General features: G+C 39.3%; 1 protein-coding gene and 1 non-coding gene across 6 annotated transcripts; both read left to right on the top strand.

The window, feature by feature from the left end:
- The first annotated feature begins 23,006 nt into the window (after positions 1–23,006).
- Cep78 (centrosomal protein 78) lies at positions 23,007–64,852 on the top strand. Of its 5 annotated transcripts, XM_090329613.1 has the most exons (18): positions 23,007–23,473; positions 25,773–25,945; positions 26,030–26,102; positions 27,963–28,066; positions 30,014–30,188; positions 32,762–32,875; positions 36,853–36,917; positions 37,183–37,294; positions 40,226–40,243; positions 42,550–42,685; positions 44,519–44,564; positions 46,779–46,910; positions 56,102–56,179; positions 58,038–58,201; positions 60,017–60,188; positions 60,704–60,751; positions 61,693–61,942; positions 64,289–64,852. In XM_090329613.1, the coding sequence occupies exons 1-18, from the start codon at positions 23,221–23,223 to the stop codon at positions 64,300–64,302; spliced, it is 2,127 nt and encodes a 708-aa protein (XP_090185739.1). In that variant the 5' UTR covers positions 23,007–23,220; the 3' UTR covers positions 64,303–64,852. The 5 variants fall into 5 exon arrangements, with proteins under 5 accessions (XP_090185739.1, XP_090185735.1, XP_090185736.1 ...); XM_090329609.1 differs by lacking the exon at positions 64,289–64,852 and having other exon boundaries at positions 61,693–62,407; XM_090329610.1 differs by lacking the exons at positions 40,226–40,243; positions 64,289–64,852 and having other exon boundaries at positions 61,693–62,407.
- LOC150065014 (small nucleolar RNA SNORA42/SNORA80 family) lies at positions 53,918–54,049 on the top strand. Its single transcript, XR_016535042.1, has one exon. It is a non-coding gene; the product is annotated as a small nucleolar RNA SNORA42/SNORA80 family (small nucleolar RNA).
- Positions 64,853–66,303: the final 1,451 nt, after the last annotated feature.

Raw genomic sequence — 66,303 nt, 5'->3', positions numbered from 1 at the left:
AGCGAAAGAAGCGAGCTGAGCTGAAGTGAACAGAGCCCAACCGAGTGGTGGCCAGAGCGAGCGGGGCCGGAGCGAGCAGGACCGGAGCGTGCGGGAGCGAGCCGAGCCAGAACCAGCGAGGCCGGAGCGAGCGGGGCCAGAGCGAGAAGGGGCCGGAGCGAGCGGAGCCAGGAGCAAGCGAGAGCTGGCCGGGCGGGAGCGAGCGGGGCCAGAGCAAGCCGGGCCAGAGCAAGCCAGGGCCGGAGCGAGCGGGGCCAGAGCAAGCCAGGGCTGGAGCGAGCGGGGCCAGAGCAAGCCAGGAGCAGGGCCGGGCCGGAGCGAGCGGGGCCAAGAGCAAGCTGGAGCGAGCCGGGCGGAAGCAAGCGGGGCCGGAGCGAGCGGGGCCTGAGCTAGAAAGGGGGCCTAGCCGGCCGGAGCGAGCAGGGCCGGAGCGAGCGGGGCCAGAAAGAGAAAGGGGCAAAAAAAAAAAAGATTTCCTAAACAATGGCTAATAGGAACCTCTTTTGGTTGAGAACAAATTCTGAAGATCCAGGTTAAAAATTGGCCAGGCAGAATGTTCTTGCTTTCTGATTTAACTGGAAGGTTTCAGAAACATGGATTCAGCCATCTTATCAGAATGCCCCCTCAGCATGGTAGTTCTATCAGAACCAAAAGTTATAATGTGTATTAGGTTTTATAAATAATGGAAAATGGCAAATGAAACAGCAGTGCCCAAATAGAGAAGGCTTTGCTCATAGTCTCCGGAAAAAAATAATCCCTGTATTATGATGTTGAAATCATCTTTAAAATGGATGTACTCAATGTGAACCAATCTTTCTTTTCTTCTTTCTTTCTTTCTTTCTTTCTTTCTTTCCTTCCTTCCTTCCTTCCTTCCTTCCTTTTTCCTTTGTTCTTCTCTTCCTTCTTTTCTTTCTTCCCTCTTTCTTTTCTTTCTTCATTTCTGTCTTCCTTTATTTTCAGCACTTTTATAAGGATTTGTTTACTTGCTTGTTGTGGCTGCTATAGTTTTTTTCATTTAAGTATCAAAAGCAAGCCAATCATCGGTGGCTCTAATCTTACCTACTCAGGAGACTGAGATCTGAGGACTATGATTCAAAACCAGACAGGGCAGAAAAATCTGTGAGACTCTTATCTCCAGCTAACCAGCATAGTAGTTGTCAAAAACAAAATAAAGCAATAGAAATTAGAAACTATTGAATGCATCGAAGAAAATTCATGATAGAAAATAGTGTGTGGGGGGGATAATGGGACAAAAACATGAGAAGGGGTATCAATGTGTGAAAAGTAATGCACCTACTATCTGGCAAATATAACTGTAACCTCTCTATACATTATACTAAAAAAGAAAATAGATGCAGTTATTATAAAAATTAAATAGTAGTCTGCATATTTGGAAATATGCTTCTGGTATTTTGTTTGTTTTGAAACAGAGTCTGGCTATGTAGCCCAGGATGTTTTTAAATTTACAGTCATCCTGCCTCAGCCTTCACATTGCTGGAATTGCAGCTGTGTTCTGACCGCCTGGGTACTATCTGTTTTAAAGACACTTTTGTGAGTGAGTTAGTGAATGTGTATGTGCACATATGTGCATGCCTGTGTGCATACTACGACTTGAAACAGGGTATGGGTGTATATCTGTGCTTTTTCACTTAAGTCTGGCATTTTACCACTTGAGCCACAGCTCTGCTTCTGGCTTTTTGGTGGTTAGTTAGAGGTAAGGAATCTCATAGACCTTTTTGCCTGAGCTGGCTTTGAACTGCAATCCTCAGATTTCAGCCTTCTAAGTATCTACAAATACAGGCTTGAAACACTAGTATTTTAATTCTGGGAAATTCGCAATCCTTTTCAAAAAGTAGTATCAGGTAAGTAGTGACAGATAAGCTGTCACTGCAGTCAGAAAATCAGAAGTGAGAACTCTTGGATTTCAAAAATACTAGTACAGCAGGCACTGGTGGCTCACACCTGTAATCCTAGCTGCCCAGAAGGCCAAGATCTGAGGATCACAGTTCAGAACCTGCCCAGGCACCGAAATCTATGAGACTCTTATCTCCAATTAACCTCCAGAAAACAAGAAATGGTGCTGTGTCACAAGGGGTAGAGCACTAGCCTTGAGCTGAAGAACTCAGGGACAGTGCCCAGATCCAGCATTCAAGCCCCATGACCAACAAACAAACAAACAGTGGAAGAGCCTGACACCAGAGAAAGAGAACAAGGGCAAGGAAAGAAGAGATTGGGAAAAAATATTTTTTTCAAAAATGGAACAAGTGGATTTAGTATGTCCTTGTTTCTGGATGATTAGGTAAATGCCAAGTAGTGGAATTGCTGGGTCATAGGGGAGCTCTATGTTCAATCTTTTGAGGAACCACCATACTGCTTTCCATAGTGGTTGAATGAATTTGCATTCCCACCAACAGTGTAGTAGTGATCCCTCCTGATGTTCACTGCAGCACTACTTACCATAGCAAAGATATGGAACCAACCCAGGTGCCCCTCAGTTGATGATTGGATTGACAAGTTGTGATATTTATACACAATGGAATTCTATGCTGCCATCAGAAAGAACGGCATCGCCCCATTTGTAAGGAAATGGAAAGACTTAGAAAAAAATATAAGTGAAGTAAGCCAGACTCAAAGGAGCATATAGGCTCAATGGTTTCCCTCATTTGTCATAATCAGTAGAAACCTTGGGTTCTTCTAGCAGAGATTTACAATAGAGCAAAACCTAATTACATAAGGCCATACAGTACGACGCTAAATGAAAGGACCTCCAGGATATAGAAACTAAAGCCATATAATGAGTGATTGTTGTCCTTAATGTACTGTTATTTCTCATCTCTTTTGCTGTCCCTAGATTATCTCATATGGTTACACTATCTTATCTTGTTATCTGATATATTGTATATGTTTATTTGGTTATTTGAAATAGGATAGGGAAGGGGGAAAACAAGATGAGGGGTGGGAGGGGTGAAACGAGGACCAAGACATGAGAAAGGGTATCAATGTTTGTGAAGTAATGCACCTTGTATCTGGTGAATATAATGTAACCCTTCTATTAATTACAATAAAAAAGAAAACAATTTTAAAAAATGGAATGAGCTGAATGCCAGCGGCTTACACCTATAATTCTTCCAACACAGAAGGCTGAAAGCCGAGGATCATGGTTAGAAGCAATCCTGGTCAGGAAAGTCTAAGAGACTCTTACTTCCAATAAGCTAATCAGGAAGAAGTTGGAAGTGGGGCTGTGGCTCAGGTAGTAGATTACTACCCTACAGCAAAAGTTCAGGGACAGCACCTAGGTCCTGAGCCCTAGGACAAGCACAAAGAAATAAAAATAAATGAAAAATAAAAAATAAACTGCAGTGATACTCATCCATTTTAGGGCACCGTGAATCTTCCAAAAGCCATCTGGCTGCTCCCAGAGCCCCTATAGAAAACACTGAAGTGAAGCAGTTGGTTAAACCCCTCCTTTCTCAGAATAACTCTATCTGCTGTCCCTGGTTCTCAGTTTCAGATCCACAAAAGACTCCTGGGAGTAACTCACAAAGACCATGGGCTTGGTGTCTTTGTGCTGCTTTGTTTATACACTGATTACAGATTCAAATACCGCTGCATGGGTGAGTGTGTTTTCATTTTCATGTTCATGGGTGCCCAGGGCCCATTTGTTTTAGGAAGTCTGTTCAGATTCATTTCCACTAGAAAACAGCAGAAAAGATCCAGGTCATTTTTTTTCCCTGACAGAAGGGAAGTAATAAATATTAATATATGTATTTTTTAGGGAAGAAAATCAATGATAAGCTGAAACATTGCATATTTCAGAATACATTCAAAAAGACTCTGTAGTCCTGTTTTAGGAACGGTAGAAATGCTTAAGGACTGAGAGATTACAAAAGCTGCTTTTGTTGACAGGAAATGGCAATCTGACAGTAATCGTTTTCTAAATCTCAGCAGTGTTGCTGGGAGCTTAAGAATCTGAGGTCTAAAAGTACAAAGGAAGAGGGAAATGAAAAATCAAGAACTTGAGGAACCCGCTGTAGGAAAGAGCATATTCTTGTTTTGAGTTATTTGGGTTGAGGGGAGGCAGCTGTGGCTAGCTATGGATGGAATGAGAAGATTTAATTCGATTTCAGCATCTTTGCATAGTCTTCTAGTTATAGACATGTAGTTGACATTTCATTATTATTATCTTTAATTAATAAGATTCTTTTTCCCAAAGGGGAAATATTTTTATTTTTAATAGTTTTGAAACTAATTTTTCCCATATTTTTGGTTTATGTATTACCAAGGAATCGAACACAGGGTCTCATGCATGCCAGGCAAGCACTCTCCCACTAAGCCACATTCCTAGCTCTGAATATACATCTTTTTTTTTTTTTTTTTTTTTTTTGCCAGTCCTGGGCTTGAACTCAGGGCCTGAGCACTGTCCTTGGACTTTCTCAAGGCTAGAGCTCTACCACTTGAGCCTCAGCACCTCTTCTGGCTTTTTTCTATGTATGTGGTACTGAGGAATCGAACCCGGGTCTTCATGCATGCTAGGCAAGCACTTTAACCACTAGGCCAAACTCCCGGCCTGAATATACTTCTTTATGAATGCACTCATTAATATTTTTCAGAATTCACCCATTCATCTCTAAAATCTTTGGGGAAAGGAGAGTGGTCATGGGGTTTGAACTCAGGGCCTGAGTGCTCAAATCTAGTCCTCTACCACTCTCTGCCACAGCTTCACCACTGATAATTTGATTAGTTTATTGCAGATGAGAGTCTCACAGACTTTTTGTCCTGGGCTAGGTTCAAACCTCAATCCTCACATCTCAGTCTCCTGAGAAGGTAGGATTATAGGTATTAGCCACCAGCGCCCAGCTATAAAGCATTTGTTGAATATCTACTCTGAGATGAGCCCTGAGACAGATGGGAATAGATGACAGATATCTAGAATGCTTTACCCCAGTGTAAGAGATGAACACATAGAGTTTGTAGAAACATTAAGAACTGTGTTAACATGGTCAGGGCCCAAGTATAGGAATGAGAAACCCTGATGTATTTTCCCCAGATTGGCACCAGACAGCCTTAGTCTGACAATCCTGATAATCCAGTCTTCATTACCATTGCTCATTTTCCTCCACAAAAAAAGGCTGGGTACATGCCTGTAATCCCTGTAGTCCTACCTATTCAGAAGGCTGAGATCTGAGGATCATGGTTCAAAGCCAGCTTGGGCAGGAAAATCAGTGAGACTCTTATCTTCAAATAATCACCAATAAACTGAAAGTGGTGCTGTGGCTCAAAGTGGTAGAGCACTTGTCTTGAGCAAAAAAGCTCACTGACGACAGCACCAAGGTCCTGAGTTCAAGCTCCATGACCTACAACAGCAACAACAAGAAAATCCTTTGGTTACATGACACAATGAGGCCTGGAAGCTAAGGGTATGTGCCATCTTCTTACATGGATCTTCTTTGTGTCATTTACTTTACTCTGTAATTTTGAGAGTCATTAATGTAACTTATCATTGATTCCACAATAGATCAAGCAGGAATGATCCTGAGCCCCTCTCTTTGTCACTTGATAGTTCATCAAAGGTAATGAGTATGATACCAGAGGAGGGAATTATGATACCAGTAGGAAGGAATTATGTGAGAGTTGAAAAAGCATATGGTAGAAATAGAGATTTCTTCACTATATAGACAAGTGGTAAGAAGCATACATACAGTTCCTTATATGTTTTCAATGAGAACTCGTACTGATGTATTTTCTCTTCCTGCTATGTCTGGGAGAAGAAGGCTGTGTGATGCCTTTCCAGCTATACATGTCTGAGAAAGGAATCCAGGAGCAGTGTGGCAGCATATCCCCAATAAAAATAGCCTGAGAATGTTTATGATTAGGCCTCCTGAAATAGATCATTTCCATTTTTACTCTTGACATTTATTCCTAAGATATCAATCTGGGGGTGGTGTCACATCCACCATCTCTGGATAGCTTCTACTATTAAGATTAGAATTTTAAACTTGAGAAGAGTTTAAAAAAAAAAAAACAACTCACATATCCACCTATGAGCTAGAAGTATGGAGGAGCTAAGAAGCATGGTGTCTGAATTACAACTCTCAGTACTGTGAAAAGGAGAGGACGCATCAATCGGAGAGAGTGTAGAAAGGAAACAGTCTTGTGGGAGTAATTCTGAGAGTCATTAATGTACCTTATCATTGATTCCACAATGGAACCAGCAGGAACCATGCTGGCCCCCTATCTGAAACCAAGTAATTATTCACTAAGAAAGGTAATTCAAGTGTGGCTCTTCTAGAAAACGCATTAGCATATGGAAGCCATAATTTTAGATTAAAAAACGTACCCTGAGAACAAAGGAAATAAAGTGTAGAATAAAAAAAAAAGAATGCAAGCTATAACGATGTAAATTTTCCCCATTTTCCTTTGCTAGTTTTCTTCTTCCAATTCCAAATTGCCTTTAATACAACCAGGGAAGTGACAAACATCACAAATCAAAATAATATGAAAGGAAACCATGTTCATGTTGGTAGATAAATAAAAATAAAACACCCAGGAGGATCAAGTAGGCCAATAGTACTGAAATTTAGTTGTCAAAATACTAAAACAATGTTTGTTATATATGCTGCTTTGTTCATAAATAAAAAAGACCTGGCAGCTGGTCTACTTCCATAATTTCATCGTAAGTTATATTACCAGCTACCTGCAGCCCCCATGTTATGTGAGCTAGTGAATCTACTCATACCCCATCACGGTTTCCTGCCCATCCATTGGAAGGCTAGCCTGTCTCCTGCCGGTACCTAGCAGCCTGACAAGGGAAGCAAGCAATAAGAAGCCCCTGGTGATTGTTCCAGTCCTTCCCTCTAGGTCCTCTGAATCTTTAATGGGGTTGAGATTATAGAGTTCTTCATGGGTCTAATCAATCATAATAATTACCTTGAAGTGTCTAATAAAATAAATCCCAAGATTCAGTCTCTGGCCCAAAGTTTAGTGTCATTTAAAAGATGACACTAAATTTAAAAAAAAGAAAAACTTTGCAAACAAAACAACAACAAAACCCTTTGCAACTATAATCTGTGGTTACTAGAAGGTGCACATTCAGACTGCCACATTGATTTCCTGCTGCACAGAAAACAAAGTATGATAGCTGAGCATCCCAGTTCTAAGCCAGACCTCACAGAAAAAAATCCTCTGGACTCTGATCTCCATTAGAAGCAAAAATCCAAAAAGAGTTGTGTTTCAAGTGGTAGAATACCAGCCGTGAGTGAAAAGGCTAAAAGCACCAAGTCCTGAGTTCCAGTTCTAATGTTTGGGGAAGTAGTACTTAACTGCCCTCCATCATCACCCTCCTCTATCATGAACAGCCAGTAGTATTAGTCCCTCTAGTACAAACTAGTAATTAGATAGTTCTTACATTAATACATAGTTATGATTTAGATTTCATTCTACTAGAGTTAAAAAGGCCATTGCTAACAAAATAGGTAAAATTAGGCTTAAGAAATTAATAATGAACATTTGTTAGGGAGATGATTTGCACCTCTGGTTATAAAGTCTTAAATCACAATTGATTTCCAGTGTGTTCTATAACCCATTCTCCACAGTCCAAACAAGACCCAAAACAACATGGAGGAAAAGCCAATGACAGGTGTTGGGTCTTCAACTCTGCAACATTGTTATAATAACGTAAGGGGCTTCTGGAAAATACCAAGTTCAGAACACACCTAATGCCAAACAAATGAGGCTGTTTGGGGTGTGACTTAGGAATCATTGCATTCTTATCACAGCTATGAAAATACTGAAGGCATTATATAAACCAAATATTCCAGTGCCTCTTTCCCCTAACTTTGCAATTTAAGCTTTTTATCATAACTGTGTGTGATTTATTAGGAATACGTACCTAATGAATGCACCTTGCTCTGGTAAAGGTTAGCTTTAATGTTTGGAGAATGGAAGCAAGATAATGAGTAGTTTTCCCAGTACTCTTAAGTCGAAGAAGTAGAAGAAGCTGAACACTGGTGGCTCACACCTGTAATCCTAGCTACTCTGGAGGCTAAGATCTAAGAATCACAGTTTGAAGCCAGCCCTAACAGAAAAGTCTAAAAGACTCTTTGCACTAAGAAACTACTCAGAAAAGGTGGGAAGGGGCACCATGGCTCAAGCACTACCCTTAAGCACAAAAAGTTTCAGGTACAGCACTCAGGCCCTGAGTACAAGCTTCAGGGTTGGCAAAAAAAAAGAAGTAGAAGAACAGTGAGCATGCCTCCATAGACCCTCTCTCTCTAGAGCATATGACCACTCTGAATGTTTGGTGAGTGACATTTGCAATGGTGGCACATGAAAATCCTTCAGGTGGAATTGTAATTGTATGACAGAACAAATACTTTTTCTGTAATAAGCAGTTCCTTGAAATTTTTTGACCAGTGCATGAAGGTAGAGTACACATTGTACTTCCAAGTGAGCTGCCAAGGAGAAGATAAAATTTCAAAATAAACATCTGAAAAGCAATGACACAAGTCATCTCTCACACATATCATAAAAGGGAGACCAGGATTTTGGCTTGGTGGTAGAATGCTTGGCTAGCTTGCATGAAGACCTGGGTTCAATTCCTCAGTACCACATATATAGAAAAAGCCAGAAATGATGCTTTGGCTCAAGTTGTAGAGCTCTAGCCTTGAAAAGGCCCGAGGACAGTGCTCAGGCCCTGGCTTAAGCCCCAGGACTGGCAAAAAAGCAAGCAAGCAAGCAAGCAAGAAAGAAAGACAGAAAGAGGTCAACACACATGGAGTTTGTTGAGGGGGGAGTGGATGGATGGTTTTAAGGACTTCATGTTGATCATAGAAGATATCTAGCTTTCAGTCTAAGGGCCTACACTGGTGTCTGACTCCCTCTGTAAAACTCAAAGAGAAACAGATGTGTATGGAAGCTGCTTGATGTGGTAGCCATGCATAAATTAAGTGTATTTTCTTGGGACCAGTTGCGGGCCATCCATGACAGACAGCCAGGAAGCATCAGGAATCTTTCCAAGGGCCTTCTAGAAGGGGAATGGAACCACCGGAGGAAGAAGCTGGCAGTGAATCACTGTAGCAGTGAATTCCTGGATGCTTTGGGATTGGAAGAACACTTGTAACTGAGAAGAGACATTCATTTGTTCATGAGGAAGAACAAAAGAGCACACAGGAGAAAAGGATAACTTGATAAAGCTATCCACTGACAATACCAACCAAATAAAAGCTTTCTTGCCCACTTTTCCATTTTTCTCATCTCCCAGATTATGAACCCTAGGAACGAAGACAACATTTAAGGAGAAATAAAGTAAGCTCCCTCAGATAGAAAATAGAAGTTGACAGAGACTTGAAACTGTTCAAGTCAGGAAAGAGAAGAAACCTAACTTATCTCTGAATTAGTTACAGGCTTGATCATTACTGAAGACTGAGAGATTCTTCAATCAGGAGAGTGGGGGGAAATGTACAATCTAAAGGAAGACTAATTTTAAATTGTATCACAAGAGTTGAGCTAGTTGCTAGTGGCTCACATCTATAATCCTAGCTACTCAGAAAGCTGATATCTGAGGATTGAGGTTTAAAGCTAGCCTAGAAAGAAAAGTTGGTGAAACAATTATCTCCAATTAACCAGCAAAGAATAGGATGAAAATAGAACTGGCTCAAGTGGTGGAGTGACAACCTTGAGTGAAAAAGCTAAGGGACAACATCAAGAGATAGTACTAGCACATATACACAAAAGAACCTACTAATTACACAAAAGACGGTTTTTAATATACATGTCTTTTTTACTATAAACAAATTTTTAATTCTTCAAATGTTTTTTTTCTTTCTTCAAATGTTTTATAAAACAACTTTACGCTTGGGTCAGGAGGTTAGCCTAGTGGTAGAGTGCTTGCCTAGCATGCACAAAGACCCGGGTTCGATTCCTCCATACCACATACATAGAAAAAAGCCGGAAGTGGTGCTGAGGCTCAAGTGGCAGAGCTCTAGCCTTGAGAAAGTCCAAGGACAGTGCTCAGACTCTGAGCTCAAGCCCAGGACTGGCAAAAAAAAAAAAAAACCCAAAAAACCAAACTTTACACTTAAGCCAGCCTTGAAGATAAGCATAAAATTTACCAGTTTACAAACTTTAAAAAAAAACCCAAAAACAAAACCCCACAACAAACTCAAGTACCCACTCTGTGCATAGTACTTTTCTAGGTGCAATAAAAAGGAATCATAACCTTAGAAACACATGCATATCTTTTTACTCTATCATTTCACCCTAGAGAAGACCTGCTGTCGCTTTGAGAAATATTTTGATGGTTTTCCTAAGTTTTCAGGATAGGAGATATTTATCTTTGCTCTGGGGGGGGGGCTTTCTTGGTTAGGTAAAACTAAGGAAGGAAAAGGACTCCATTACCCTGCAATTAAAATACACTAAGACATTAATTCTGGGGGGGTTAATAATAGGCCCAGCTTTATGAATTAGCGATCTCTGGAGATGTATTGAGGGCCAGGAGCAAATAGCACGTTTGTCAATCAAGTCATTAAAATAAAGTCATTGTGCAAATCCTGCGAAGTGCAAGAGTGCTACTCATCAAATGCCAAAGCCTGGAGCTCAGGTCCAGCTGAATGATGCAGGAGAGTGGAGTCTTTCCCTTGTAGAAGTACTAAGGTTAGAGTTTCTGCTCCAGCTCAGCAGGAAATTCCAGTACTGATGTCTTACCTGTGTAGCAGTTTTTAGCTTTATGTTCAGCCTGCCTGGTGAAGAGCACTGATTCAAGGCCTTGTAATTTCTATTTTAGGGATCCAACCAATTCCAGTACCATCTCACCATCCATGTGGGCTCTGAGTGGCAATGGTGCCACAGCCTTAGTGTGTCCCCTTCCATCACTGGGGGAGAGGGTGTCTTCATGAGTTTTAGGAGTAGCTGCATGAGTACACAGGATAGGCCTTTTGACCACTATGGGCAAGGTACCAGAAAGTGCCCAACTGCTAAGACATGCCCCTGGCTCTTCCTTGAGTGTGGCAGCCCTTCATTTTAGCTTCCTCTCCTACCCAAAGCTTGAGCCCAGGGAGCGGCTACCTTGCTAAAGGGTCAGCATGCTTAGGTGCCAAGGCTGCAGAGCTGGTCCTAGGACTCATCCTCTCAGGTCACTGTAAAATGTGCTATTGCTGGATGCGCAAAGATGGGGAGGGCTTAGATAATTGGAAGGAAATAAGCTAGCACTCCTGACTGCTTCTGTGACTGGTCTTTAAGGATTTGGAGGATGATTGACTATGCACTTTCTCTCTAGAAGGGGTGCTGAGGTGATCAAGAGATAATGCTCTCCTCACATACTCTTACTTTCTAAGGCAGTGCTTCTCAATATTGGCCCCATTGAATTTTAGACTCCTGAGACATTTAGATTCATTGTTGCTGTAGGATGCTGTAGACACTATATGTACTAGCTTCCATTACTGCTTGTGCAAACATATACTACACATACCACAGCTCCTACACACACACACACACACACACACACACGTGCGCGCGCGCGTGCGCCATAATTATAAAACTAAGATGATCTGCGTGGGCCAAGGTTTTAATTCAGTACTTGAGCTCTTGACTGGCATGAACCGGACCTTGGACCACTGCAAAAAAAGGAATTCCAAACCAAATCAAAACTACTAAACATAAAATACTTTCCAGATGTTGTCTAATGCTCCTGGGATCTGGGTTAAAATTACTCTACGGTTGAGAACCATTGAGCTAAGGTGAGAACCTCTGACATTGTAGCTATCTATAAGTGTGTGATTCTGCTATTCTGTTATCCGTAAGATTTCTTCCTGTCTCACATGTGTCTGTTTCAGTCACTCTCTACTTCTTTGTGATTTGATGGGTATCTAATGTGATCTCTCTTTGGTTTGGAATTTATTTTCTTAGCTCAAATTTGGTTTCTTCTTTTCTTTTCTTTTTTTTATTTTTTTATTTTTGGCCAGTCCTGGGGCTTGAACTCAGGGCCTGAGTGCTGTCCTTGGACTTTCTCCAGGCTAGAGCTCTACCACTTGAGCCACAGCACCACTTCTGGCTTTTCTATGTATGTGGTACTGAGGAATCGAACCAGGGTCTTTGTGCATGCTAGGCAAACACTCTACCACTAGGCCAAACTCCCAGCCCCATTTCTTTTCTTTTTTTTTTTAATGCTAGTCCTGGGCCTTGAACTCACGGTCTGAGCACCATCCTTGGTCTTTCTCAAGATTAGAGCTCTACCACTTGAGCCATAGCACCACTTCTGGCTTTTTTCTATGTATGTGGTACTGAGGAGTCAAACCTGGGACTTAGTGCATGTTAGGCAAGCACTCTACCACTCAGCCAAACTCCTGGCCCCAAAATTGGTTTCTTGCATGGCTGATGGAGATGAACTTGGTTTAGAGTATGTAGGCTCCTGAGTGAATAAGCCTTTTACAGAGCTAATTGGGAGACAAAAGTTTTAAAAATGCATTTAACTAGGAAATATGTGTAGACATCATATCTTACAGAAACAGTAAATTACTCTGTAGTTCAAAGTTCAAGGAAAGATACAAGATGAAGGGGTGGGAGGGCTAAAAAGGAACTTGTTTCTTTCTCATCCCAGCAGAAGACCTGAGTCTTTCAGCAAACTACAAGAGATTATACAACCCAATCTGACCAGTGGTTCATGGAATATATGGGCTTTAGTCAAACCTGAGTGTTACACAGAAATTGCTTTTCTGAGAAAAGACTTGAGTCTCAAGGAAATTCATTACCTCTCTACCTATGCTGTTTGAAAGTATAATCTCAGAATCATTAGAAAACATCTTCAGAAATCCCTGAGAGTGTGGGGTGAGGGTGGGAATATATATGTAATTCCAGATAGTTAGAAGGCAGAGGCAAGAGAATCAAGCATTTGAAGCCAACCCAAGCAAAGTTAGTGAGACCCCCCCCCATTTCATAAACAAAAAATCTGGGTGTGTGGTTCAAGTGGTAGGCTGCTAGCTTAGCATATGGAAAGCCCTCTGTCTGTTTAATTTTTGGTACTGTAACAACAACAACAAATCAGCCACGTGCTCTTCAAAAATCAGGTACCAGCCAGGAACCAGTGTCTCACACTTGTAATTCTAGCTACTCAGGACGCTAAGATTTGAGGACTGATGTTTGACTTTAGCCCCAGAAGAAAAGTCTGTGAAACTCTTATTTGCGGTTGACTAGCAAATAGAAGAGGAGCTGAAGATCAAATGGTAGAACATTAGTTTTGAGTCAAGAGGACCATTTTTTCTTTTTAACATCTTTCACTTTTATTATGAAATACAAACACAGAAAAGGATGAGCCATTCATATACCAGCCATCCTATACTTAACTAATATTAACACTTCGCCACCTTTGCTATCAAGGCATTTTTTTAAGTTCTTTCCAACTCATAAGTAATCACCATCCTACAGCTGATCATGTCATTTCATTTTTCCTATCTCCTTATTTTTGTTTTCCTTTGTATGCATGTATTTTCCCACTGCAATATACAATATTATTTTCATTTTTTATTTTTTATGGGTGTTATTTTTCATACAATGTTGCTTTTGAGCAGCTAAACATCGTGTTAAGGACATTTCATCCCTTGGTGTTCCATCAGTTTAGAATTTTTCTGGATGAACAACAAAGACATTTTTAGTATAGCCATTGCTCTGTATCCATGGGAACTGGTCCCAGGACCACTGACCTCACCTATCCCATCCTCCATAGAACCCCAAATTCCTCAATTCTCAAGCCCCTGATATAAGATGGCACAGTATTCACAAAAAAAGACACACATCCTCCTGCATACTTTATTCAGTGCTAGATTTAAAATACCTAATACAACACAAATGCAATGTGAGTAGGCAGTTATGCTGTATTGCTGAAGGAATAATGAGAAGAAAAACAGGTTGAGGGGCTGGGAGCATCGTTTAGTGGTAGAGTGCTCCCCTAGTATGCACAAAGCCCTGGGTTTGATTCTTTGGTACCACAGAAAAAGTCCGAAGTGGTGAAAGCCAGAAGTGGTGCTGTGGCTCAAGTGGCAGAGCACTAGCCTTGAGCAAAAAGTGTCAAAGGACAATGCCCAGGCCCTGAGTTTAAGCCCCAGGACTGGCAAAAAGAAAAAGAAAAGAAAAAAGAAAAACAGATCGACTACAGATGTACAGATGCAATTCTTTTACTTTTTTTTTTGTTTTCCTTTGCTGGTCGAGGATTTAAATTCAGGTTCTGGAACTTGCTCAGCTTGCTTGCTAGATTGAAGTTTTACTATGTGGGACACACCTCCACTGTGGCTTTTTGCTGGTTATTTTGAAGAGTCTCACAGACTCTTCTGCCCAGGTTGACTTCAAACTGTGTTCTTCCAGATCTTAGCCTTCTAAGAAGCTGATCTATAGGCATAAAATAACAGTGCCTGGCTTTCAGCTGATTGTGTCTGCAGACAGAAAGCTCATGGATTCTGAAAGCTCACTATGTAAGTAAAAAGTTCCAAATGTTACATGGATATAATTATTCTAAAAGGGCAATTATTCTAATTTAACTGAGTATATTTTTTTAATTTATAGTATCTGGAAACTCTTATATAGAGGCAGTAAAAAAAAACTTTTTGATATGACCCTTTAGTCATTTTTTTTAGGCACATAATATAAAAATGCTTAGTAACCAGATTGCTGTTTTGTCATCAGGAAAATTATGATGCCTTTAATTACAGGACAAGTAAGATAATCTCATTTCTTACTAGGGTCTGACATTGAAGAATCATTCATCTAAAGAGGATTTTGAGTTCCTGGAAGCAGTCACATGCTTTACCCTGCAGAATGACCAGTTTTGCTATGTGGGCAGCAGGAAGAACTTTTTGTTCTGAGCCTCTCCAGCCTTTTAGTCTCTGGCTTTGCTTGTGTCTTTCTGTGTGCTGACACCAGGAAGTCTGGTTAAAAAGTTGCTAATGACTAGGCAGAAAGGCAATGTTTTCCTTATGTTTTTCTACAACAGGGACTTGCAGAGGCTAACAAACCATCCATTTGGTAAAGAAACATTGCCACCTAGCAGCAGAGCCAAGTATTTTCTCCAGGCTATAGACAAAGGATGGAGTTCAGCTGTACCTTTTCAAGTGCACAGATTCACAAGTTTGTGTTTGGTAGCTTTCCACTTACCACTCAGCATGTAAGCTTTAGCAGAATGCTAGGAGGAAAAAAAAAAGGTTTTTTTTTTTTTGTTTTTACCCAAGGAAGCCTAGGTCTGTAAAAAGAAAAGCAAATCTTTTAGAAAGGACAGCAAAATAAGTGAGAATGGATTCCCCTGCATATACATTGCTCAGGATAAAATTAAACTAAGCAAAACAAAGTAGAATTTGTTCTAAGAAACTTGCTTTTCCTGCCAAAAACGATATGGATGGAATGCACATTTATTTTAAAGTTTATGAAATGTCCCCATTTCTCGTGCATGCATAACAAAAATGACCAAATTGCTAGATGCCCGTGGCTCATGCCTATAATCCTAGGTACCCAGAAGGCCGAGATCTGAGAATTATGGTTCAAAGCCAGTCTAGGGAGCCAAATTGCGAGACTATTGTCTCTAATTAACCAGGAAAAAGTTGCAAGTGAGGCTGTGGCTTCAGTGGAAAAGCACCAGTCATGAGTGAAAAAGCCAACTGAAAACATGAGGCCCTGAGTTCAAGCTCCAGTACTTCTACACACATAAAAAAAAAAAAGTTAATATAAAGACTCTCATATGTAAGGGAAGTATTGAGCTTGGCTTCCATCTGAGATTCCAGGCTGAGCTAGGTGCTTCCTAAGTTCTGCTAATTGTGTCATCTTCAAATCCTTTCCTTCCAGATTCTTAGGCTCGTGGTCTCTCTCATATGTGTGTTTCTAATAGCAGGGAAAATCTTGCCATCTATATAGAGAACCTAGGTAGCTAGAAAGTTTCAAAGCATTATGATTTCCCACCTTATCTTCCTGTTCTTTTTCCTTTTCTCTTTTCTTCTTTCTTTTTTTGCCCTGTACAAAAACTAATGTTCGTTTGAAAGTTTTTTTTATGGTCACTTCTGACTGTATCACATATTTTATTGGTAGGCCCCTGTAAGCTGTGCTAACAGTTTTATGTTGCTGTTATAAACATATACTGTCTCTTTCTTGATGCTGAAGAACAGGAGTTTCATAGTAGCTTTGTCTTACACTTGGTGGCTGAGTTTGCAAACTTGTACCACTTGTCCAATGAGACTATTTTACACAGAAAATAAAAGGATATTTTTAACATTTTAAATTTCAATCTAAACAGTTTTCTTCTTCTCCTTCTGTTCACCTTTCCCTTTTCTTTTTCCTCCTTTACTTCCTTCGCCGCCTCCTCCTCTTCTTTCTCCTCCTTTTGTGATCCTGAAGACTCTCATATGCTAGGCAATCACTCAACCTCTGAGGCAAAGAATTTGTTTATGTGACCCTAGCATCCTCTGAGAAAGAGATCCAGACAGCAGTTAGATTGTATTTTTTAAGACAACTTTAGAAATCACAGAACCTTCCTGTGCTGAGTTGTATTGTATCTGCAAAATAATATGTCTGAATCTAAACCATCCCCCTCCACCTCTGAAGAGGACCTTATTTGGAAATCAGAACTTTTTAATTGAGTTGGGATGAGATCACATTGGATTAAAATGGGCCCTAATCCAGTGATTAGTGACCTTATAAGAAAAGTAAAATGTGAACTTGGGATTCCCAGAGGGAAAAAAGGACACGTGACAATAGAGGTGGAAATTGGACCAAAAATCTACAGGTTGGCCAAAGATTACTATCTACCACTAGAACTGGAACTCAAGGCCTGAGGGTTGACCTTCAGCTTTTGTGCTCAAGAGTAGTGTTTAACCCTTAGCCACAGTTCCACTTCTGGCTTCTTTTGTAGTTTATTGGAGATTGATAATTTATTAGAGAGAAGAATCTTATGGGCAGTCTGAACTGCAGTCCTCAAATCTCAGTCTCCTGAGAAACTAGGATTATAAGAGTTTAGCCACCAGCATCCAGCTTCTCTTTTTTCCCTTCATGATAGTGAAAAATAAACTCATGGCCTCCTACATGCTGGATAAGTACTTTCTCACTGCACTAGAACCCCAGCCTTAAGTTTCAATACAGTTTTCATGGGATGTTGGAAAGCTACTGAGTTAGAATCCTCTTCTTACTAAGTACTGGAGTTAGTGGAGGTTTATCTTGGGAATCCATATTTTCAAAGCAATAAGGTGTGAAAACAATTGTGGGTATATGCTTTTTAAAAAAACTTATTTCTACAAAGAATTCCTCAGGTTGGGCTTATGTCTGTAACCCTATCTTTGCAGAGTCTCAGTTCTGAGGATTGTAATTAAAAAACAGCCTGGGCAGAAAAACCCATTACTCATATCTCCAACTAACCACCAAAAAGCCAGAAGTGGAGGTGTGACTAAGATGACAGAGTGCCAGTCTTGAGCCAAAATAAGAAGCCAAGTGAGAATCTTAAGTTCAAGCCCCAGTACTTGTACTCTCCTTTGCAAAAAAGAAAGAAAGCAAGCTCTGAATGGATGTCAATGATCCTAGAATTTGTATTTTGAGGGGAATTTTTGAATTTGTAAATATAAAATGTATCATAATTTTAAAATAGCTTTTTCAAGTTATAATTCACACACTGTTAGTTTTGTCTCCTTAGTGTCTATTATTCAATGGTTGTTAGAATGGAGGTGTGCAATCATTACCACAAATAACTTTTAGAAGTTTTTCTGGGTTTTGCTGCCAGTCCTCGGGCTTGAACTCTAGGCCTCAGCCTTGTCTCTTAGCACTTGAGCCACAGCTCCACTTTCAACTTTTTGTGATTAATTGGAAAGGCAAGTCTAAGGACTATCTTGCCTAGGTTGGCTTTGATCCTAAGCCTCTAGCGCAGCTGTGACTATAGGTAGAAACTACTGGTGCCCAAGAAGTTTTAGGTCTTTATCCTCCCTCTTGAAAGTTATTCTCCATTCATCCAACCCTTTCTGCCCTAAGCAAAGATTATTAATTTACTTTCTGTCTCTTCAGATTTTCCTATTCTTAGCATCTCCTATATATGACATCTTATAATGTATATTATTTCATGAGTGACTTCTTTTACCTTGTGTATTATTTTCATTGTTCATGCATACTGTAACATGCATCAGCATTTAATTTCCTTTTTTCTGCTGAATAACATTCCATTGGAAAATGTAATTCATTCATCAGCCAATTGATGTTCTGATTATTTCTAGTTTCTATGAACATTCATATACAAATTTTTGTGTGGACTTTAGTTTTAATTTCTCTTGCAATTCTGTAAGCTTGGGTACTGTTTAAATAGTCAAGCTGTTTAAACATAGACAGAAGTTTAGAACTTTAAACATGAAAAAAGAACCAGAGCACACATTTTCATGGAGATTCATTCATTTACTCATTCATTCACTAATTCACAGATCAGGTTGACTATGTGTGCAACATCAGATTGAGAACTGCACAGCAGAGATTCCAGGTCTTAGAGGGAGTTTTGCTTTGTGTAAGCTAAGACACATATGCTTTGTGGCAATCTCAGACATGTCCTACTAACATGTTCAAGATCTGAGCACATTTGGTGGAGACCATTGTGAGGTTTTTCTGTATATGGAGAATGATGGGAAATCACAGAAAGATTTGAAGAGCTGGTGGTGGAGGCCCCACAGTGGAGTGTGAGTTGGGAGGCAGACAGACTTAGAGGAGAGCAGCCAAGGGGTTTGTATTCTGTTCTAGAAAGAGGTGTTACTACAGATGAGAGAGCCAGGATAAAGTCATGGCAACATAATGAGAGTGGAAGAGCCACTGGTGAACAGCCATTTGTAAGACAGAAGAAAGAGAAGTGTGGCTGGGTGCTGGTGGCTCAGGCCTGTAATCCTAGCTACAGAGGTTGCCATCTGAGGATCTTGGTTGAAAGCTAGTCCGTGCAGGAAAGTCTGTGACAGTCTTATCTCCAATAACCACCAAAAAAGCTGGAAGTGAAGCTGTGGCACAAGTAGTAGAGTACCAGCCCTGAGTGAAATAGTTCAGGGACAGTACCCAGGCCCTAGGTTCAAGACCTAAAAAACACTAGAAAGAAAAACAAAGGAAGGAAGGAAAAATAGGACAGGAAATCTTAAAATAAGAGAGCCTATACAATTAGCCAGACTGACAGCTTATGCGACAGAATCCAACATTCACTGTTCTAGAAGCAGGTGCCATAAAGATTAATGTCAGAGATGGGCAAATGGCACTGTGGCTCAATAGAAGTATCAGTTTGTTAGGTAGTCGGGTACAATGACACTGGTGGGAATAGAGAATATAGTATGCCTTGATGTCATTTAACTACATTCTAATTATCACCTACAACTTCAAAAGTCAAGCTTTATCTGGACTCCTACCTCATTCCTTAAGGTGTCATTCTGCTTCCCTAAAAAAAAATCATTCATTAGTACATTCCTAGACTTTGTTGCACCTAGAGCATGGGCTTTGCTCTTCTTAGGCATTGTCTCCATAAACTAAGGAACATTTGGGCTACTCCAATATTGCTAATAGTGGGAACATTCAGAACTCACTACTCGGAAAAGAAATTCTATAAATGTAGTGTCCAAGGCTAGACCACAAGAATCACTGTTCTGGAAGCCTAGATCCAAAGAAAAACTATTGTTTTTTGTTTGGGTTTGGTTTTGTGCCAGTTCTGGGGCTTGAATTCAGGGTCTAGGTACTGTCACTGAGCTTTTATTTTTCTCTCAAGGCTAGTGTTCTACCATTTCAGCCACAGGTCTACTGTGGCTTTTTTGGTGTTAACTGGAGATAAGAGTCTCATGGACTTTCTTGCCCAGACTGGCTTTGAACTCTGAGTAGCTAGGATTATGGGCCTGAGAGACTGGTGCCCAACTAAAATTATTGTTTTTAAACAGATTTTGAATGGCAAAACAATTTCTCTGCATAGGGCAGTAGCTACAAGATACCAATGTAGAATAATTAAAGTAGAATAATTTAAATTATTTATGTGCATTCTAAGCTTTAAGATATCATTAAACACTTATGTTGCAGCTCAAACATAAATGTCCATAAGGTAAATACTCAAGTATATATTAAGTAATATTTCTGTCAAAAAGAATCTCCATTGCCATCAAGTCACATTATGGAGATGAGTGCAAGTGGGTAACTCAGTAGAGGACTAGGGAATGGAAGAGATGAAAATCACACTAGAGGACTAAGGCAGTGGAAGAGATGGAAATTGATAGTAAGTATATTAAGAAAACAAAACTTGAAGACACAATGTAAGGTGTCTTGTAGGTGAGTAAATGCATACAAAATCAAAATTTGATCAGAGAAACTAACAAATGCTTTCAAACATGCTTTCTAGTAATGTCATGTGATCAAGACATTTCATGTACTGCATGAGATTTGAATTTGTTTCAAAAATATTTCTTAGTTTCCTACAATGTCACATAAAGAACTAAGCAGAAAATATATGTGAAATATGAAATGTAGATATACTTCAATAGATTAATAACACTATATTGATTGGGTAGAAGAAAGAGAGAAAAGGTTCAGGAAGATGAAAAAAAGATGTTGTTTTTAAAGAAGGACTGTGAATATGTCCAAAATACTTTATGTACATGTATATATATAAAAAAATGGAACAATAAAGATTGTTGGGAATGGTTTGGGAAACAAGGAGAGGGAAGGAGTTGTGTTAAATTTTCACATTCATTATATTTTTATATGTAAGAAGTATAACCAATGCCTTAACACACAACACAATTGTGCTATGACAAAGTATGATCCTTAATGTGTTAATATACTTTCTGTATCTCTGCCTATATATTTTAAATATTTATGTAGATTGTAAATATATATATATATATGTGTCCACATTTGAAGAAAACAAAAACAAAAAAGATAATGCCTAGGACACAGAAAGTACCAGTTAAATGTGTTAGCTATCATCTCCAGCACCAAACAAAGTGCCTCATAGTAAACAAAAATAAAGTCCTGAATCCAAGGAACATGTCACCATTGGCCAACAACAGTGTGACTTACAGAAATTAGGAGGCATTTTTATGAAAACTAATACAGATTAAAAAAAAAAAACATATCATGCCTTAGGTCCTGCTCTGAATGCTGTAATCACAGTCTTCAAGAAGTGATTTTTTTTTTTTTTTTTTTTGCCAGTCCTGGGCTTGAGCTCAGGGCCTGAGCACTGTCCTTGGACTTTCTCAAGGCTAGAGCTCTACCAAGTGAGCCTCAGCACCACTTCCGGCTTTTTTCTATGTATGTGGTACTGTGGAAACGAACCGGGGTCTTCATACATGCTAGGCAAGCACTTTAACCACTAGGCCAAACTCCCGGCCCCAAGAAATGATAGTCTTTTAAGACTGAAACAAGTTGTGTTATCTCACCAGAGATGGAGTAATTTCTGTCTAAGGTCTAAAGCACTGTCATACAAAATAATAATAATAAAAAAATCCAAAAGCATGTAATGGAATTTTCTTACTGCTAGGTGAATTCTAAATTTATCTTTATTAGCTATTGCACTCAACATAATTTAAAGAAAGATTCTGTTAAAATACTACATTAAGCCAGGCATTGGTGGGTTATACGCATGATCCTAGCCACTTAAGTTGAGATCTAGAGTATCGCAGTTCCAAGCTAGGCTGGGCAAAAGTAAGACTCCATCATCAAAATAAACTAAAAAAAAAAAAAAAAAAAGCAAAGCTGGAGGCATGGCTCAAGCAATGTGGGAAGCAGGCAAGAAGATGGAGGTACTGACAAAATAAATAAAAAATAATCACTGCTATCACTTAGGAGTCACCCGCAAGTACGCATTTGCATTTTAATTTAAATTAAAAATTAGAAGCAACTGAAAATAATAATTAAAATAAACTCTTGCTTTACCTGTTCCAAAGAGGAAAACAACAACTAAAGCTCAGCAGGGTGAGACTGGAACATAGGAAGCTGGAGACCAGCTTGGGCTGCCTAATGAGACCTCCTCAAAAGCTAAAATTAGTCAAGTGGTGGGCGCCTCACATTTATAATCCTAGCTACTGAGACAGAGGCTGAGATCTAAGGTTCCCAAGCCAGCCCAGACAAGAAAGTCTTTGAGACTCTTTAGGTCCAACTTACGACCAGAAAGACAGAAGGGATCTGTGGCTCAAGTGGTGAGCTAGTCTTAAGCAAAACAATCTCAGGGACAGCAATTAGGCCTTGAGATCAAGCCCCAGGACCAGCACACACACATACACCCCAAACAAAACCGCAGAAACATCTGGATTTGCATGGGGATTGGGGCAATTCTTCGTCTAAAGGTTGTCACTGAAAGATTATACAGCAGTTGACTGCTTCCTAAAACTCTACTCCATGGCTAGATCCTGTTTTAAAACCACATTGTTGCCTGGTGCTGGTGGCTCACCAGCTACAAAGGAGGCTGAGATCTGAGAACTGCAGTTCGAAGCCAGCCTGGATAAGAAAGACTCTTATCTCCAAATTACGATCCAAAAGCTCAAGGGTAGAGGCCTAGCACAAAAAAGCTCAGGGACAGCATTCGACCCCCCAAGTTCAAGTTCCAATTCCTCTGTTGCCCCCCTAACCCCCAAAGAGAATGCACTGATTTTTATTTATTTATTTATTTATTTATTTATTTATTTATTTATTTATTTATTTATTTATTTCCAGTCCTTGGGCTTGATCTCAGGGCCTGGGCCCTGTCCTTGGGCTTTCTCAAGGCTAGAGCTCTACCACTTGAGTCACAGCACCACTTCCGGCCTTTTCTGTGTCTGTGGTACCGAGGACTCGAACCCAGGGAGCTCTACCACTAGGCCACACTCCCGGCCCTCCATACTTCATTTTTATGCCTCCCCATCAGTAAACTCTTTATTGCCATATTCCATTCAATTACCTGCCACCTGCAGGCCCCGCTAGCCGCCACGCCCCCGGCCACGCCCTCGCCTGGGCGTGGTCTGCGTGCTGCCGCATCATTGGCGCGATGACGTTCACACGCGCCGCTGCCCGCCGGAGCCCGCCTTTCCACTAGAAACGCGTCCCGGCGCTGCCTGGGGCGATGAGGCGGGCGCCAACGGCTGGGCCCGCGGAGTGGGAGGCGGCGCGGGGCTGCGGCGTCGAGGGTCAGGCCTAGCCCGGGAACCGCGGCTTGCAGCTTCTCGCCGAGCGAGTGCGGCAGCGCGGGCGCTCTGCGCGGGCGGCTGTGCGGCCGGGGTCTCCGGCGGCCGGGGTCCGGCCATGATCGACTCGGTGAAGCTGCGCCGCGCCAGCGCGGCCGACTTCTTATCGCACTACGAGTACCTGTGCGCGCTGCAGGACGCGGTGCCGCTGCCCACCGTGCGCGCCTCCCTGCGGGAGGGCGTGCTGGACTTCCACGCCGACCGCCTGCGCCCGGCCGACTGGGTGCCGCTCCTCAGCACCCTCCGCGTCAACAAGGACCTGCCGCTGGTCTCCATCAAGAGCGCCTGCCCGGCGTGGCTGGGGGACACGGGTAGGGGGCGCCGTGCCGAACGCCGGGGCGGGGGAGGGACGGGTGCCCGGTGACGGATGCTGGGGGAGGGGGGGGCGGGGTGGAGTCTGGACTCGAGGAGGGTGCTCGTGCTGCAGGACCCGTGCGGGGTGCGGGATGCTGGAGGGCTGGGGGACGAGTGCGGGGAGCTGGGTACTGGATGCTGGGGGCACAGGCTGGGCCACGGGTGCGGGGTGCTGGATGCCTTAGGCAGGTGTGCGGACTCCGCCTTCCTCCGTCTGGGCTGTTCCCGTGACCCACGTTTCGGGGTGCACGCCGGATTCCGAGAGTGTGGTGATGTGGGATGCTTAGCACAGTTTGTTACTTCGGGTTGATACCGACCTGGTCGCCAGAATTACTCTTTTTTTTGGGGGGGGGGAATGAATACATTTCAATTCTGCTTCCTTTTTGCATTTTTTAAACAGGCCCCTCTGTCACTTGAGACACTTGGCCCAACCGATTTTTTTTTTAATTTAAAAAATAAATGAGATTTGTTTGTAAGAGAAAGTGTCTTCTTTTGTTGTTGGTGCTGATCCTTGGGCTTGAACATGGCCTGGATGTGGTCCCTGAGCTTTTATAAGTTCAAGGCTAGTGTTTTACCACTTAAGAACCACATTTCCACTTCTGACTTTTTGGGGGGAGGTAAATTTGAGATAAAGTTCACATAGACTTCCCTGCCCAGTCTGGCTTCAAACCTCAGTCCTCAGTCCTCAGCCTCCTAAACAGCTGGATTACAGGTATAAGCCACCCGTGCCTGGCTTGTAAAAGTTTTCTAAAGGACTTTGCAAGTATAAACAATTTACAATGTAAGGTAGTGTAAGTGGGGATTGCAACCATTTGATTATTTGGTAAACAGATAAATCTGGCACTTGGCACATTTTGATATCATTTGCTGAATCGAGCCCACATCTTTTTTATTAGTAATCACCATATGAGAAAAGAAGATTTTGGTCAAAAGAGATGAATGGGAAAAGCACAGTAAATCTAAATGCAGCCTAGGCTGTGCCAAGGGAATGTTGGGTTAAAATTTTTGGAGTCTTGTTCAGGGGCTCTTGCAGTCCTTGGCCAATCTTTTACTAGAAGCGTGGTAGAGCTCTTGAGTATCCATACTTTGAAACTGACTCAAACCACAGTAAGGCTAACCAGTTCTGCTTCTTCATAGTTGGTCTACAATTTCTCTTTCTTCTTTGACTCCTCTGTAATCTCCTCCCACCCTTAATTACCAGCTTAATGCAGAAAAGTACCCAACAGTTGAAAATAAAAAGGAAGAAAAAATATTTAAGGCATTGATATTTCAGCTTCTGCTGTTCAGGGATCAGTGTGCATACGCATTTCTGTCTGTCTGTCTGTCCTCCTGCGCCTGAGTCCTGACCCTGAACTTTTGTGCTCCATTATTTTGAGCCACAGCATCATTCCCAGCTTTCTGGTAGTTAATTGGAAATAAGAATCCCACTGACTTTGAACAATGATCCTCAGATCATTGCCTAATATTTTACATTGAATATAAGAAGAAATATATTTATTGCACACCATTTCTCTTAGCAGAATCTTCATCTCTTGCAATGGGGTTGTGGGGGAGGGACAGGGTCTAGACTGCTAGAATTTAACCTTTTTCATCCTTAATTATGTTTTGCCTGTACTCTTACAGAAGCTCCTAGACTTCAGTGCCTAAAGTAACTCACCCACACAAAACTCACACATATTGGTTGCACAACTTTTGCCCTTTTTTTCACAAAGGTACTGAAACCCAAGCTGTGCTCTGCCAAGCCTCCTGGGGCTAGTTAGTCCAAAGGAAGGGTGTGTTTGCTTCTCTGGGTGAAGCAAATGCCTCCTTCTAGTCATTTCCTTTATCTAATTGGATCTTCAACATGTCCAATTACATAAATTAGTAACTGGACTCCTTGTGCCAGTGCTAATAACCCTTATAACTAATAAGATAAAAGCCAATACTCTCTGGTTTGCTTCAGCCTCTCTCAATTTCCAACTTTTCTCTACTTGGATGTAGTCATCTCATCTGCAGTTATTCACAGTGTCCAGCAGGTGTCAGGCTTAGGTGCCTTTACCCACTCTGCTTCTATTGCTAATGAATCACCCCAGCCCATTCCTGGTCTCACCATTACATGATTGGGGTTTTGTATCTCCTGGCTTTAAGGTTCCATGTGTCTCCTTTTTAAAAATCTTAAGGACATAGTTCATTTCTTTGCCTTGAAAAGCACAAAGCAGATGCTTTTTAATGAGAAGCTATGATTGGAGTCACTAATTTTACAGTAGCTTTCTTTAGATTCTGACATAAACAGAGTTGGCAGAAGTCGTATTCCTGCAATAAGATCCAAAGATGTGACCTTCCAGTTATGTAAAGCTCTTAAAGGCTGTTTGAGTGCATCAAGTGTGCTGAGGAACCTAGAGCTAAATGGACTAATTCTGCGAGAGAGAGATTTAATTATTTTAACAAAGGTAGGCCTTCAGTTTTCCCTTCAAACATTTGGTTTAGGGGCAGAGGATACTCAATACTTTTGTAACTTTTTCCTTCTATTACAGGGATTGAATAAATCGGCTTCTTTGGTGCACCTGTCTCTTGCAAATTGTCCGATTGGAGATGGAGGTTTAGAACGTGAGTTAAATTTTATTTAACAGTTTTCCTCTCAGTCTGGCCTCAAGTTTGCCTTTATGCTAATGAGTCTCTGTATAGACCTTTTCCTGACTGCTGCCTCTATTGGGTTTGCCTTCTGTGCATGCTTAACCCTGGGTCTGTTTTCACTTCTTGTCATGAAAACTTGCCACACTGAATACCTTCTGAAAAATACCTTCTGAAGGCATTTTTCTAAAAGTTGTGTTAAACCATGTACTATCCACATAAACATGAACTGTTCTGGTATTGTTAATCTTTTAGAATTTTCCTTTGGAAATATTTTTGTGAAGGACAATAAAGATTTTGGGGGAAAAAAATCAATCATTGCCTTTACATAAGTAGAACATCTGTAATACAACTTTACTGTGATGTCTGTAAGCAGTTATGAGAACGTAAAGACTAGCAATCTCTTGTGTGTCTATATGTGTGTTCATGTGTTACAAAAGTGGTCACAGAGGATGGCTATGATTGGGGTCCTGAAGGATTGATTCATGTGTGCCTGTGTGTTCATTATGTTCGGTGAACACAACATAGGAAGAGTTGGAGAGAGAGTTTCAGGTCCTCCGTATTCTATTTCTGTTCTGGTGTGTTAGATGCTCTTGTATGGACATTAATGTAACCTGGGGGTTTACAGTTGACAAATTGTTAGTTGATAATCAGAACCAAGATTTTTACTTCATTGGAAATGAAAACAAATAACTTTTTAGGTTTTTTTTTTTTCTTCTCACATGTCTTTTAAAAAAATATATGGTACTTTACTATTTGCAATAGTTACAGTAGCCAGTTTTAACAACTATCTTGGGTACTCACGTTACCAGGGTGACCAAACTGTATGCGAGGACAACTTAAGAAGGGGTAAATGACTCGTGACTTTCACGGTTAAGTTCATGGCTACTTGGCCCATTATGGCTAGTGGTAGTGTGGGGGAGAAGCTTCTGTACCTTAGTGCCTATAGATAGCAAAGACAGGAAGGGGCCAAGCAGACACACCTTGTCTTTTTTTTTTTTTTTTTTTTGGTGGGTCTTGGGAATTGAATTGAACTTGGCCTGGGTGCTGTCCCTGAGCTGTTTAGCTTAAGGCTACTGCCCTACCCTTGAACCAAGCCCCACTTTCCGTTTTTCTAGAGGTTAATTGGAGATAAGAGTCTTGGGTCCTTTTGTGCCCAAGCAGGACATGACCCTATCTTGATGACCTCCTTCCTCCAGTTTAGTCCCACTTTCTAAAGTCTCCCAAAATAGTGCTTCCAGTTGGGAAGCATTCGCAATATGAGGCAGTGATGGGTATTTAACATTTTAAACCTTAACCACAATGAATTTAATTTATAATTAAATTATTGCTATAAACTGGACAGATATTTATTATTATTATTATTTTGCCAGTCCTGGGGCTTGAACTCAGGGCCTGAGCACTGTCCTTGGGGCTTTCTCAAGGCTCACACTCTACCACTTGAGCTACAGCACCACTCCCGGCCTTTTCTATGTATGTGGTGCCAAGGAATCCAACCCAGGTCTTTGTGTATGCAGGGTAAGCATGTTCCCACTAGGCCAAACTCCCAGCTGCTAGAAAGATATTTTAGAACACATTAATCTATTAGAACACACCAATCCATTAGTTTTCCAGAGGGAAGATTACAGAGAGTAAGTCCAAGAATAAAACCCACAGTACCACATACATAGAAAAAGCCAGAAGTAGTGCTGTGGCTCAAGTGTAGAGCTCTTGAGAAAGTACAAGGACAGTGCCCAGACCCTGAGTTTAAGCCCCATGATTGGCCAAAAAAAAAAAGTGACCAGGTTCAGAGGAGTCTTCATCTGATTGTATGTCTTTTTTTCCTTTTTCTTTTAGTTATTTGTCAAGGTATAAAGAACTCTATCACTCTTAAGACAGTCAACTTCACGGGATGTAATCTGACATGGCAGGGAGCCAGTCACATAACCAAGATCTTAAAGGTGATTTTATGTTCAAAAGTTTATGGAAATGTATTAGGTGATTGAAGCACATTAATATGATAGGAAATGATACTTTTGTTTTAATTCAAATAGTGATTAAAGTTTTAGTTTTATTACAAGAATATGACCAGTGTTTAGCTTGGGTAAAAGTATTTACTTAATCTTAGAAATGAGGTATTTGAAGTATAAGAATGCTCCATAGTGCAATAGATAGCACATTGGACTTCTGAAAATGCCTTATGAATATATTTTTTAATTATTTAAAATGTAACATGAAAGACGCTTTATGCTGTAATCTTCAAATTACTTAATTGATTCAAATATTAACTGCTATAATTTATAAATTACATACCTAAAATTCAATAAATGTAGTTAATTTTAATCACAAGTTTATAGTGGTTGTAACTCCTGTAGTCCAAAAATTATTTGACAGTTTGACATGAAACGTTTCTTGTAGTTTGATGGTGCTGGTCAGGAACAGAGAAACTATGGCTGGTTGACTGAATCTACCCAATCTCCAATTTTTGTACAGTTTTGTAAGAAAACCAAGCCATGCTCAGTTGTTCACATAGTACTTATGGCTACTGCTAAGAGTTAAGCACTTGTAGAGGAAACTAACCCATAAAGCTGAAAATGTTTACTCTGAGGCTTTTACAGAGTAAGTCCTCTGACTCTGGAAACTCTCAGTGGTCAGGAGCATGAATTCTGAAGCCAGGCAGCCCAGCTTGAAATCCTGGCTTTCCCATCTACTATCTAGTTTACCTCTGTCTGTAATATATGTGTAGTAAGAAACACCTACTTCATAATTCTGAGGTTAAATGAACTGACTTGTCTAAAATAACATGTGGTACATAATAAGCACCATGTATGTGTTTGCTGTTATTTCCTCTTGTTTCCCTAAATAGTTATTCCTAATAAAAAAGTGACATTAACAATTTTCCTTTTTAAAGTGTCATGGCACAGCAGCTTTGAGTCTTTTGTTATGCAAGCAGTATAATTTTTTTCTTTTAAAATCAATGTTCCCTGTTAGAAAAAATTTACTTTATGAATGTAGAGAACTGATTATAGTCTTTAACACAAATCAAACCATCGATTTTCTAAAACATATTACACTGGCCTTGCTTATGCCAGGCTTATAGGGCCAGGGTGAATGTTCTAAGAAGTGAGATCCATTGATTAAAACCAAAACCTACATTTATTTTTTATGTAATTTAACAAGTTCTGTTGTTTCTTTCCATTTTTTATTTTCCTTTTGCCAGTCCTGAGGCTTGAACTCAGGGCCTGTGCACTGTCCTTGGACACTTTTTCCTCAAGGCTAGTGCTCTATTCCTTGAGCCACAGCACCACTTCTGGCTTTTTCTGTGTGTGTGGTACCTGGGAATAGAACTGAGGGCTTTGTGCATGCTAGGTGAGCACTCGACCACTAAGTTACGCTCCTGGCCTGTTTTCTGTATAGTTTCTAATGTGCATAAACTATGTGTTATATATATAGTTTTATGTGCATAATTTATTGATAAATAAGAATGTATTAAATTAGGTTTATTTGTGGGATGCTTGATCAGATGTTGTTAATCACAAGAGGATAGAATGAGAATTGAGAACCAACTTAATGTAACTGATGAGGAAAATAAAATTCTTAAAAGTTACAGGCAGTCTTAACAAAAAGTTACCTGAGTTATCAGCTTACGTAATTAATCAGCGACAAATCACATAGAACCTCATAATAATCAGTAGCAGACTAGGATTTATGTCACTTATCCCCTAAACCAAAATCTGCTATTTTATGTACTGAAAGCAGCTGGGTCTCAGTATTGTACTTGAAGAGAAAAAGAGAGGGAGGGAATGTATATATAAAAAACACTGACATAGTCAGCCATACTTAGTTTCCTTGTGGGTTTCCTGTTCCTTATTCAAGCCTCTTAATTTCATGCTATTCAATCTCTGAAGTATCAAACTATGAGACGGCACGAGGAGATCTGGGCTGAGAGTCTTCGCTATAGGACACCTGACCTTGACTGCATGGCTGGCTTAAGGCGTATCACACTGAATTGCAATTCACTGATTGGTGATTTGGGTGCACGTGCTTTTGCAGAATCTATTAATGAGGATTTGTGGCTCAGAGGTAAGCTATATGAACTTCTAAATTTGAAAATAAAGTATTTTGGATATTAAATATGCTTAACTCAGCACATAATGTTTAAGATTTTTATAAGCCTTTTTTCTTTACTAACATGTAATAACTTTATTTTTATGCCTTTACAAGGTACATATATTTCATATAGAAAATACTGAGCAAAGAATACCTTATCTATAATCAAAATACGTAGTTTTGTATATTTTTAATTGTAAAGGTTGTACAGAGGTATTATAGTTACATTAACCTTATTTTTAATAGATATATTGGTATACTTAGAGATAGAAAAAATAATTATAGTGTACTTAATAATTTGTAACTTAATGATAATTTGTACTTAATGATAATTTGTACTTAATGATAAATCACGTAGCACGGTATACTGATGTACAGTAGTTAAATTTTCTTTCAAATTTTGATATCTCCATATTATAAATGACTGCAGTAAGCAGGTTACTTGTCTAGAATAAGTTACTGAAAATGGAAAGACATTAGTGTTATTTTTCCCCCTGTGTTGGTACTGAGCTCAGAGTTTACATAGGATTTCCTGCTTTCTGGACAACCAACCATTCTACCCTGAGTCACAACTCCCCCTTACTTCCCTCCAAGTACTTTAGGTTTGTTTTTTGGATAGCTAACTAACTCTGGCTAGGATAGCCTCAACTCTCCTACCTCTACCTCCTGGATAGCTGGGATTATTTGTTGTATTGTACCAACATACCACATTCTTTTAGGAAAATAAGGTTTTTCCAGTTCTAAACAGCCTCACTCATCTTTGGTAATTTCCTTCAGGTAAATTCTTAGGAAAGTTGCTGGCTTAAAAGATTATGTACATTTTAAGATTAGGATTATAGCTCATTGTAGAATGCTTCCCCCCCCCCCAAAAAAAAACAACACCAAAAGAATCCGTATTTTACACATTTTAAAAGCTTTCGTCTTGGTGTGGTGTAGTAGGTAGACAGTCACATCTGTTTGCCTGACTGTTTTTTCATTTACAAATGAGATTACTAAGATTTACTGATTTTGTTAATTTGGGTAGTTGAATGATTACGTCTTGTTTCTGTTGTTTAGGCTGGGTGGCTAAAGCAACAGACATTTAGTTTTCACAGTTCTATTAGAGGCTGAGAAGTCTGAGATGAGGGCATTAGCAGATTCAGTATGGTGCTGACACTCTTCCTGGTTGGTAGAAGCCTGTCTTCTTGTTTTAGGCTCAGACAACAGAGAGTGCATCTATGAGCTCTGGTCTCTTTAAATCTTCCCATCATGAGAGCTCCATTTTCTGGGCTTTAATTATACCTCTTTACCTTCCCAGGACTTCATTTCCTAATACTGTGACACCTGGGGGCTAGAGTTTCAATATGATTTTTTTTTTGGATGCAGATAATGTGGACCCATGGATTTGTGAATGACTTGGGACATGATAATATAGTGAGTGGTATACATGATGCTTTAACGGACGTTTGCTTTAGTGTAAGCTTTTTTTTTTTTTTGTGGGCCATGGGGCTTGAACTCTGTGAGCTCTTCAGCTCAAGGCTACCACACTACCCTATATAAGCTTTTTTATACTTGTGCTTTGTAACGATCCCTTTGGGTTTAAATGAATAGTATTTCTAGTATTCATGAACATCTGTTCTCCAACTTTCAGTGAAAGAGATGTCTTGGTTTCCTTCTCCCCCCCCCCCATAGGTTCTTATTATACGATCTTTGATCATACTTTTTTGGTTAATTCTATCCTCTTAGACTTGGTCATTTTTATTCTGAAATCGCTCCAGGCTGGTGGAGCCACTTGAGCCATACTTCACTTCTGGTTTTTGTTTTTGTTTTTGCCAGTCCTGGGCTTGGGCTCAGGGCCTGAGCACTTTCCTTGGACTTTCTCAAGGCTAGAGCTCTACCGCTTGAGCCTCAGCACCACTTCCAGCTTTTTTCTATGTATGTGGTACCGAGGAATCGAACCTGGGTTGTCGTGCATGCTAGGCAAGCACTCTACCACTAGGCCAAACTCCTGGCCCCTCACTTCTGTTTTTTCAGTAGTTAAATGGAAGAAGTGTCTTATATACTTTCCTTCCCAGGCGGGCTCCAAACTTTGATCCTCAGCCCTCAGCCTCCTTAGTAGCTAGAATTACAGGTGTGAGTGACCCACACCTGGTTTAAATCTACTTTTTGAAGGTTCATTCAGAACTTGCCATCATGATGCTTTACACTGCCAGGAGCATCCTTGCAGCTTAAGAACTGGTAAGATTCATTCTGTTGCTGCTTCTCTCAGATTGTCTGCAGCTTTTCTTCTCAACTCTGATTTTAAACTAATGCAAGGTGATTTATTGTAGGAAAGGGAGGCTGGTCATGATACATTTAAAAAGAGGGTTTTTTTAGAGGAAGGAGATAGAGGGTTTGGCAATTTTTAAATTTATGCATTTGTATATGCCTCTTCTGCTTTTATTTTTTTCAATATCCAAGATTTTAAAACGTGCCATGTTTAGTGGTGTGTATCCCAAGCATAATGAGAGTTGTCTGTATGTTGACCCATATGAAGCTGGCAAGTGACCTATTGTCTTTCATCAAAGCGCTTGACCTACAGCAGTGTGGCCTCACCAATGAAGGAGCCAAGGTCTTACTAGAAGCCCTGGAAACCAACAGAACTCTCGCTGTTCTGGATATAAGAAAAAACCCACTTATTGGTATGTCAGCACAGTTTTTGTTGTTGTTTTCAACTGATTAGCAAATAATAGAACAAAAAGAACACATTCATGGACTGACAGTTTTTTAAATTTAATGCGTTTACTTTTCTAGTCTTGGACTTTCTTACATTTTGAGCAGATTTTTTCCCTGAGCCTTTTTTTTTTATTGTGGTGTATAGAGGGGTTACAGTTATATTCACCAGATAGTAGGTATATTACTTCTCACACGTTGATACCCCTTCTCATGTTTTTGTCTCCATTTCCTTTCCCCCACCCCCTCCCAATCATCATGTTTTCTCCCCTTCTCTTTCCTATTTCAAACAATCAAATAAACCTATATACAATATACCAGGTAACAAAGTCAGATACAGTAACAATATGAGATTAACCAAAGGGCAACAAAAGAGAAGAGAAATAACATAGTAGTACATAAAGAACAATGATCACACAAGATAAAGCTCTTGTTTCCATATCTGGAGATCCTTTCATTGAGCCTCATCCTATATGACCTTATGTATCTAGGTTTTTAAGCTATTGTAATCCTCTGCTAGGAGAGTCCTAAATGTGTACTAATTATTACAAATGAGGGAAACCATTGAGCCTATGTTCCTTTGGGTCTGGCTTACTTCACTTAGTATGATTTTTTTTCCAAGTCTTTCCATTTTCTTACAATTGGGGCAATGCCATTCTTTCTGATGGCAGCATAGAATTCCATTGTGTATAAATACCACATCTTGTTGATCCAATCATCTATTGAGGGGCATCTGGGTTGGTTCCATATCTTCACTATGGTAAATAGTGCTGCATTGAACATCATTGTGCTAGTGGCTTTTGTATGTCCTTATTTCTGGACATTTGAGTTCCTGAGCTCAGAGACAGCCCCCAGACTCAGAGTTCAAGCCACAGGACCAACAAAATAAATAAATAAACAAATAGATAATAAATGTGTATAAAGAAATATAAAGTTCCATTAAATAATGTTTATAAGGAATAACAAAAAAATACCAGTTTTAACGAAAAGAAGAGCATATCTTAGAATCTGTTGTCAGTCTAAAAACATATGGAGGGTTGAAATAACTTCCTATGTCTAATCTGACAATAATGGAATTAAACTAGAACTGCACAGCAAAAGAATAGTACAGAAAATATTTCATACAAGGAGACGAATGACAGATAGCTCTTAACAGAAATAAAGGGAGAAATCACAACCTTCCTGGAAACCAATGAAATTAAAAGCACATTTTACCAGAATCACTTGAATAAGTGATCACTTCAATAAGTTTCATTAAGAAGAATAATCATGAGTACCTAAACAGATTTTAAAAAACTTAACAGTATACAAAATGTGTTATTTGCTGTTCCCACTCTTGATTTGTAATTCTAGATATGCAAGTGTTGACTCTTTTTGGTGATATGATCATTGATTTAGATCTGAGGAAGGAGATTTACTAAGAAAGCTCCAAGCCTTTACACACAAGTGTTCCCCATAGCAGCTGTTGAACTCTACTTTCTGATATTTTCTGTTCTTCAAATGAGTCATTGTACAACAGTACTTGCTATTGCATTCACTGGAAAATCATATAAGATTTAACTGTTAAAATAGAAAATATTGCTAATTGTATATGTACTTTAGATTAAATAAGCGATGATCAATTTTTGAGAAAGAATCATTTTGTATAAGTGGGAATACCAGAAAAGATACTGGAGAGAAAATGAGCAGATTTTTACCAGTTATACTTACAAATTGCTTATGACAGCTACTATGAATAGAGGTGATCCACTATTTCCTTTTTCATGAAACCTCTGGATTTTTTTTTTTTTTTTTGTCAGTTCTGGGCTTGAGCTCAGGGCCTGAACACTGTCCTTGGGTTTTCTCAAGGCTAGAACCCTACCACCATGTCCAGCTTTTTCTAAGTATGTGGTACAGAGGATTCAAACCCTGGTCTTCATGAATGCTAGACAAGCACTCTACTGCTAGGCCAGACTCCCAGCCCCTTTGAATTTTTTTTCATATATTTTTTATTGTAATTAATAGAAGGGTTACATGAGATTCGCCAGATAGATGGTACATTAATTCCCATACATTGATACCCTTTCACATGTCTTGGTCCCCATTTCCCCCCCCCCCCACCCCTCATCTTGTTTTCTCCCGTTCCCTATCCAACCCTTTGAATTTGTTTTAAAAGACCATTTCACTTATTTGCTAGTTTGAATATTAAGTTTTGAATACTTCTGTGTGCCCAAACAGAATCCAGCACTAAGTAGGTAGCACCAAACCAACTACACAGTCATTCCCTCAGGGACATGCCATGAAAACTTTGGGAGTACATTTCAGAACAAGCGAGCACAAGGTAGCAGGGTAGGTGGAATATTTTAAAAGTTGCAGAGAGGCCAATATGGTTTGAAGGAGGGAGAGCCTGGCAGAATGTGATAATCAGACTTACCTCTGATCTTCAGGGACTTGCTAGAGGGTTCTTGAAGGCCAAAGTATGGACATGAGCTATTCTAAGTGAATTAAAAGTCACTGGAGAGTTTTATGCTGGAAAAAAGAGATGATTCTAGCAGGATTTTAGTTGGGTGACCCTGAGAATAGATTATGGCTGGTTAAAAAGTGAAATAGACCAGTTAGCTTAGGGTGAAAGTGGTTGAAACAAGTTAAGACTTTTGCAGATAGATTAGATGTTGAATAAGTCATCTAAAGGCATTTAAAAAGGTATCCTAGTCAAGGATATGGAAACAAGAGCTTTATCTTGTGTTCATGTTGTATTTAATGTACTATGTCATTTCTCTTCTCTTTTTTTGCCCTGATGGTAATCTCAGGTTGTTACTATATCTGACTTTGTTACCTGGTATATTGTATATACATTTATTTGTTTATTTGAAATAGGGCAAGGAACGTAGGAAAACAAAATGATTGGGAGGGGGTGCAGGGAAGGAAATGGAGACAAAAACATGAGAAGGGGTATCAGTGTGTGAGAAGTGATGTGCCTACTACCTAACAAATGTAACTGTAACCCTTCTATACATTATCCTGACAATTTAAAAAATATGTGTGTGTATGTGTGTGTGTGTGTGTGTGTGTATATGTATGTATGTATGTATATGTGTATGTATTCTTAGAGCTGGGCATTGATGGCTCGTACTTGTTATCCTACCTACTCAGAAGTTTGAGATCTGAGAATTGTTGTTCAAAGCCAGCATGTGCAGGAAAGCCCAGTTAACCACCAAAAAGACAGAGTAGCCTCAAGTGTTAGAGTGCTATGTCTTAAGCAAAGAATCTCTTAAGCACTCAGGCCCTGCGTTCAAGCTCCAGGACTGACACTAAAAGGAAAAGTCCTAGTCAGACTTCAGGCATGGCTCAATTGATAGAGCACCATCCTTGAGCAAGAGAGCCAAGCAAGAGTATGAGACCCTGAGCTAAAGTCCAACAGAGCAGCTTTGAGGGGATATCACTGCTTTGGTTTGACTATATTAGTTGCCTCTGTAAAGTGTCTGAATTGTTCTGGCTCTTGGTTTTCTATCCAGAGGTGTGCAGTGCCACTTTAGATCCAGAGTGCTTAGATTTGATCTTTGATGCTGCTACAAAAGTAGCTGCTGGGGCCAGGAGCATGGCCTAGTGGTAAGAATGCTTGGGCTCAATTCTTTGATACTGTATACACAGAAAAGGCTGGATGGTGCTGTGGCTCAAGTGGTAGAGTACTAGCCTTGAGAAAGCCCAAGCCCAGGCCCAGAGTTCAAGCCCCAGGACTGGCCAAAAAAAAAAAAGAAAGTAGCTGCTATGGGCAATACGCAAACTAGCAGACTTTCATCTAGTATTTGCAAGGAAGAAATTAGACTATTCAAAAGGAGAAATAGCTATATCATGGGGCTTTTGTATTTAGTTTTCTGGGAAAGCAGTAATTAATTTACTTTTGTTTGTAAATGGGAATAGCTATCATTGGAAAATGCTTACAATTTGAATTTTCATTTTACTTTAGATCTTCCTATGATGAAAGCAGTTATCAAAAAAGTTCTCCAAAATGGAACGAGTGCTAAGTCAGAGGTATAACATGTTTAATTTATTCATCTAGGAAGACTTGTTCTTTGTTAGTTTGCTAGTTTTTAATAAATGGTCAAGGCAGTTTTTTACCATCTTAAGTTTCCAGTCAAATCAGTGTCATTTCTGGTTTTTTTTTTTAAAAATTGTGTAATTCTTTAATTTGGTATCTGACAACTTTTTACTAATGTAGAATATTTTAGTATTTTCTAGTTAAGGTCAGCCCCTCCTAACCTTACTGTCATGGGAATTACCTTTATTTCTTTTCCAGTACCAGTGGATAACTTCTCCATCAGTGAAAGAATCACCCAAAACTGCCAAACAGAAAAAGAAAACTATCGTTCTAGGAAGTAATCGAAAAGGAAAAGCTACTATTAGGATCGGTAACCCTTTCTGTCTTGGCTTTTTAGTGTCTTTTTTTTTTTTTAATTTAAATCTCATGTGTTCCTGTATAGTAAGATTAAAGTGTATTATTGTCAGGATCAGCCAATATTGATTGCATGCATATTATGGACTGTAATTATTCAGCTACCAACAAGGAGAATTTATGAATGTAGGAAATAGTAGATGACTCATTAAGAAAGAAATGTGTATATTTCTACTTTTTGAATTAGCCATATATATATATTTTTTTATTTATTTAGTCAGTGGTGAGTCTTGAGCTCTGGGCCTGGATGCTGTCCCTGAGCTCTTCAGCTCAAGGCTAGCACTCTACCACTTGAGCCACAGTGCCACTTCCAACTTTTTGGTGATTAATTGAAAATAAGAGTCTTATGGACTTTCAGGCTGCCTTTGAACCGTGATCCTCTGATCTCAGCCTCCTGAGTAACTAGGATTATAGGTGTGAGCCACCAGCACCTACCTTATAGTGCCTTTTGATAACAGTTGAGTAATGCTTTTGAATGTTTTTGTTGTTGTTTGTGGTGCTAGGGATTGAACTCAGGGTATCATGTTATTGCGTCATCCCCATCTTTAATTTTTGCTGTTCTTTGAAATTACTGGGGTTTTGAACTCAGGGCCTTGTCCTTCTAGTCAAGTACTCTGCCACTTAAGTCACAGACCCATAACCTTTTGAATAGGTTTTGTTTTTAATAGGATCTCAAGGTTTTGCCTAGTCTGGCCACCAACACAATCTCCTCTTGATCTCTGCCCCTAGCTCCGATTATTGTTTTTTGTTTGTTTGTTTGTTTGTTTTTTGCCAGTCCTGGGCTTGAACTCAGGACCTTAGACTTTCTCAAGGCTAGAGCTCTACCACTTGAGCCTCAGCACCACTTCTGGCTCTTTTCTATGTATGTGGTACCGAGTGCTAGGCAAGCACTCTACCACTAGGCCAAACTCTCGGCCCCAATTATTGTTTTTAAATGAAGAACTATGCTTTCCTAATGCAGGAGGGTTTTCTCCCCTTGTTCCCTCCTCCTTTCTTATAAATTCTTACTTAAAATTATTGAATCTTCAATGATGAGAAAACCTTGAAGTATATATAATCCTCTTAAGACAGTACTGCAACCTAGCTTAAAAAGTTTATTGCCAAGGGCCAAAACATTTTAGAAAAGCTTTGTGTGTGTGTGTGTGTGTGTGAGTTTACTGTTTTGTCTTATTTTGAATTTGGTTGTTTTGGGTTGCCAAATAGGCCTAGAACTGTAATTCTCTCATCGCAGCTTCCTGAGAAGCTGAAATTATAGGCATTATCACCATGCCTTATAAGAAAAAGAATTTCTAAATGTTGTAATGTATATTTTATTCTCCACAGTTAAGCTAGAATTTAAAATTGTCCATAATTTGTTGACTGCAGATAATGAGAAAACTTTTAATCTACTTAGTGTCATAAATTTTACATACTTCTGAATATCTAAGTTTGGTGCAGTTTAATTCTAATATTTTTGTATTGTTTCTAAGGAGGGTGTTACTTTTATTTCCTAGAACATAATGTCTTGCACATACAATTTTTTTATGATAAGGAAGAATGACAAAATGAAACAAACTAATGAAAATCTGATAGGCAACTGTTTCTTCTTATAGTAACTTTGAGTTTTAAGACAATAAAACCATAAAGACTAATTTGGAAGAAATAAACTATTTTTTTAAAGTTTACTAGCCAATTTCCCAGAAAAAAGTTTGTAGTGACTTTAATTATATACCAGATATTGCAAGGTCACTAACCAGATTATTAACAGATCTTTTTATTTGCTCATTACCTAAAATTTAAAATCATTGACTGCTTACTGTAGAATATGATTAATATCAAATTATTTTGTTGATACATATTTTAAGATAAATTTAGCTGGGCACCAGTGACTCACACTTGTAATCCTAGCTATTCAGGAGGCTGAGATGTGAGGGTCAAAGCCACCTCAGGCACGAATATACATGAAACTCTTATCTCCAATTAACTGCCAGAAAACCAAGTGGTAGAGCACTAGCCTTGAGCTGAGGAGCTCATGGATATGCCATGCCCAGAGTTCAAGCTCACCAACAAGAAAATAAAGAGATAACTTTAGAAAAATGTATTGTTTGCAGATTTATGTTTAGGTTTTATAAAAGTACAAAACTGATTAAACTGATTTAAATAATTGGAAAATCATTAATAATTTTTTAAATATTGCCATAACCATTCTCATAATTCTTGTTTTATTATTAAGAGATGTGTTTTTTCATTATTAAACCTTATTTGTAGGGAATAGTGAATGATTAGATAGTAGTTGACTGTCTGCTAAACCAAGAACAAGTATAGAATTTGTCTACTAAGTTTTATTTAAAAAAGTGATATTTTAGGGGCCGGGAGTTTGACCTAATGGTAGACTGCTTGCCTAGCATGCACAAAGATCCAGGTTCGATTCCTCGGTACCACATACATAGAAAAGTCCAGAAGTGGTGTGGTTGCCCAAGTGGTAGAGCTCTAGCCTTGAGAAAGCCCAAGGACAGTGCTCAGGCTCTGAGTGTAAGCACCAGGACTGGCAAAAAAAAAAAAAGGAAAAGAAAAAATGATATTTTAGTAGTCAAATGGAATATATGCATTGAGGTTTGTGATATCTCTGTATTATTACTAAAAGTTTATATCATGTGCAAAACATCATTAAAAGTGTTTCTAGTTGGTGTTCTGATATGAGAGATATAGAAACTATATATATATATCATTATATATATGGTCACACACACACACACATATATATGTAGTTAAAGGGTCTCAGAGTATATGAATGAAAACATAAATCTTCTTAGCATGGTTAAAGAAAGAACTGTGATTACCATTTATAGGCCTACTGAGCTGTTGGAGAGTAATATATTTCTTGGGCTTTCTTTTGTATTTGCCTCAGTTATTTGGAGAAATAGAGGTAAGCCAGATCAGTGTCTTTGCTGTGCTGCTGTATACTTGTGTTATACTTGCATTTTAAGTATGTATGCGTCCAGAAGAAATTTTCTTAGGATTTTTTCATCTCCTACATGCATATAAATTCTCCTGGTTCTAAAAGAGAAAGAAATGGTATATACACAGACCACACAAGGCTACAGTTTTTATATGAAGGTAATTAAATTTATAAACTCAAATTGCATAAGATGAATAGACCTATTTTTATTATTTTTTTGTCGGTCATGGGGCTTGAACTCAGATTTTGGGCTCTGTCCCTGAGCTTCTCTGTGCTCAAGGCTAACTCTCTACCACTTGCGCCACAGCACCACTTCCAGCTTTTTCTGTTTTTGCGGAAATGAGGAATCTGGCTTCATGCATGCTAAGCAAGCATTCTACCATTAAGCCACATTCCCAGCCAGCTCCAATATAGTTTAAGATGCACATAAATATTTGTAGAAAAATGGCATAGGACTATATTACTCAATAAATTATTTTATATATAGTATTTTTCATTTATTACTACATACACCTTTTTTAGCTGCCATCCTAATAGATCTTGTATAGTAAAATAGACTAGAAGGACAAATAGAACCTGTTTTGTTTTTTGGTGTTTTGTTTTTGCTAGGCACTGTCCTTGGGCTTTCCCAAGATTAGTGCTCTACCACATGAACCGTAGCACCACTTCCAGCCTTTTTTGTGTAGATGGTACTGGAGAATCGAACCTAGGGCTTCGTGTATGCTACCTTTTTTTTTTTAAACAACATTCTAGTCCTAGAACCTGAACTCTGAGCCTGTTCCTGAGCCTTTTTTGCTCAAAGCTCTATCACTTGAGCTACAGTTCTTCTCTTTTTGGTGGTCAATTGGAAATAAGGATCTCACATACTTTCTTGTCCAGACTAGCTGGCTTTGAATCACAGTCCTCAAGTCTCAGCCTCCTAAGTGAGTAGCTAGGATTATAGGCATGAGCTAATGGTTCTACTTAGTACTCCATTTAAATTAATTGAGCATATATATACTATTAGATGTTATTTAGATGTGATTTTATAATATAGTTTGTTCAAATAAAGTTCTTTGGCTACCAAATATTTTAAAGAGCCTGACCCTTTGGTGTTAGATATAGACTGTCTTACTTCATTCCTTTATCTAGAAAGAATTTTTTGTTTTTTGGGGGTTTTTGGGTGGGCGGGCACGGCCTCTTGCTTACAAGGAAGATGCCCTACCACCTGCTATACCATGTCTCTCCCAGCCCTCTAATAGATTTTGTTTCTTTGGTGGTAATCTTTTTTTTTGGGGGGGGGGGGGCTCAAGGAGCTTGAATGCTGTCTTTGGTGCTTATTTTTTTTTTAATTTTATTGTCAGGGTGATATATAGAGAGAGGGGTTACAGTTACATTCATAAGGTAGTGAGTAATTACTTCTCAAATGTTGTTTCCCCTTCCCATGTTTTTCTCCCACTTTCTCTCCCCCACCCTTTCCCAACTTGTAAAGTTCATTTCCAGTATGTTGTCTTTTGAATACTGCTGTTATATTGGTTCACCATTTGTCCTTTGTCTCATCATAGTACTTACCTTATTTGAAACTTTAGTGTGTCTTGATTCCTTTTTTTTTTTTTTTTTTTTTTTTGCCAGTCCTGGGCTTGAGCTCAGGGCTTGAGCACTGTCCTTGGACTTTCTCAAGGCTAGAGCTCTACCACTTGAGCCTCAGCACCATTTCGGGCTTTTTTCTATGTATGTGGTACCTAGGAATCGAACCCGGGTCTTCGTGCATGCTAGGCAAGCACTTTAACCACTAGGCCAAACTCCCGGCCTCTTGATTCCTTTTTTATGAAATCAAATAGAAAATAAAGGTCACAGACTTAGAGGGTGACATTGACTCACTGCCACCCAGCAGCACTGAATTGAAATTCTAGTCTAACTCAAAAGATATTGTTTAGCTGGAGTCCTGGCCATATCTATGTTAATCTGTCCTTGAAATTCAGAAATGCCAAAGGTGTTCTAAGATTCAAAAACTGAATATTTGCACGGTGTATAATCTTTCATTCATAGGAATATAATTTTTATTTCCCTTTGCATATGTATCTCATATACTTAGGTAACGCTTTAGATAGAATAAATTGTTACTGAAGAAAACTCATTTTTAAAACATTGCTTAACAAGTTTTCATAAATTGATCCATTTTTATGGACTGGAAATCACTTCAGTTGCTCATTTGTATTATTTTGAGAAGGTGCATGTGATAATCTACAGACCTTGATGTATCTTGATTCTTTATCTCACTTTTTCAAACATAGGATTGGCCACAAAGAAAACTGTCAATAATGGAAGGAAACATACTCTTAATAAACACTGTAATCCTGAAACCCAGCCACCTGGTGGTGTGTCTGGGTTCTTGCCATGGCGAACTGCCCAGCGTGCAAAGAGAAGCAGGTCAGATAATTTCTTTCCTTTTAGTAATTCACAGTTCTTTTTTTTGTGTGTGTGCCCTTTATTCCATGGGGATTTTGTGAGGTTTCCTATATAGTGAAAAAGTGTACAATTTCTGTCTAGTGAGTCCTCTAAGAAAGAAAAATAAAAAAGAATTCCAGGCATGAGTTCCAAGTTGCTTTCTTTTTTCTGGCTGTATTGGGATTTGAATCCAGGCCCTGTGTTCACCAAGAAGGTATTCTACCACTTGAGCCATGCCCCTGTCCCTAATAATTTTCATTATTTATTTATGGGTTTGTTTTTTTTTTTTTTCCAATCCTGGGGCTTGAACTCAGGGCCTGGGCTCTGTCTGTGGGCTTTTTCAAGTTTAGTGCTGTAGCACGTGAGCCACCGCACCACTTCCAGCTTTTTCTGTATATGTGGTACCAAGGAATTGAATTCAGGTTTTTGTGCATTTTAGGCAAGTACTCTACCACTAGGCCAAACTCCTAGCCTCAGTTTTCACTATTTTTTTGTATAGGATTTTACACTTATGCCCCAGCCAACCTGGACTATGGACTATACTTTACACATAACTGGAATGATAGGCATGTTTAAGATGGAGTGTCATGAACTTTGCTGCCTAAGCTGGCCTCAAACTGCTATCTTCTCCAACTTTTAATCTCTGCCTCCCAAGTATGATTATAAGCATGAGCTACTTTGCCCAGTTTCAAAGAAGTTTTGTTTTTTATGAGTTTTTTGCCAGTCCTGGGGCTTGAACTCAGGGCCTGGGCGCTGTCCTTGGACACATTTTGCTCAAGACTAGCATTCTGCCACTTGAGCCACAGTGCCACTTCTGTATTTTTCTATGTATGTGGTACCAAGGAATCAAATCCAGGGCTTTGTGCATGCCAGGTGAGCACTCTACCACTAGGCTACTGTCCCAGCCTCCTCAAAGAAATTTTTATAGTACATTGTACTGTAAGTCATTAAGATTATGTTTGATTATTTTCTAATAGCTGTGTATCAAGAAATTAAGGATGAAAATTGCTAAACAATTGACTTTAAATAGGACTAACTGAAAGTAGGAACTACATAAGATAGCTGTTTAGTTGCTCACATTAAATTGATGTATATTCTTCATTAGTCAATTGACTACTGTATTTTTTCACAAATGGTAATGTAAGGTATTACAGAAACTAATACCAAGAAACAAGTTTTGTATTTTTATGTAACTATAACTTTATTTTTTTTATTTTTTCTTTTTTTTTCCTTTTTTGTTTTTTATTGTAATTAGTAAAAGGGTTACATGATATTTGCCAGACAGAAGGTGCATTAATTCACATACATTGATACCCTTTCACATGTCTTGGTACCCATTTCCCCCCCCCCCAGTAACTATAATTTTATAGCTTCTTTTGAATACTTGTTAGTCAGTAGTCTACCCTGGTCACAAAGAGTTGTAAATTAGAGTGATAAATATCATTAACTAAAGAAGCTATATTGGAAATGTCAGTCGTTTTGAACATAGGAAATAAATGTGTCTCAAATACTGGAAAGCCATTATTTTTTTAAATTTTTTATTATAATGTGTAGTGGGGTTACAGTTACATTTACTAGATCGTTGGCGCATTACTTCTCAAACATTGATACCCCTTCTCATGGTTTTGTCCCCATCTCCACCCCTTCCCAAAAAGCCTTATTCTTAAATGTTTGGTTTTCTCTGTAATATAGCTTTCACTGTACTTAATTTGAGATCATTTAGTTCTATGTAGACAATGTATATAATACTATTAAGTGTGATTTATTGATAATATATTTATATCAAACTAATATCATTTGTTGATATCCTTCTAGGGGTTTTCCATTAATTAAAACTTGTGATATAGCTAATCATCTGCAGGTATGTATTTTTTAATCATATTTGTAACATAAAGCAGGATTGCATAGGTGGAGGGTTATCCTCTAACTTTAAGCTGAACAGAATCTTACAAAAAACATTTTCTTCCTTGAAGTAAATCTTTTCACAACTTTCTGGAATAGACCTGGTAGTTCACCTATAGATAGGATGCTCTTTCTCCAGCCCACATATCAACTTGCCAGTGAAACAAATTTGACCACTACTTCTAACACATGGAGCTAGTATATTCAAACATGTCCAAAAGTTTTTAAGAAATGGAGTTCTGGGTGTGTGTGTGTGTGTGTGTGTGTGTGTGTGTGTGTCTTATCATTCTTAAATCTAGAAGAAAGAAGCAAATGCCAGAGCCCCTGCTTTCTCAGGCTTTTCTTCCTCCCTTACCAGACATGTCCTGCCACAGTCTTGGAGCAAGCTGATGGTATCACAGGATCCAGTTTTCCTTTCTAGTTATCCTAGGGGACTCTAGGATCTCTGTGAAAGATGGCTGTGGGCAATTGAGAAGAGCACCTTAGGTTTTTACTCTGAATCTCAGTACTGCTCTGGCACACCTAAAAGCCAGGATGTGATCCCACTCTACCATAAAGATTTCCATATACGCAAGATTTTCCACTTACAATACATACTAAGTTTAAAGATCTGTTTTTCGTGTAGGTATGTAATGCTAGTCCTCTGTGTTGATCAGTAGACTTCTTTTTATAGGATTGTGGCTAGGTCAGTCATTTTTTAAAAGATAGAAACATTAGCCGGGAGTTTGGCCTAGTGGTTAAAGTGCTTGCCTAGAATGCATGAAGACCCGGGTTCGATTCCTCGGTACCACATACATAGAAAAAAGCCGGAAGTGGAGCTGAGGCTCAAGTGGTAGAGCTCTAGCCTTGAGAAAGCCCAAGGACAGTGCTCAGGCCCTGAGGTCAAGCCCAGGACTGGCAAAAAAAAAAAAGATAGAAACATTGACTAGTAAAGTAACAGTGAAACCTAATAGAATTTTATTGGTAATATACTACATTTGTCCTAGTTTTTTGTTTTTTATTTTGAGACCATCCTGAGGCTTGAGTTTAGGACCTAGGTACTGTCCCTGAGCTTTTTTATTTTCTTCTTTGTTGGTCATAGGCCTTGAACTCAGGTCCTAGGCATTGTCCCTGAACTTCACTAGGGGCTAATGCTCTACCATTTTGAGCCACAGTGCCACTTTTTCGTTTTCTGGGGGTTATTTAGAGATAAGGTTCTCACAAACTTGCCTTCTCAGGCTGGCTTCCAACCATAGTCCTCAGATCTCAGTTTCCTGAATAGTTATAAACAGCTTCTGGCTGCCCCTGCGCTTTAAAAGTTCAAAGCTAGTGTTGTACCCCTTTGAGCCATAGCTCCATTTTCAGCTTCTTGGTAGTTAATTGGACGTAAAAGAGTCTCAACAGATTTTCCTGCTTCAGCTGGCTTTGGACTATAATTCTTAGATTTCAGCTTCCTGAGTAGCTGAGATTACAGGTGTAAGCTACTAGCACCTGGCATAATGGGTCAGTTTTAGTCACATATATGTGTGTGTGTGTGTGTGTGTGTTTGTGTGTGTATGATTTATTTAAAGCCATTTCAATGTTTATGAATTGCAGTTAGCTGAATGACATATTATTCAGTCCTTGCTAATAGATTTTCTTCCTAAAACAACCTAAATTTCTCTACACTTTTTTGTCTGATATAAGGGAGTTTCTCAACTACAGTGTCAAATTGGCCTGAGGTGGAAAATTTTATCCTAGTCCTTCATTTAATTACATGAAAAAGAAATTTAATAATTAGAAATTCCAACTTTCTTATAAGTATTTTTTTTTTTTTTTTTTTTGCCAGTCCTGGGCTTGAGCTCAGGGCCTGAGCACTGTCCTTGGACTTTCTCAAGGCTAGAGCTCTACCACTTGAGCCTCAGCTCCACTTCCGGCTTTTTTCTATGTATGTGGTACCGAGGAATCGAACCCGGGTCTTCATGCATGCTAGGCAAGCACTTTAACCATTGGCCAAACTCCCGGCTCCTCTTATAAGTATTTATGACAGAGTTTGATACAGTAACCTCAAGAATTAGTGGCATTTTGCTGTGTTGTTCATCAACTAAGGAATAGTGAAAGACATTTCTAATAATGGCTTGAAATTTCAGAAAGACTTTGTCTTTAACAAGTAGTGTTTGGTTTGTTATTATCAAATCTGTCTTTTCTGTTTAAGCAAGGAGATTTTCCTGTGACTGTGACAGTAGAGAGTCCTTCATCCTCTGAGATCGAAGAAATTGATGATTCTTCAGAAAGTGTTTGTGAAGTACCTGAGAAAACCATTTCAGTAAAACAAGAGGCATTACAGGTACAGAGCTGTATAAATACAGAAATATTTCAAAATACAGAAATTATTTCAAACTATAGTTGGCACTTGGCAGAAGCTCATTTGTGAAAAGCCCCTGGGGCAACTTTTGTTATATGGCACTAAATGATTCCTTACATTAGAATAAGGTAAGAGAAGCACATGAGGCCTTTTTAGAATTAGATTTAAGGAGAATTTTAGTGCTCATAAAATATGCTCAAGAAATTGAGTATTGTATGTAAACAATGGAATTACTATTTTTTTAATTGTTATTATAAAAATGATGTACAAAGGGGTTACAGTTACATGAGTCAGGTGATGAGTACATTTCTTTTTTTTTTTTTTTTTTTTTTTGCCAGTCTTGGGCTTGAGCTCAGGGCCTGAGCACTGTCCTTGGACTTTCTCAAGGCTAGAGCTCTACCACTTGAGCCTCAGCACCACTTCCAGCTTTTTTTCTATGTATGTGGTACCGAGGAATCAAACCCGGGTCTTCATGCATGCTACGCAAGCACTTTAACCACTAGGCCAAACTCCCAGCCTGAAGAGTACATTTCTATTGAGACAGTGTCACCCCTTGCCTTGCTCTTTCAGTTTTTCACTCCCTTCTCAGTATTTTGGTTGTTTTGTTTTGCCAGTCCCAGGCTTGGGCTCTGGGCCTGAGCACTGTGCTTGAGTTTTCTCAAAGCTAACACTCTACCACTTGAGCCATAACACCACTTCTGGCTTTTTTCTCATTTATGTGGTACCGAAGAATCGAACCCAGGTCTTTGTGCATGCTAAGCAAGCACTCTACCACTAGGCCAAACTCCTGGTCCCGCTTCTTAGTATTTTGAAAGCCAGAGAATGGATTGGATTAGCTGAACTTTTTTATTATGAAGACAACGTAACTTTATTTTTATTAATTTTATTTTTACCAGTCCTTGGATTTGAGATCAGGGCCTGGGCACTGTGCTTGAGCTTTCTCAAGGCTAGTGCTCTACCACTGGAGCTATAGCACCACTTCTGATTTTCTCTGTTTATGTGGTACCAAGGAATCAAACCCAGGTCTTTGGGCATGCTAAGCAATTATTCTACCACTAGGCTACACTCTTGGCCCATTAACTTTATTTTCAATAAAAGTGAGATGAAAATGTTTTGTTAACTGAAACTTTTCATAAAATAAAAATATATAAAACCTACATTGTATTATTTTACTAATCTGACATTTAGTGTCATTCTATTTTTTCTGTTTGTGTGGACAAAAGAAAATGTGGTTAAAAAAAAACATTCTTTCTAGGTTAAAAATATTATAGTTACTTGATTCCTGCTTTAATTACAGAGCTTACAGAAATAATGATTAATTTTTTTCTTAATACTTGGGATTAAGCCTTAGGCCCCACACTTGTTAGGCAGTGTTCTCCCATTTGAGCTATGTCTTATATATCTTGGATTGTTGTTGTTGTGGACCCAGGTGCTGTACCTAAACTGTTGTGCTCTGATAGCAGTGCCATGGTTTTAATTAACGGTTCTCTCATTTTCCATGCAAATTGAACATCTAAAAACATCTTTTAAAATTGTTACTATAAAGGTGATATATGTATAGAGGTGAACATTTTTACGCAGATGCTTTTGCATCTTTGTTCCTTTTCTAGGAAGAGTTCTTTTTTTTTATTATTTTTTTTTTATTTTTTTATTTATTTATTTTTTTTTTTGCCAGTCCTGGGCTTGAGCTCAGGGCCTGAGCACTGTCCTTGGACTTTCTCAAGGCTAGAGCTCTACCACTTGAGCCTCAGCACCACTTCCGGCTTTTTTCTATGTATGTGGTACCGAGGAATCGAACCCGGGTCTTCATGCATGCTAGGCAAGCACTTTAACCACTAGGCCAAACTCCCGGCCCTATTTTTTTTTTATTGTAATTAGTAAAAGGGTTACATGATATTTGCCAGATAGAAGGTGCATTAATTCACATACATTGATACCCTTTCACATGTCTTGGTACCCATTACCCTCCCCCCCACCCACTCCCCACCCCCCACCCCCCGTCTTGGTTTTCCCCCCTTCCCTATCAAATTTCAAATATCCAAATACAAATAAATTCAATATATCAGATAACAAAGTGAGATACTATACCAATATGAGATAACCAAGGGACAGCAAAGGAGATGAGAGACAACATAGTACATTAAGGACAACAATCATTCATTGTTTTGTTTCAATATCCTGGAGGTCCTTTCAATTAGCTTCACATTATATGGCCTTATGTATCAAGATTTTGCTCTATTGCAGATCTCTGCTAGTAGAGCCCAAGGTTTCTACTGATTATGACGAATGAGGGAAACCATTGAGCCTAAGTTCCTTTGAGTCTGGCTTACTTCACTTAATATGATTTTTTCTAAGTCTAGGAAGAGTTCTTTCTATGTAGTCCAAACTGGTCTTGAACTTGCAATCCTTCTGCCTTCATCCCTAAGTACTTTTATTACAGGTGTGTACCACCATGCCAGGCCAGGAAATGTAGTGAATCCTTTTTTTCTTTGGACAGTCCTGGCGCTTGAATTCAGGGCACAGCACTGTCCTTGGACACTTTTTGCTTAAGGCTAGTGCTCTGCCTACAGCACTTGCGCCATAGCACCACTTCCAGCTTTTCTTTCTGTGTATGCGATACTGAGGAATTGAACCCAGCATTTCCTGCATGCTAGGCAAGCACTCTACCACTAGGCTACGTTCCCAGCCCCTGTTTAATCTTGTTTTTCCCTTGTCATGTTTAAGTGTTAGCCAACTATCAAGTGGATTCTGATTATGTATTTGGGAATAATACAGTAGACTACACATGAAATAGTGAAGAAGCCAGTTAATATAGGATATCCCAACTATCCTTTTCTAGAGTGAAAAATCCACACTTGCTATTCAACTTTTCCTCAGATAATTTACTTTTTCAAAGTTGAGGATTGTGGATGTAGGCTGGGTGTCAACTTCCCTATATAAACCATCACATCCAAGAGTAAAACTCTGGTTCGCATGGCTAGATATGGAGCTGTGTCCACAGAAGTATTAGATTCTGCTCTGTGCATATGCTAATGATTGTTTTTCTCTGTTCTACAGGTTCAGTTACATTAATTTTCCACCCATGCTATTTTCTATATATGTTGGAATCTCTTCTATTTTCTTGCTGTGGATCTGCATAATTCTTTAAACCATTATTTTAGATGGTTCTTAAAAGAGAGAACTTAGGGCTGGGAGTTTGGCCTAGTGGTAGTGTGCTTGCCTAGCATGCACAAAGACCTGGGTTTGATTCCTCAGTACCACATACATAGAAAAAAGCTGGAAATGGTGCTGAGGCTCAAGTGGTAGAGCTCTAGCCTTGAGAAAGTCCAAGGACAATGCTCAGGCCCTGAGCTCAAGCCCAGGACTGGCAAAAAAAAAAAAAAAAAGAGAGAGAGAGAACTTAGAGGGTTTTCAGCACATCTTGAATCAGAAATTAGCTGTAGTCTCTAATCTTGGTCTCTTTCCTAATGGCTATCTACACTTAGAAATGCCACCTTCTGGACCTGGGATGTAGGTGAGCACTGGCACCCAGATAATTTTGTATTTTTCTATTGAAAAAAAAAGGAAAGAAAAGGTAGGTGCTGGTGGTTCATGCCTGTAATCCTAGCCACTCAGGAGGCTGATATCTGAGGATTACAGTTTAAAGCCAACCCAGGCAGGAAAGTCCATGAGATTCTTATCTCTAAGTGATTATCAAAAAACTAGAAGTGGAGACCTGGAGTGTAATAGGACTCTTACCCACTGTTTAAACAAAATATATGATATCACAACTACTTTGGAAAGTATTTTGTATGGTCAGTTGGAAGCATATAAATGCCTAGAGGTCTGTGTTTTCCCAGGATATGTACACAAGAAAAATTCACAACAAACAAGGTCTGTATGTATTATTTCTAGCAATTAAATCTGGGGGAAAGAAAAACCACAAATGTCCATTAAGAATGAGAAATTAGGGGCCAGGAGTTTAGCCTAGTGTTAAGAGTGCTTGCCTAGCATACATGAAGACCTGAGTTCTATTCCTTGGTACCACATACATAGAAAAAGCAGAAGGTGGTGCTATGGCTCAAGTGGTAGAATGCTAGCCCTGAGAAAGCCCATGGACAGTGCACAGGCCCTGAGTTCAAGCCCTAGGACTGGCAAAAAATAATAATAATGATGAGAAGTTATTTTCACAGCCATAAATCAAAGTGAAATTTAAAAATAAAGCTCCTTAAAATCAAATGAACTACAGCTACATGTACCACATATACAGACACGTACATAATAGGTGATTTTTCTTTTTAAGAACAATATTGAGGGGCTGGGAGTTTGGCCTAGTGGTTAAAGTGTTTGCCTAGCATGCATGAAGACCCGGGTTCGATTCCTCGGTACCACATACATAGAAAAAAAAGCCAGAAGTGGTGCTGAGGCTCAAGTGGTAGAGCTCTAGCCTTGAGAAAGTCCAAGGACAGTGCTCAGGCCCTGAGCTCAAGCCCGGGACTGGCAAAAAAAAAAGAACAATATTGAGTGAAAAAAATAAGGTCAAGCAAGGTGGCTCAAGTGTGCAATCCTAGCTACTCAAGAGGCTGAGATCTGATGATCCCAGTTCAAAGCCAGGTAGGGCATGAAAATCCATGAGACTCTTATCTCCAGTTAACCACCAGAATACTAGAAGTGGCGCTGTGGCTCAAGGGTTAGGGCTCTAGCCTTGAACTAAAAAGTTCAAGGACAGTGCCCAGGCCCAGAGTTCAGTCTCTACAACTGACAAAAAAATTTAAAAAAGAAAAACAAAGGAAGGAAGGTAGGTCAGAAGACAGCAGGTCCCATGATTCCTTCTAGATAAATTTAGCACTAGATGAAACCAAACTATTTTGTTAGATCTGCATGTCTATAAAGGAAGTGGTTATAAGAAAGCCTAAGATAGCGGGGCACTGGTAGTTCATGCCTCTTCTCTACTTGGGAGACTGGGAGCTGAGAATCGCAGTTCAAAGCCAACCAGAGCACGAAAGTCAGTGATACTCCTATCTCCAATTAACTACCAGGAGCTGGAAGTGGAGCTATGGCTCAAAATAGTAGAGCACTAGCCTTGAGCAAAAGAGTTCAGGGACAGCGCCCAGGCCCTGAGTTCAAGTCCTCTGACTAATCAACAAAGAAAAATAAAAGCCTAGGATGACGTTTAACGCATGAAAAAAGAGAACTTGTGATGGGGATTGGACATGGAAGATGTCAGAGGTGCTGGGTTTTAAACCTCTACTCTTAAGCAGTGGTTTCACGGATATTCCTGACAGTTTTGTTCTGTGTACTTTCAACATTGAGTCGGTTCACAACTAAAAACATGCTTAAAGCATTGATTGCCTTGAAGGAGCTGAATGTGTGAGTGGAGAAGAGATGACTAACTTTAATCAAGAGTCTTTAATTGTATTCATGTGTTCATTTTGCTTTAGTCTGGCATACGATGTATACCAGCTCTTCTGAACATTTTCAGTGTGTAACTCATGTATAAGTAACAAAAGTGTATGGAGTATGACTTTATCTCCATCTTATAGTTGGGAAATTAAAGCCTAGAATTATTAAACTTGATCAAGGTTTTACAACTAGTAGGTGATGTCAGAACTTTGACCCTAGAAAGCCTGAGTTTTCAAAAAAAAAAATCTCAAAAAGGAAATTTAATTACTAATTAGTTGAGAAAAGAAATGCAGATTCAACAAAGAGAAAGCTTTCAGTATTCAATTGGAAAAAAAAACACATTCTTTCACACACACATAAACAACTTTGTTTTTCAGCAGTGTTGATTGCTTGCTAACTGTGTGCTAGGCCAGGAGGTGCTGGGGATAAAATGTACCTTCCATCAAAAGACTTATACCTTTCATATAAAGTAAGCCAGTAGTTCATGGTAAAGGTGATGCATCCAAACGTTAGGTTCCCTTGCTAATAGCAGCGTGAAACTTAGAAAAGATTTATAGAAGACAGTTTGGACATGTCTCAAAATGTTCACAAGATCTAGTAATGTACCCAGCTCTGAGAAAGCTGAATCACTTGGATCTTAAGTTCAAGGCCTGTCTGGGATATATTGTGAATTTCTTTACAATATTGAAAAGTTATAAAATAATTTGAGCATTTAGTTGAGTGACTAAGTGAACCAATAATACCCCTCAGTTGAATATTTTATGTTTCGTTTAAAAGTCAAGGTTGCGAATCCTGTGATGTGAGAAAATCCTTTCAGAATTAAGTGAAAGAAAGTTGGACATAAAAGTTTGACATGCATGTTGATTGGAGCTGTGTTCCAAAAATAAAGTCAGCTTGGAATAGAGTGTAGAAGAGAACAGAGGGAACAAATGACAAGGAAAATTAGAGAAAGTGGATACAATGTTATTGAAGTAGTGGAATACTTAGAGTGATTTTACTTTCTAAATGTTTGATGCCATATTTTCCTTAAAGAGCATGACTTGCTCTCTGAGGGAATCCTGAGGCAGAGGACCAGGCACAGGGCTCTGTGCTAGTGGAGATTGAGCCAGAGGATCTCCAGTTCAAGGCCAATCTAGGCTAATTACTGAGATCCAGAGGGTCTCCAGTTCAAGGTCAATCTGAGCAACTACTGAGACCCTGTCAAGAAATTAAAAAACTGGAAGAAAAGACACTTTTTTCTCATGCCAATGTGACATCATGTTCTAACGTCTTCCACTGTAAGAAATTATGTCATATAATTGTACTTAGATATCTTTAGAACAACTCAAGAATAGATAAAAGGTCAGGCACCAGTGGCTTATGCCTGAATTCCTAGCTACTTAAGTGGCTGAGATCTGAGGATCATGGTTCAAAGCCAGCCCTGGCAGGCAAGTCTGTGAGACTATCTCCATCTAATCACAGAAAAGGCTAGAAGTGGTGCTATGGCTCGTAGTGTTAGAGTGCTAGCCTTGAGCAAAAAGATGCTCAGGGACGTCACCAAGGCCTAGAGTTCAAGCTCCATGACCAGGAAAAAAATTAAAATAAAGAGCATACAAAAAGAATGGAATGCACAGATTGGATTTATGGCAGGCTCATCCCCTTGGGCCTCTCATAATGTCCCATGCCAGAAGATACTGGCTCCAAACTGTTTCCTGGCCTCTACCTGTGGGCTTACTGTCACTGAAGGGGGTTTCACAGAGGAAAAAAAAAGAAGAGGCCAGGCACCATGCCAGTGGCTCACAAAGCTTCTTGGGAGACTGAAATGTGTAGATTTTGACATGAATCCAGCCTGAACAGACAAATCTGAGAAATCCAAGAAACTTTTATCTCCAATTAACCAGTTAAAAAGCTGGAAGTAGGGAGCCAGGATTTGGCCTAGTGGTAGAATGCTTGCCTAGCATGCACAAAGACCTGGGTTCGATTCCTCAGTACCACATACATAGAAAAAGCTGGAAATGGTGCTGAGGCTCAAGTAGTAGAGCTCTAGCCTTGAGAAAGGACAGTCCTCAGGCCCTGAGCTGAAGCCTAGGACTGGGGGAGAGAGGTAGGAAGCTGGAAGTAGAGCTGTGGCTAAATTGGTAGAGTACCACCCTTGAGCATAAAAAGCTAATAAGCAAGAATTTGAAGGCCTGAGTTCAAGCCCTAGTTCTGGCACCAAAGGAAAAGAAAAAAGGAAGAAAGAACTAAGGGAGGAGCCGAGAGCTTGGCCTAGTGGTGCTTGCCTAGCATGCACGAAGACCTGGGTTCAATTCCTCAGTACCAGATACACAGAAAAGTCCAGAAGTGGTGCTGTGGCTCATGTGGTAGAGTGCTAGCCTTGAGGAATGCCCAAGGACAGTGCTCAGGCCCTGAGTCCAAGTCCTGGGACTGGCAAAAAAAAAAAAAAAAAAGCTAAAGAGGATTTTTTTGTTCACTATGTCCTTCAGACTGTCCTGATCATCTGGAGGTCTGGGAGAATCTGATTCCTTGTCCAGTCAGGGAATTGGCCTATTTCAGTTCCCATATTTAGGACTGAGATTCCTTTTCCTCACTAGCAGTCATTTGGGTGAGCCTCTCAGCACTTAGAGACCCTTCCTTACATTTCTGGCCATAACAAAGCTACCAATAGAGACTTTCCCTAGTGCCTTAGGTTTAACTTGGAAGAGCCTTGTCCTTTTCAACGGGTTGCCTAATTGTGAAAGTTAGTTACTTTGTGTACCTTAATTATATTCTAGATGGTTGAAAATGAGGAGCTAGGGCAACCAAGAAAGAAGAGATACTGTGGGCCATTTCAGGACACTCGGATGTTGCATACCACGAGTAGTGACCCACTTTTGAGAACTTGAGTGTCTTCCTTGAAAATGATGAGTGTTTTCCCATGTGCATGGTATTTTTGGACCTTGATAAGAGGGATGGTCAGTCACCCAGCTTCCTGAATCCAAAGCCCAACTACTGTTGAGCTCATGATGAGACCTTGTGTGTGTTCTCTATTTTTCCCTGCCTTGGTTTTCTTATATTTAAAAAGACAGAGCCTGGCACTGGTTGTTCTATAATCCTAGCTACTTGGGAGGCTGAGACTTGCAGGAACCCAGTTCAACATCAGCATGGGCAGAAGAATTTATGAAGCTCCATTTCCAATAATAAAAAGTCAGGTTGAAGATGTGGCTCAAGTAGTAGACTCAGCCATGCGCTGAAAAGCAGAAGTCCTAGTACCTGCACACATACAAAGAATAGGAGAGTTGATATTTATATTTTCCTTGTGAAGTTTTTAATAGTTGAATGAGAAAACTTAAAACAATGTTTACCATGTAATAAAATGCCTTCAAAAGGCTTTTTAGAAATTGCATTTTCATTTTATTTTATAATTATTTCATGTGTTAAACATGTTAACAGTTTTTCCTATTATAAGGAACCCATAAATAACAATCTTAATTTTCCTTTCATTGCCTTGGGGTTTTTTTTTTTAGACTCTATACGTATGTGCTCTTGTTGGAAAAGGGGGATTTGAATAAATCTACAATGTGCTGTATAATCTGCTTTAAATTAAGTACATCTGCTTTGTTTTGATCACAAATCTCATTAGCATGCTTTGCTACTTTAAGTAGAGGACTGTGTCACCTCAGTATCATACCAGTGTTTACCTCTGGCTCTGCTCATGAAGACCTGGTGAAATCTGTAGCTGAAGAGCTTGTGTATGTGCGGGGAGGCATGGATGGGGTACGGTTATTCAGCACAATGAGTATGAGTTATAACTTTCACTTTCTTAATACCAGGAAAAATTAGAGGCTTGCCTAAAGCAGTTAAAGGAGGAAAGAGTAATACGACTTAAGGCTGATAAACGAGTCAGTGAGGTAAATATGTCTTTTCTCATATTCTGAGTTAGTGATTTGTCTTCTGTTTTAAAACTAATACCATGCCAAGTACTGGTAGCTCATACCTGCAATCCTTGCAACTTGGGAAGCTAAGATCTAATGATCATGATTCAAAGCCAGCTTGGGCAGGAAAATCTGCGAGACTCTTATTACCAGTAAATCACCAAAAAGCTGGAAGTAGAGCTATGGCTCAAATGGTAGAGCACTAGCCTGGAATAAAAAAGCTTAGGGATAGATCCCAGGACCTGAGTTCGAGATTCTTCCCTCCACAGATAAAGCCATAGTAAGCCATCTATGCATAAATACCTAAACTTCAATAGGAGAAAATGTAGTTTGTTGCATTTTTATCTTTGCATTGTATATACTGTCATGTGGTTATATTCCAAAAGTTTATTTTAAAAATGCAAAACTTAAGCTGGGCGTGGTGGCTCACTCCTGTAATCTAGCTACTCTGGAGCCTGAGATCTGAGGATCAAGGTTCAAAGCCAGCCTGGGTACAAAAGAACTTGAGACTCTTATCTCCAATTAACCTCTAGTAAATGGGAAGTGGGGCTTGGCTGAAGAGTAGGGTGGTAGCCTTGAGCTGAAGAGCTCAGGGACAGTACCCAGGCCCGGGGTAAGGTGGTAGCCTTGAACTGAAGAGCTCCGGGACAGCACCCAGGTTCAAGCTCCATAACCCACTTAAAAAAAAAAAATGCAGAACTTAGTTGGGCTTTGGTAGCTTATACCTATAGCTACTTAGGAGACTGAGATTTGAGGATCATGGTTCAAGGCCAGCCCTGGCAGGAAAAAGAGCCAGCCCACTGGAAAACAAAAAGTGGTGCTGTGACTCAGTGTGGTAGGCTCTGGCCTTGAACAAAAGAGCTCAGGGCTGAGGCCCTGAGTTCAAGCCCCATGACTGACGATAAGTAAAATTTATAAAACTTTGTCTCCCCCAAGAGTTTTATATGTCAACAGCTTATTTTGTATTGATGAAATGTACTTATTAGGGTTACATTGCATGTACAGTAACAGATGCCTAGTAAGAGTGAAGTAGCAAGGTAAGTAATATAAAGAAGAGCAAGATAACGAAAAGTTGGTAAGAGAGCACAACACGCATAAAAGCTAGAAAATTCTATATATAGACTTTATTACTCCAAACAGAGATTAAGGGAGGATCTTTGGAAGTATATCTGTTAGGTTGAAGGACACTCAGGAAATTTTGGACACCTGATTATTTAAGGCACCTGATGATACCAAAAGTCTATCAGGAATGAAATGACCATTGTGAGAGACACAAGTGTGGGGCTAACTTGTGATTTTAGAACATGGATACTGACAGGGTGAGCTATAGGGAATAAACAGAACCAGGAAGCCAAGAGGAGGTGGATGGATATTGGTAGTTGTATGGTATGATTTGAGACTTTCAAACATGTGCATTATATGTTAAGCTTACTAAAATTAATCCTTAACATTATATCATGGTTATCATTTTGCTCAGATATGACTATATTTGATTTTCTCATTTAAAGAGAACCTTGGCTAATTTTCTAATGTAGAATGATCCACTATGAATTTAACCAGTTAGATGTATGATCTTATGAAAGATTGTTAATGGAAAAAGTAACTGACATATTATCAAAGTGTTATATATGAAGTTTTGTCAAGTATCTTCAAGAATTGGCTATATGTTATGGTTACTGCCTTTCCAGTGAAAAATTAATTATAATTAAGTTACATTTGTAAAAGGTTTTGTTTTCTCAAAAACTGTTTTCTTTAGATGAAAGAAAACCACGTCTCATGTTTTCAATCCCATGTTTTTTAAAAATCATCTCATGTTTTCAATCCTCTCTTTTAGCTAGAAAATGAAAATGCCCAGTTAAGAAACATAAATTTCTCGCTGTCTGAAGCCCTTCAGGCACATTCAGCGACAAGCATGATCCTGGATGATGGAGTTTTGGGCAGCATCGAGAGTTCTTTTCAGAAGTTCCATGCTTTCTTGGATCTCCTTAAAGATGCCGGGTTAGTTGATTCTCTGTGGAGCAATCCTTGCCCATGATTTTAATGCTCAGTAGCTGCAGCCTTTGTAAGTTATACTCATTCTGTTACTATAAACAATATGCTTGATGTTTTATTTTTGTTTTTGTCCTGATCCTAGGGCTTGAACTTAGGAACTGAGCACTGTCTTAGCATTTTCTTGGTAGGCTGGTATTCTACCACTTGGGCGAGCCACTTGTACTCCCTTTTTGGTGGTTAATTGGAAATGAGTCTCACAGACTTTGCTGCTTGGGCTGGCTTTGAATCCTAATCCTCCGATCTTAGCTTCCTGAGTAGTTTAGTATTACAGGTATAAGCTACCAGCACCCAGCATACTTGATATTTTTAGTAGAGAATTAATTTTAAAAGAAATACAAAAGGGCAGACTTACCCTGATAGACACACCATCTTAAAAACTAAACTCAAGATAGAATAATCAGTAGGTATAATTCTTGGTAAAGACTAACTTAGGGGGGCCAGGAGTTTGGCCTAGTGGTTAAAGTGCTTGCCTAGAATGCATGAAGACCCGGGTTCGATTCCTAGGTACCACATACATAGAAAAAAAGCCAAAAGTGGAGCTGAGGCTCAAGTGGTAGAGCTCTAGCCTTGAGAAAGTCCAAGGACAGTGCTCAGGCCCTGAGCTCAAGCCCGGGACTGGCAAAAAAAAAAAAGACTAACTTAGGGCTGGGAGTGTGGCCTAGTGGTAGAGTGCTCGCCTGGCATACATGATTCTTGAGTTTGATTCCTCAGTACCACACACACACACACACACACACACACACACACACACACACACACACACACACACACACACACACACACACACACACACACACACACACACACACACACACACACACACACACACACACACCTGGAAGTGGTGCTGTGGCTCAGGTGGCAGAGCACTGACTAACCTTGAGCAAAAAGTGTGCAAGGACAGGGCCTGGCAAGCCCCAGGACTGGCAAAAAAAAAAAAAAAAAGACTAAATTAAGAGGATTTTAATTGGACATAACCAGAATATACAGGAATTTCCTTGCTTTTCATTTTTCTAGCAAGTTTGAGTTAAGTTATTGCCATAGACACTAGAATGCTCATGACTCTGCAGGAAATATATATAGGTACAGAGCGTAGTTGTCAAACTACGAATGATGTTGCTATGGAGAGCTGGAGATGGTTGCTGTAGTGGTATCAGTGAATGAGATGATGCTAGGAAGGAGCAAATACGTCCTTGAAAACTACAGAAAGAGGCCAGGAGTTTGGCCTAGTGGTAGAGTGCTTGTCTATCATGCAGGTTCGATTCCTTGGTACCACATACATAGAAAGAGAGTGAAGTGGGCCAGGAATTTGGCCTAGTGGTTGAGCGTTTGCCTCGCATGCACAAAGACCTGGGTTCAATTCCTTAGTACCACATATATTGAAAAAAGTCAGAAGTGGTGCTGAGGCTCAAGTGTCAGAGCTCTAGCCTTGAGGAAAGTCCAAGGACATAACTCAGGCCCTGAGCTAAATAAAGCCCAGGACTGGCAAAAAAAAAAGTGAAATGAAGTGATATTGAATCTGTTGGGTAGTGGATACTGTATAGACAGAGTGCTGTAATGTGGTCCCAGAGCAGGCATGTGCACCGATGTGAGAACAAAAAGGTACACATTATACTGTGGAGTAGGATATCACCTTGTAAGATTTTAGAATCTTAGTACTCATTTATTCAAATGTTTCATTTTATAGAAGTAGGGATATTTTAGCTATGCTTTTGTGATTGTAATAGCCCTTGCTTCTGCCTCCTCTCCTTCTCTGTGTAGGCTTGGACAGCTTGCCACTATGGCTGGAATAGATCAGTCAGATTTTCACTTACTAGGTCGTCCCCAGATGAATTCCACTGTTAGTAGTCAACCTAAAGAAGAAAAAAAGGCACTGGAAGAAGAACAGACAGATCCAAAGCAGAATGCCTTAGGACAAATGCAGAATATCCAAGTAAGTAAGGGCAGTGGAATTTAATGACTCAAAAATGATCACAAAGAAGGAACAACTAAGCCAGAGAGAAAGTAACAGGTTTCTCTCACAGTCTCCATGGGCCCTTGGGTCCTTGCCACATCTGAGGTTAATAAGTATGAACCCGTTGTATCATACTATGGTTGCTTTAAATAACAAAAGAGTTCTTTTTTTTTGTTGTTTTTGCCACTCCTGGGTTTGAGCTCAGGGCCTGAGCACTGTCCTTGGACTTTCTCAAGGCTAGAGCTCTACCCCCTGAGCCTCAGCATCACTTCTCGCTTTTTTCTATGTATGTGGTACCAAGGAATTGAACCCGAGTCTTCGTGCATACTAGGCAAGCACTCTACCACTAGAGCAAACTCCTGGCCCCAAAACAGTTCTTTTGACAAGTTGTATTTAAAATACATTATCCTTAGTGAAAAAAGAAATGAAAGAGTAAGGAGAATATCCCAAATACAAATTTTTGTAAATGTCTATTTTATTCATATTTCATCTAGGTTTCTATTTGTATGCAGTCAGCTTACAGTGAAGGAACACGAATGAAGGTACAAGTACTAATACAGATAACTTTTTAAAATAAATTATACAAATGACAGTGCCCTGATTATAAGAATAAGCCGGAACCTGTGTGTCACAGGACTCTCCTGCTTTTCTTGTGCCTTACCTGGGGCCCCATCTCTTGTCAGCAAGTCTCAGGCTGGCCTCAGGACTGACAGTCTGTAAACTCAAGACACACACTGAATACTCTGATGTGCATGGAGGATGGAAAGGAAACCAATTTTCTTAGAGAAAAAAGGCTTGTAAGAGAAAAAACAAAAGTCTTAGAATATAGATCTAGTCTGAATCACTTGATGATATATGGTTAGATGACAAATAATCAACTAACTGCTTAATAATAAGGTTACCTTGAAGTTTTGGCCTCCTCTTCCCTCCCCTTCCCATCCCCCTCCCCTTCTTCCTCCTCTTCCTCTTCCTCCTCCTCCTCTTCTTCCTCCTCCTCCTTCTCCTCCTCTTCTTCTTTTTTGTCTTTTATGAGGCTGCAACACTGAGTCTGGTCGCAGTCCCTGAGCTTTTCTGCTCAAGGCTATTTATACGCTACCATCTTGAGCCACAGCTCCACTTCAGTTTTCTGGTGATTAATTGGAGATAAAGTGTCTCATAGACTTTCCTGTCCGGTCGGCTTCAAACCGCAATCCTCAGATTTCTGCCTCCTGAGTAGCTAGGATTATAGACATGAGCCATAGGCTCCCAGCTTGATCTCTTCTTTATATTCTCTTTCTTTCTCTCTGTCTGTCTCTGTGTCTCTCTAACAATTCATCTACCCACCCATCCATTCATCCAGTACTGGAGTTTGAACGTAGGGCTTAGGGCTTTGTACTCGCTAGGTACACACTGTACTGTGTGAGCCATACCTTTACATAAGCTCTTTTTTTTCTTGTTATCTTTGTTTGGTCACTGGATTTTTATTGTAGTTTTTTTCTTTTAGTTTCAGGAAATCACAAGTGATGCTAGAATTCCTTTGCCACTCGACTCCTTTAGTACTCCGGCTTCCACTCAGGAAAGCTCAGTGGATGCCAGAACCCCAGCTTCTGAGCAGCAGCAGGAATCTTTTGAAGAATTTCTTGCTAGAACGTATTCTCCTTTAGCTGATGTGATTTCTGCAACTGGAAGTCAAAGAGATGAAGAGGTGTGGTCTAGAAGTAGCAAATCATCTTCCGAGAAAATGATCAAAACAGGTGAACATACCAAAAAACACTCGACTAAGAAACAGCTTGGAAACTGGAAAAGCAAAGGAGTTGGGGAAAGTAGTTTTTTGGTTAATGAACCAATTAAAACTGAATCTCTAAAAAAAGATGTTTTTGTCAAGAAAGAAAATAGAATAGTGACTCTTTCATCCAAGACAAATAAAAGTAAGCCCAGTCAACTAGAACATTCTGAAAGTGATACACTTGGATCTGATTTTGAACTTGAAGAAAGCATCCATTCTTTATCACTCCTAACATAGGTTTAAACCTTTTGAAATTATGTTTTACCCTCAGATTTTAATAAATTTTCTTACATTTTTATTATAGCATATGGTGTTTTTAAATGGAGGATTGAAGCCATTATGGGAAGATTCACTTCTACTTATAACAAAACTCTTAATGTACTTTTCCTCTTGACACTTTACACCATTCATTCAATAAACATCAGAGAGCTGATGTGTATAGCACTATTTTGTGTGCTGTGGTTTTCAACAAGAAAGCAAACCTTTCCCCCTAAAAGACCTAGTGTTGTAGAGGTAGAAAATGGAACCAGCAAAGCAGGGGAAGGGGTCTGGAAAGGGCTTAGACTAGATAAATGGGATGTTTTACAATTTGAATAAACACAATTTTGGTCACTTTTGAATTAGACAATAGCAAAAGCAGGAAAGGGTCAAAAATAAAGTATGGATAATGGGGAGAAATAAATCTGAATCTTAGGAAATACAATGGGTAAGTTTTAGAATTGGTTATGGGTAGGAAGGAAGAGGGAGGCAGAAAGCGGACTCCATTTGTGACACTGAGCTTGAATGTAGGATGAAAAAGTGCTCTGGAGAGTTTAGTTTTGGATATGTTGAATTTTAAACAAGTGTAAGTTCAGGAGGAGATGACTACTAGATGTTTTGATGTGTACATAAAAGGTATAGAAAAGGAAAAAAGTGGCCAACTGATCAGTGACTATAAGTAATAGTTAAAATGAAAATGGATAGAATTACAAAATTGTGGAGATTGTCAAAGATAAAAACCAAAGGCTTTAGGGGGAGAGACAGAAGGTGGTATTCTTTGTGTTTTACAAAGGAAGAGTACAGAATCCCACTGACAAGAATGTAAGCATCCATCCCATTTGGGCAGTTAGGCCCCAGGCATGTGAGTTGGCAAGAACGGGAAATTTAGAAATGAAGGGGACAAGGCTTCCCTGAGGGAAAAGTACAGACAACATAAGCCACTCTTTAAAGGAATTTGGATGAGCTAAGGAAACGGAAAACTAAAATATTTGTTTTAGACTAAGAGGCTTAAACTTTGTAGGGTTAAAAGAAGGAACCATGGGGCCGGGAGTTGGGCCTCGTGGTTAAAGTGCTTGCCTAGCATGCATGAAGACCCGGGTTCGATTCCTCGGTACCACATACATAAAAAAAAGCCAGAAGTGGAGTTGAGGCTCAAGTGGTAGAGCTCTAGCCTTGAGAAAGTCCAAGGACAGTGCTCAGGCCCTGAGCTCAAGCCCAGGATTGGTTAAAAAAAAAAAGAAGGAACCAGTCAACAGAACTAGAGGCTCATATATGCAACAGAATTTTTTTTTAAAGGCATGAGATGTATTGGTAATATGTAGACTTGATTTCTCAGTGAATTTGAGGTGGTTCAGAGTATAATGGTGTAGATTTGTGATAAAAGAAACTGGGAAACAAATCTAGATAAGAAAACTAAAATGAAATAAGACCTCATTGAAAAATAAATATGATTATATCTCTTAGGTGAGGAATACTGGTTAAGAATGGGAGATAAAGGTAGGAAAAGTTTTAAGTTAAATGAGTTTATATGAACTAGAGCCTTAGTCTTCTTTCACTATAGACTTTATATTATTAATATGAAATGGTATGGTTGCATGCCAGAAACTAGGAGGCTGAGGCAGAAAGACTGAGTTTGATAACTTCCTAGCTAGCTATTAAGCACTCTGCTAATTTGAGCTACATAAAACCAAACTGTTCATTGGTGAAAGGTGGTAGGTAGGTAGATAGAGAGAGATAGAGAGTTACTTTTTGCTACTTAGTAGACAATTTTAGCTTTTCAAGTAATTGGAATTCAGTATTTTTGAGTTAAGAAGATCATAATGTATGCCTGCCTTGAGAAGTTGGTATGTTCTTTGCTTACTATAGCCTATGCAATTTATATACAAGCAGGATTCTGTTAACAGAGTAACAGAGACTTGTCATCTTGCATTCAATCTGTTCTTTATTATGGTTGAAAATTACTCCTGCTTGCCAGTCCATTCCTGTATTCAGTAATTCAAGTGTGTATGTACAGAGTACTCTCTAGACTCAACACAGTAATACTTTATTTTTACAGGACCAGAAAAATAAAATTGAATTTTAAAAACTTCTGATTATACATCAAATACTGGGACTTAAGATAGAACATGGACGACTTAACAAGCTCCTTTATTCTTCTAGAATCCTTCTGAAATGACTGAAGAAATAGTAAAAATAAAAAAATCATAGAATTGGAAAACCAGAAGTTGAGCAATGTGGGATTTTTTTAGAAGATAAAAAGATTATTGGAGAACCATTCAATTGAGGGGTAGAACAGCTAAGCCACTCCACCCATCTCTGGAGCATTTAATACTGGAGAAAGCTGCTGTCTGAAGTGAGAGTTCTGACATGCGTGACCGTGGAATTGGAGATAAGATTCAGGATGGCCAACGAACTGAAGTTAAGCCATCTTCTCTTTAACTATGGTAGTCCCATTATAATTTTAAGTGCCAATAATCAGAATTTGAGTTCACTGAAAGTGGACCAGAACATTTACAGACTAAGGAAAAGTATTTCAAAGTTCAATTTTAGGCCTTCATCTGCAAAGACAGCCACAAATCATTGAGTCTGAAGAAAAAAATAAAAGGAGAGAACAGAATAATTGGCATATCTGTATTCATGAATGTATTTGTTAATGAGACAGTACCAATATCAGATTCATGTTTAACCTTTTATCAGTAGCTAGATTACTTAGAAGAATCTCTAGGTATTACAAAATAGCTTGAATAATGAGTCCATGAAAGGTTTTTTAAACCAAAGAAATTGATGAGCCAAGATACCACAAAAAGTTCATCTTTGTAACCTGTCAGTCTCCTTCATAATTATAAAAGGTTCCAACAAATCTGAATAGGTCTAAATACTAAATGCACCTGTGAAAATCAGGTTGGTATCTATAAAGTTGTACATCTTAACATGGATGGAGACAGGGCAGGATATAGTAAGTGAAACATTCAGGACTCTGAATACTGGTTCTTCTGGTAAGAAGGGGCATACCACTTAAAAATAAATAAAGTAAGGGATGAATTAGGTGATGCTGCAGTAACCCTGAATCTGGACTTTGCACATAGGTTCATGTGTGTTCATGCTGTATGCCTTTGGTAGGTTGGCTGAAAAACAAGTTCTTCTATATCTCCCTCAGCCTGGTAGCCAGATTGGTAAATTGATGCCATTCGTAGCATTGTTGGCTGTATTGCCGTAGGCAAGAGTGGTGCAACATACACTTGTGACTTAAGCTTCTGCCTGGATATAACCTTGGTTATGCCTAAGTTCAACAGAGCCATGAATTGTAGGCTCTGTTGACAAGAACAGAATTGATTTTTAAATCAACCAATAAGCAGAAAAGAAAAAAATCCAAGTGTTTTGATGATATGGTGGCTAAGTTATATTGTAGAATCCTTAAGCTTGAGTAAAAATATAAAATTCATATGTACAAGGTGCAAAAGACAAATCTAAAACATTATCATAGGTTGTAAAGGGGAAGACAAACAAGTACCAGACAAATACTAGCAAAAGTAGATGTGAAGCTGGATACTGGTGGTTCACTCCTGTAATCTAGCTATTCTGAAGACTGAGCTCTGAAGATTGCAGTACAAAGCCAGCCTGAACAAGAAAGTCCATGAAACTTCAGTCTCCAGTTAACCACCAGAAAGCCAGAAGTGGAGCTGTGGCTCAAAGGGATAGAGCACCAGCCTTGAGCAAAAGAGCTAAGAGACAGTGCCCAGGCTCTGAGTTCAAGTGCCGCAACCAACAAAAAGTAGCTATGGCCATGTTAACTAAATAGAACCCATAGTGAAAACAAAAGGTACAAAAAAAATTTAAGCATGGTAGTGAAGATTTTTTAATGACTGAAATTTTTCATGGAAGATGAAAAATTAATTTCAACATTATAAAATGAAAATGTTGAAGTACAAGGGAAAATACGCAAACAAATTATAGCTAGGTGCCCGTGGCTCACCCTGCTAATTCCACCTGCTCGGGAGGCTGAGGATTGTGGTTTGAAGCCAGCCTAGACAGGAAAGTCTTATCTCCATATAACCACCAAAAAACCTGAAG

Source organism: Megascapheus bottae, chromosome 3 (genome assembly GCF_031878675.1).
Source record: "Megascapheus bottae isolate mThoBot1 chromosome 3, mThoBot2.hap1, whole genome shotgun sequence".
Lineage (NCBI taxonomy): Eukaryota > Metazoa > Chordata > Mammalia > Rodentia > Geomyidae > Megascapheus > Megascapheus bottae.
The sequence above is the reverse complement of the archived record's forward strand: the minus strand, read 5'-3'. Positions and strand labels throughout refer to the sequence as shown.

Excerpts from the sequence above, each read along its gene's own strand:
- Cep78 (XM_090329609.1), top strand. The coding sequence starts at position 23,221 with ATGATCGACTCGGTGAAGCTGCGCCGCGCCAGCGCGGCCGACTTCTTA. Across the intron at positions 56,180-58,037 it reads CTGATAAACGAGTCAGTGAG|CTAGAAAATGAAAATGCCCA; the intron begins GTAAATATGTCT and ends CCTCTCTTTTAG. Across the intron at positions 58,202-60,016 it reads GATCTCCTTAAAGATGCCGG|GCTTGGACAGCTTGCCACTA; the intron begins GTTAGTTGATTC and ends TTCTCTGTGTAG.